Raw genomic sequence first — 72,089 nt, 5'->3', positions numbered from 1 at the left:
TAAAATAGTAGGGCGATGGTTCTCACCTGGGGACAATTCTGTCCCCAATGTCTGAAGATAATTTTGAGTTTCACAAATAGGGGATGCTATAGGCATCTGGTGGGCAGAGGCCAGGGATGCTGTTAAAAACCCTCCAATGCACAGGGCTCACCTCTGCAGCCCAATGAAGAATTATCTCACCGAAAAGATCTAAGAATGGCAAGGTTATAGAGGAAAGGAGAGAAAATAAAGGAAATCAGAGATTAACATACACCTATGCACATACATAAACGTCCTCGTTCCTGTAACTACTTACAAAGTATCATCAATATTCTTTTACTACCCATCACCTGTTGCTTCTGTATGCATGTTAATACTTCTGGACACAGAGAATTGTGCTTTTCCCAGCTCCTTCAAAGTTTTATTGCCAAAAAGAGTTTGAGTCCCTTCTCACATATTTACTTACATCTCCCCACTTCTGTCCCAGACTCCAATCCCGGGGCACAGAAAACCTACAACATTCACATTCTTTCTACCACCCATCATCTGATCTAGAGATCCCAGAGAGGAGTATTTTTTGGCTCAAGGTCACTTTCATCTGTGCAAAAGTACTTTGCATTTTCATTATATTCTGACTCCACATCTGTTAATTCAGTATTAGAATAACTCCTTTCATTTAATCAATATTTACTGAGCACTTACTATGTGTTAGATGCTATGCTAGTGGACATTACAAGGTAAAGAGACCAACTTTCTGCATGTCTTTTTAATTTATTTAAATTCAATTAACATGTAGTGTATTATGGTTTCAGAGGTAGAATTCAGTGCTTCATCAATTGCATACAACACCAAGTGCTCATTACATCAAGTGCCCTCCTTAATGCCCATCACCCAATTTCCCCTGCCCCCACCCGCCTCCCCTCCAGCAATCCTCAGATTATTTCATATAGTTAAGAGTGTCTTATGATTTGCTCCTCCCTGTTTTTGTCTTTATTTTTCCTTCCCTTCCCCTATGTTTGTCTGTTTTGTTTCTTAAATTCCACAGGTGAGTGAAATCTGCCCATCTTCATGGAGCTCATGGACTACAGTTCTCCGATTATCATTTTCACTGCAGGCTTACTGAAATGGGAGATCAGAAGAACTCACACCTCCTCTGATTCTTTCCCCTAGAATCTGTAGTTCCCTCAGGTTGTCTACTGCCCTGGGCCTAAGCTACCTAGAACCTAGTGGTTGGGAAAGTATCACGCAACATCTCCTTATTTCTCATGGTCTCCAGAAGCTTCTTCTACCTCCACCGTTCTGTCTCTGGGTTGTGAGTTGCCCTCCAATTCTCTACTTAGCCTGGGACTCAAAGGATGCACTGGGAAAAAGCCAAATGCACATAGTTAAAATGAAAACAAAAACACCAGGGTCCTTCAGGAGGCCAGAATACCCTTGCTGTAACTTGTAGAGCCCCCTAACCTAATATTCTTCTATTGCCATCCCAGAGTAGAACAACTTTCCTCTGAGGGTCCTTGGATCATTCATTGGTTCGAGCTTCCAGTTTGAGCTAAAGCCGAGCACACTTCTGACCTTCAGTGGTCTAGGAATGTCTGGTAACTCAGAGGGGCAACTTGCCACAAGCCCTTCTCCATGAGGGTCCTAGAATCCACCTGGGAAAGAATACCAGGGGAACTGGGAAGAGCTGTTCTGGGATACCCCTACACGGGTGTTTTACAGCCACAGGCTGAATGAGAAGTCCAAAGATTGAGTCAGGTTAGAGGTCAGGAGGCAAATGATATAGAAAAGGAAGTGCCCACGACATGGGAGAAAAACCAGGTGTGGGGTCTTGGAGGGAAGATTTTTTTGTTAGATAATTCAAGAGGGAGAGGGCTTCGACTGTACCAGTAATGTTTTCAGTCACAAACAGGACAGCATTCTGGCCTTTTCCCCACCTTTCACAGGGATGACATATTTTATTATATAATGTTTATAGCAAAGAAGGCAGTCATCAACTATTTCAATGCTGCTGAGGGCTCGAGTATGACAAGCAGGAGAGTTAACCCACTGTAATTGACAAATGGACTCTCCCTGGTGGTTAGGACAAGAACAGTTCCAAAAGTAAGGACTGCAGACAAGAGCCCCTCCCACCCCCAGAGTGGATGAAGAACAGAAGCCAAGGAAGTGACAACACTGGAGATGGACAATTCTCTTGAAGAATTCTGCTATACAGCAAACTGGAGCACAAGCTTGGGAGAGACTTGGGGCCAAGGAAGTTTGGGGGTTTTGTTTGCTTGCTTGTTTTAGGTTGTCGTTCAGCTGAGCAAGAATTGACAGCACATCTCTAGGTCAGTAGAGAAGACCTAACCAATCATCCAGAAGAAAAGGGATAAATGTAAGGCAGCATCCTTGGGTAGACAAGAGAGAAGAAGATCTAGGCTACAGGTAGAGGCATCAGCCTTCAATAGGGCAGGGACTGCTCATCTGTCATACAGGATGGAGGCAGAGGACAGGGCTCGCCAAAATAAGAAGGCTAACAGATTTGGTGATGGAGAAATACAGTCTTGTTCGGATTCCTTCTATTATTTTCTTGGAAAAATGAAAGGTAGGGTTGTCAGTTGACAAGATGGGACAGCGTCTTTGGAGGTTAAGGAGAGTGCAAGTAAAATGTAAAAAGAACAGGGACACCTGGGTGGTTCAGTCAGTTAAGCCTCTGCCTTCGGCTCAGGTCATGATCCCAGGGTTCTGGGATCGAGTCCCGCATAGGGCTCCTTGCTCAGCAGGGAGCCTGCTTCTCCCTCTGCCTGCCACTCCCCCTACTTGTGTGCCCTCCCCTCCCACAATAAAAATCGTAAAAAGAATCTTATAGACTTGAAAAGTAAATTAAGAACGCATAGGAGCACCAGACAGAATGGTGCTCTGTCTTAAGCCCAGCAGTATCATCTTAATGTGTGCTGGCTTCTCCAGCCACCTCACTGCTCATGGGCTGGGGTAAAGGAGCAGACTTGGGTTGAACTAGCATAGATGTGAAGGGAAGGATGTGGCATAAGAGAGTTCAAGATCTAGGTAAGTCCTTGGGGTTGAGCACAGATCAAGTCCTCCGGCCTCGTGGTGAATTTCCTTCAGGACTTTCTCTTTCTTGTCTAAGAACCTCAGTGAAGGACTACCCCAATCTGTTAGGGAAGTCCTTAATACTACTGAACTTCAAGGGGAATGGTTGGGGTCTAGGACTCTTTTCCCAGGAAGGTCCTCAGCTCTCTATGCACCCACCTCTTTCTGAGGGACCAGTTCTACCCACCAAGGAATACAGGAAAATGCTGGGTTACCCCCCAGCCTCCAAGCAAATAGAGGCTCCTGATGAGAATTTTCCCCCTGGGTATTCAAGAACTGCTCCATGTCTGCTTTATCACACTGGTTAAGACATTGAGGTGGGCTAGAGGCCTCGCATTAGCAGGTGGAGGCATGAGCTAGTAAAAAAACAAATGACCCACTTATTCCTCCACCTGGTAGAGCTCACAGAAACTTGGGTTGCACTCTTCATTTCAACAGAACTCAACAAAACCAACAAGCCACTGTGCTTTAATAAAAAGGACTTTGGCCTTGGCTTAAAAATATTGCTATTCACGTGCAGGAAAGAGAAGAGCTGGTGCAAAGACAGCTAAGGTTTGGCTTTGGCAGAGAAGAGGAAACAGATATGGAGATCAGCAGACAACCACATAAAGCGCTGGTTATGTGTGTGTAACTGATAGGCTAGCCCCTAAAAAACAACTATAGAGATTGGCTCCAGTGCCCCCTCTCTTCAAACACCATACCTCCAGCCAGCCAGGGCCCAGGACAGGCACCCCTGTGGGGGCCACACTTGCCCACCTTCCCAGCTAGCACCCTACACCCTCCTCCCCAGCCCCAATCAAAACCAATTTCCACTTCTTCTGATCATTTGTTGGAGACTAGCTAACCTGATAAATTAATTCAAGCTAATGTAAATTATGGCTTAATAAGTTACCCTTCCCAGGCAACATTTACATTTTTAAAAGTAGCTTTGGAGGCTTACTTCCAAAGGAGTACTGTAGCAGGCCAGCAGAGGAGCCTGGAAAAATGGTAACACCTTTCCAGGCCTCTCTGAGGTCAGACATGGAAGGTCCCATCTGCTTCTCCAGATCATCAAGTATCTCACAGGCCAAGAGGCACCAAAGACAATTCTTTCTCTAAAACTTGGAGATTTCTATCTTAAGAAAATATACTTATAATCCACTTGGCTAATGCCTGTATTACTCTAATATATGCAGATGAGATTCTTCCGTGCAATCAAAACAAGTCTTTGATAGTGGTTTGCTTAATTTCCTCTTCTGCACCAGAGAATGAGCTCCCCGAGGGCAGAAAGAGAAAGAAAAGGAGGCACCTGCCCAACACCAGCACAGGAGACCTCTGCCCACGACTGGCAACCCTGCCCAGGCCAGGTTTGGGTGCCAGGGCTGGTTTGGGTGCCAGGCAGGAAGTTATCAGGTAAGGCCTGCTCTTCTGTACTCTTGGGAGGAGCTCCCAGAAGACCCAGCTACAGAAGGAAGTTCTGTATGTGCCATGTAACTCCCACTTCATCAGAAAACTCTGTGGCGATGTGTGAGTCTGTGCATCAAGGAACCAAGCCTGTTGATGTCAAGGTTTGTTACAAGAAGCCCTAAGCCTGGTACAGATATGGCAGTTAAGGCCCAAACAACAGCTTCCCCAAACTTCTTTCAGCTTTCCTTGGTCTATAAATCAAACAAAATCCACCCTTCTGCTTTCCCAGATGCTCATCACCTGCCCTCCCACCCCAGAATGGAGAAAGGCTCCAGAGGAAGCAGACATGTCCAGACATGGACAGCCTGGAGACCCAGAACGAGCAGCAGGAAAGGAAGGGGCTGCTCATGCAATGACAGTGTCCACCAAGGCTCACAGTGACCTCTGTGGCCTCCACAAGCACTCCCCACTCACCCACCCATTCATTCAGTCATTCCTCATTGTTTAGCTAGAGAAACCAGCAGCCAGCTGCATTCCAGGACACAACCGATGACTTCCCAAAGGTGCTGGACACATGGGTCTTCCAGCTAGATGAAGTTCCTACTCACCAGCGAGCTGGAACAGTGTTACTGTGAGAAATGTGTTTGTCTTTGGGGGTTAAGACAGAGCCCAGCACTATGAGGACAAAGCAAAGAGCTGCCACCTGGTTCCCACTCAGAGGTGGGGAACCAGAAGCCCCCATCACTGTCTCTATCCCCAGTCTAGCTGCCTTGTTCCTTCTACAAGCACAACGCTTTCTGGAGTTAATCTTCCACTAAATGTCTCCATGCTTCTGGAACTTCAATTACAGCCCCCTCCCCTCTCAGGCAGACACCTGCAAACACAGTTTAAATCACCACACCATTTTTTTTTCCTGTGCTTCCTCATGCAGGTACTGTCTTCCCACCTCCGCTTTTGTCATGGGCCCCATTCAGTTTCCCTTGCCTTCCTTCCTCTCCAAATCAGCTTAGCACACCAAGCTTCCCTCCAGCACATAGCCCCTCTGAAGGCTTTTCTTTCTTTCTTTCTTTCTCTCTTTCTTTTTCTTTCTCTTTCTCTCTCTCTCTCTCTCGTCACAAGGATTCTCTCTGGTTTCTGCTTCTAGTGTATCATTTCCACCTGCTAGTTCTCAGCTACTGACGCTTGGTTTGAATCCCTTTCTTGCTTCTGCTGCTCCCCGGGGTTCAATGCATCAAACCTCCCCCTGATCCTGGAGCACCCATGCCCTGAGAAGTGGACATACACCTATTCCCCACAGCTGCCCCATCTTATACAAAACCCAGACAGTGGCCCCTCTTGATTCTCGCTTCCAGGGGCTTCAAGTCAGATCACAGCCCCAGGCCCCAATCTCATACTGGGAGGGGAAGTCACACACACACCTCTCAATGCCTCTTTTTTTCTGGAAATGGAAGAACATGAGCACTTCTAGTGTTTGCGTTACTTCTTTAGGATGCAGAGAACAGAAGACCCTAGAAGGTTAGTATCCTAGGTCCATGAAAGGCAATTCCACAGGTTGCCTGGCAAGGCCCCAGGGCTCCTACCTCCCTCCATCATGTTACCAGCAACTGCCCCTTGCCTTTCATCTTTGCCTCTAAGGCCATGCAATCACCAAACTTTACAAAGAAGAGGTAACTCAAGGCTGAATGTTGCCCCAACACTGCCATGCAGGTTTCTCCTACAAGTCTGCGATGGAGCCGGGACCAGGAGATGAAGCTCCAAACACCAGCTCAAGTCTCCTTCCCTAGCACTGTGTTGCCTTAATAGATTTTTTTTTTTTTTTGCACTTTAGGTGCAGAGAGCACTGAATAAATGTATTTCACTTTTTATGATAAATCATCCTCACTTACCGTTAGGTTTAAAAGAAAAGTGATGGGGTTTAGGGCAGACTGCCCCAGAATGGGCCATGTTAGCATTTGGATATTTTTAAGCTGAAGACAATCAAGGCCCAACAGACTCAGAAGAGCTTTTTACCTCCCTCTTAATGGCCTAAAGGAATTTAGATAGGCTGGTCTGTACCAAGAAGAAATTTATTACCAGAGATAACTTTTTACATCAGACAGACTTACCTACCTATCATAGCAAAGATTTGTTTACCAACATTGGCTCTTCCTATCTTCCTTTAAACTGCCTCCCCTGCCTTTGAATCCCAGGCCCCTACCCCCGTCTCCTTAGCTTAGGATGGCATATAAGCTTCAACTGCCTGTTGAAGAGGCTCATATCTTTGGGGTTCCATCTTATGTAAATTTATTAGGCCAGCCGAGAAACCTAGAAAAGGGAGAAAAGTTTTTCTACTCTCTAAGAGGGAGTAAGGAAAGGAGGAGGGTTTCTCATTTAAAATATTGTATGGCTGGCTGTCCTAACTCAAACCTTCCCTCATTTGCCCCTAAATATAAAAAAAAAAATCACAGGGAAAAATCAAAGACACCCAAAAAATCATAAAAACTATGACTTACTATTAACCTGTTGCTTGAATTCAGAACCTGGAGGAGCCTCTGCTACCTACCAGGTCAGTAAAGATGCGAGTGTGAAACAGGTGGTGAGGCCAGGCACCCACCCAGGAAAAAAAGGAGTCTCCCTCCTTCAGTGCTGTAGGTTTGGGCTCTCCAGAAAACAGGCACTAGGGTGGAAACTGGGGAGCAGGGCTGTTAGAAGAAAATGCTCCTGGGGCTCCACCAGAGAAAATGAGGGAAGCAGGATGATCAAAGACAGAAACTATGATGTAGGCTCCTCCCCCACCCAGGCACCTCTAAAGCTGCAATAGCCCTTCAGAGTCTGCCAGCTGGGCAGAGGAACAAGCCTTTTTATCCCCCACATCAACCAATCATTGAAAGCAGGCTGTCCCCAGAAAGGAGCATGACAATGGGTGAAGCAACTCCAAAGAGAGCTGACAGCTGATGGCTGTCTGCAAGCTACACTTCCAGCAGCTGCGGGAATATATCTCTCATCCTGAAGGGGCCCCTGGGCAGAACAGCACACTGTCCACTGCACTATTTCTGCCTCTTCTCATGGATCAGAGATGTAACATCTGAATTAGCCAGAAAACCACAGTGATAGCAGCAGAGGTCCAGTCCTTCCTCGCCTCCCTATATTCCAAGGGCTAGAATTCCTACTCAAATGGACCTAGCAGGGGAGCATGTGTCCTTCAGTGTGTAGGCAGGAGGCAGTACAGGTAGCAATGCATTCTGGATTATACTATGCATCTGCTCAAAACAGTGGAGACATGGGACTCAGAAGAAATCCCCACTCAGTCCCCACCCAAGCCCTACCTAAATGCTCGTTAGACAATACACAAAACCATAATAAGCACAATTAATAATAAAGATTCCCACCTATACACATGTCCCGACATTTTTTTTTAATTGAAACTATAATGGGGCATCTTAGCTAGGTCAGAACAGACTATCAGGCTGACATGTGAAGTTAGGAAGGCATGCCCTCCTCCAGACCCTCCAGAACATGTCTGCATCCCCCAGACAGATGGGCCTCCTAACTGTTGGTCATAGGATGTTCTAAGAGCCTCTCAACTGTTGCAGAATGTTCAAGAACACTTAAAAGAAGTTCTCAAGTTTCTCTTGAATTTTGTAGAACTTTGGAGCCCAGTGGGAGAGACAAGGGCATTAATGCTTAGTTCTGCTTTGGAAACGCACGCTGACAGAACTGGACAGAAGCAGAGGAATATGACTCCACGCTGGCCAGAAAGACAAGGGGCCATGGAGGCTGACAGCCCAGAGGATGTCAGTAGGAGTACCTCAGGCAGTGCCCTTGGGCAGCACTGGTATAAGCAGTTTGAGGCTGTCTGCTGCACAGAGAACAATATCAGCAGTTAATGGAACAGGGATAATTAGAGCTGCAGGAATTGGCTCTGATTAAATGGGAAACCAACATCTGGGAGCCCTAGAGTTTCTGACTTTGGACTCAGAAATTGGTTAGACCTGTGGGACACTGAGGCTGAAATGCAAGTGTCCCTGGAAATTAAGTGCCAATAGTATGCGGAAGCATGGGGCACTGAAAATTTAGGGTGCTCTTACGAATGTAAGATGTCAAAATTCACCACTGAGTAAAATCTAGTACATACTAATTACTTAAGGATAAATTTAAAAATCAGATGATCATCTAGTCAAAAAAAAAAAAAAATGTTGCCTACAAAGGATAGAAACTGAGCTCACATCAGGCTTCATTCCAACTCTTAGGGTCAGAAGAAAATGAGATTTTTAAAAAGAAAATATTCTCGCCAGTGAAAAATTAAATAAAAATTGCAAAGTAGGGTAGAGATGAGAAGTGGCTGAAATGTTAAAGTGCTAATTTCTACTCTTCTACAGAGGAGTGTCAATAGATAACTAAGTCTCAAAACTAAACAGTTTTAATGAAAACACTAATTTGAAAAGATATATACACCCCTACACTTACTGCATTATTTACAATAGCCAAGATATAGAACGAACCTAATTGTCCACCAACAGATGAACGGATAAAGCAGATGTGGTATACACATACAGTGGAATACTACATAGCCATAAAAAGGATGAGGTTTGGGGTGTGTGTGTGTGTGTGTTTTGTTTTGTTTTTTGCTGTTTGCAACAACATGGGTGGACTTAGAGGGTAACAGGTAAGTGAAATAAATCAAAGACAAATACCACATGATTTCACTCATGTAGAATCTAGAAAACAAAAAGCAGAATCAGACCTATAAATACAGAGAACAGACTGATGGTTGCCAGAGGGAAGAGGGTTGGGGAAATTATCAAAATGAGTGAAGAAGAGTGAGAGATACAGCCTTCCAGTTATGGAATAAGTCACAGGGATAAAAGGTACAGCATAGGGAATATAGTCAATGACACTGTAATAGCATTATAGGGTGACAGATGGTGACTATACTTACAGTGAGCATAGCTTAAGCATAGAGTTGTGGAATCACTTTGATGTACACCTGAAACTAATGTAACACTGTGTGATAACTATATTCAAAAAAAATTTTTAATTAGATTTTTTAAAAGAAAAAATTCTATATAATTCAATATCCAATCAAGTGTTCTTTAATGTGTAAAGGAAAGATAATATGAGATAAGCAGGAATTTTAAAAATATGCTCCATTATTTCCCTTTTGTAAAAAATAAAATATATATAAGGATATATAACATCCTACCTAATGCAATAAAAAATTAAAGATCTACAAATTGGAAAGGAAGAAATAGAACTGCCTATTCACAGATGACATGATCATCTATGTAGAAAACCCAAAAGGAAAAAAAATCACATTTTTGGACTTAATAAATGATTACAGCAAGGTTGCACAATATAGGATTAATATGCAAAAGTCAACTGCTTTCCTATAAACCAGCAATGAACAAGTAGAATTTGAAATTAAAAATAATACCATTTACATTAGTACGCTCCCAAGATGAAATACTTGGTATAAATATAACAAAGTGTGTACAAAAACTATATAAGGAAAACTATGAAGCTCTGATGAAAGACATCAAAGAACGACCAAATAAATGCAGAGATGTTTCTGGATGGAAAGACTCAATATTGTCACAATGCCAGTTCTTCAGAACTTGCTCTACAGATTCAATGCAATACCAATCAAAATCCCAGCAAGGTATTTTGACTCTAAAGTTTATATGGAGAGGAAAAAGACCTAAAATAGCTAACATAATAATGAAGAAAAAAGAACAAAGTTGGAACGGACACTACCCAACTTCAAGACTTACTATAAAGATACAGTAATCCAGACAGTGTGATACTGGCAAAAGAATAGACAAATCTAAGAGCAGAATAAAATGGTGATAGTGGAAAAAAGTAAAATGCATATCAAATTCCTTATCCTATATGTCCATAGTCGAAAATATTTTGTTATTTTTATCCTTTGGGAGATTATCATGGGCTAATAATTTGGAACAACACTCCTGCTGGAAACAACTGAAACTCCAGAAAGGTATTACTTAAATCTCTTTAAAAGCAAAGATGACCTGATAGCATACCAGTGAAGTACCAGGCCAAAGTGTGGGATTGGAAACGCAGTCAGGGAAACAGAGCAACAAAGCAGTCTTTGTCCTGAGGATGTCTCTCCCTTCCCCCCCACCTCCCTCCCTTCAAACTTGAGCTTTACTTTGGCATTAAACTTCAGGGCCGGGCGCCTGGGTGGCTCAGTTGGTTGAGCGACTGCCTTCGGCTCAGGTCATGATCCTGGAGTCCCTGGATCGAGTCCCGCATCGGGCTCCCTGCTCGGCAGGGAGCCTGCTTCTCCCTCTGACCCTCCCCCCCTCATGTGCTCTCTCTCTCTCATTCTGTCTCAAATAAATAAATAAAATCTTTAAAAAAATAAAAAAATAAACTTCAGGGCCTGAACTATACAAAATGGGCAGGTGTCACTTCAACATTTATCTGATGACCCTCCTTACATAAAGCTGGGACCCCAAAAGACTGCAAACTTCAAGGTAAGAGCGAGCAAGAAGTAAATCACCTCTCACCACAACCCCAGGCAAGTAGGAAAGTTATTTTATCACTGATCTAAAGGGGGAGGAGGGAGGTAAAAACAAAAAACCTGAGGAAAGTTGCAGGATATAAAATTAATAGTCAGAATCCATTGTGTTTCTAAACTCTAATAACAAAGTAGCAGAAAGAGAAATTAAGAAAACAATTCCATTTGCTATTGCATCACAAAGAATAAAATACCTAGGAATAAACTTAACCAGGAGGTGAAAGACCTATACCCTGAAAACTATAAAATATTGATGAAAGAAATTGAGGATGACACAAATGGAAAGATATTCCATGCTTATAGAATACTGTTAAAATGTCCAAATTACCCAAGGAAATCTACAGATTCAATGCAATACCTATCAAAATACCAACAGCTTTTTTCACAGAACTACAACAAATATTAAAATTTATATGGAACCACAAAAGACTCCAAACAGTCAAAGCAATCTAGGAACAAAGCTGAGGAAGTTACAACAACCCCAGATTTCAAGGTATACAACAAAGCTGTAGCAATCAAAATACTATGATACTGGCACAAAAACAGACACACAGATCAACAGTATGGAATAGAGAGCCCAGAAATAAACCCACTTACATGGTCAATTAACATACAACAAAGGAGGCAAGAACATACAATAAGGAAGAAACAGTCTCCTCAATAAATGGTGCTGGCAAACTGGACAACAACATCCAAAAGAATGAAACTGGACCACTTTCTAACATTATACGCAAACTCAAAATGGACTAAAACCTAAATGTAAGACCTGAAGCCATAAAATTGCTAAAAGAAAACAGACAATAATCTCTTTGACATCAACCTTAGCAACATTTTTCCAGACAAGTCCCCTTAGGCAAAAGAAACAAAAACAAACTATTGGGACTAAAAAAGCTTTTGCACAGCAAAGGAAACCATCAGAAAAACAAAAAGGCAACCTACTGAATGGGAAAAGATATGCGCAAATGATATAACCAATAAAGGATTAATATCCAAAATATATAAAAAAACTTATAAAACACCAAAAAAAATCCAATTAAAAAATTAACAGAGGACCTGAATAGACATTTTTCCAAATATATACAGACAACCATAGACACATGAAAAGATGCTCAATATCATTCATCATCAGGGAAATGCAAGTCAAAACCACAACGAGATATCACCTCAACCCTGTCAGAATGGCCAGAATCAAAAACACAAGAAGAAACAAATGTTGGCAAGGATGTGGAGGGAAAAAGAACCCTCATGCACTGTTGCTAGGAATGTAAATTGGTACAGCCACTGTGGAAAACAGTACGGAAATACCTCAAAAAAATTAAAAATAGAAATACCATATGATTCAGTAATTTTACTACTTGGAATTTACCCAAAGAAAAAACAAAAGCTCTAGTTCAAAAAGATATATGCACCCCCATGTTTACTGCAGTATTTACAATAACCAAGATATGGAAGCAACCCAAGTGTCCATCAAGAGATAAATGGATAAATAAATACCTCAATGCATATACATTGAGGTATTACTCAGGCATAAAAAAAAAGTGAGATCTTACCATTTGTAACAATATGGATAGACCTAGAGGGTATTATGTTAAGTGAAATAAATCTGACAAATACCTCATGGTTTCACTAAACAAAACAAAAAGCAGAAACAGATCATAATATAAGAACAAACTGATGGTTGGGAGTGGGATACAAAATGGGTGAGTGGGTGAAGGAAATGGGAGATACAGCTTCCAGCCTTGGAATTAGTAAATCACAGGGATGAAATGTACACCAAAGGGAATATAGTCAATGGTATTATAATTGCATTGTATGATGACAGATGGTAGCACACTTGTGGTGAGCACAGCATAACATAGAGAGTCGTGGAATCACTATGCTGTACATTTGAAACTAACGTAAATTGTGTGTCAACTACATTTTTTAAAAAAACTTATCTGAGAAGTTGCAAACAAACAGATCTTGAAAATATTTGTAAATGAAATTCACATAACCTGGTTGGGAGGAAAAAAAAACTCACAGCATGAATTTAATGTGGTTCTAGACTGGTGGTTCCCCTATGCATGTAGCAGAAATAAAAATAAATCTTCTCTAAGCAATACACCTTCATACTATGCCTCCAACAATCTCTAAAAATAATTTCTGTGAGGACAAGCACATTCATCTAGTCAAAAATAATGAAACATATTAAGTAAAAGGAGTGAGAACCAGCAGAAATAAGAAAGAACAGAAACAGATGCACAAAGACTTCAGAGAATGGAGTTATTATCAGGCTAGATTATAATATAATTAGCCTTACTGTGTTTAAAGAAATAAAATACCAGTTTTAAAATATCTGCAATAAATATCTGCAAGGAAACTATAAAAAGTAATAGCATATTTTTTTTTAAATAAATAGAATGTCTAGAAACTTCTTGGAATAAAAACAATGGATGGCTATAACCACTAACATAACTAAATAGAGAATTAGTGAACAAGACAGGGCAGAAGAAATAATTTAGAATATAAATCAAAGTTTCAATGGAAAAGGGAGAGAGAATAGGGGAATGGTAGTATTTTAAATGATAATGGCTAACAATTTTCCAGAATTAATTAAAGACATCAATACACAGATTTAAAAGCCAAACAAATCCTAAAAAGTGTGAATAAAAAGAAATCCATGTCCAATTCCAACATACATAAATTGAAGAACATCAGAGAAAAAAAAATTTTTTTATTCCTAAAAGACAGATTACTTTTCTACCTAAAGAGAAAGAGTTACCCTGATAACCAATTTCTCAACAGCAACAATGGCACCCAAAAGTCAATGTCATCTCAATGTACTGAAAGGAAGCAAGTGCCCATCTAGAATTCTATTCCTGGCCCCAAAAAAAAAAAAAAAAAAAAAAAAAAACTTTCAAAAATTAGAGTGCAATAAAGACAATTTCAGACCAACAATAACTGAGAATTCACTATGAACAGATTTTAACCAAAGAGAATTCTAAAGGATGTACTTCAGGTAGGAAGAAGGTAATCCCAGATAGAAGGACTGAGATTTAAGAAGAAATGAACTCAGAGCATAGTGAATATGTGGGTAAATCTAAATACTGACTACATAAAACAGTAATTTTAAATGCCTCAAGGAATTAAAAAAAAATAAAGAATTAAGATACATGCCAACAATAACACATAAGCCAGGAAGGTGATAAAAACACAATAGTCTAAGGTTCTTACATTATCAGAAGGAGATGAAGGATGTCAATTAACTTCAGACCTTAATAAATTAAATACATGTATAATAGTATCTCAGGTAAACACCAAAGGGAAAAAAACCCAGTCAGCACTTCCAAACTGGCTGAAAAAAAAACATGTTTTAAATTTTAATATTCCATAAAACCAAATAAAAGGGAAGAGAGGACAAGAAACATAGAACACACTGAATAAATGGAAACTACAAAATATAAGGTGGTAGATTTAAATGAAAACATAGTAGTAATTACATTAAATTTAAATGGACTGAATGCTCCAAATAAAAAAAGGGTTAAAAATGCTGGGTTAAAAATAAAAACCTAAATAAAAAATATCACTCTTGCAAGAAGCACATCAAAACCATAAGGATAGAGAAAGGCTGAAAGTAAAAGACAGTGGTTCTATGGTTATTTGCTTAAAAACTACATGTCTTCCCTGACTTATGATGAGGTTACATCCTAAAAAGCCCATCAGAAGTTGAAAATGCATTTAACACACCTAACCCACTGACCATCATAGCTTAGCCTAGCCTACCTTAAATGTGCTCACAACATTTACATTACCCTACAGTTAAGCAAAGTCACCTAACAAGAGCCTATTTTACAACAAAGTGTTGGGTATGTCATAAAACTTACTGAATACTGAAAGTGACAAATAGAATGGTACAGAATGGTTGTCATTGTATTGGTTATTTACCCTTGTGATCACATTGACTAGGAGCTTCAGCTCACTGCCACTGCCCAGCATCATGAGAGACGACCATGCCACATACTGCTAGCCTAGGTAAAAATCAAAATTCAAAATTCAAAGTAAGGTTTCTACTGAATGTATATCATTTTCACATCATCATAAAGTCAAACAAATTTTAAGTCAAATCATCATAAGCCAGGGACCATCTGTATTCAATACTAAATGTATTTAATGCATTTTCTTTAATAGCACAAACTTTTTAAGTACATATTTAAATATTTCTAATACTCAAAGGTAATCAGTAACATAATTTAAAATAGGACCTATTTTCCAAATCACTGAAGAATAGAAAAGGATATAAAACATATTCCATATAGCTTAGAAAAGAAAAAGTAAGAAGCATAAAAATAGGAAGCACAAAACAGGTATGAAATATAAAAACAAATAAATCATGAAATAAATATAAGGAGTTTACCCCATTAAAATAAAAATATTCTCCAATTGGGGCGCCTGGGTGGCTCAGTCGTTAAGCGTCTGCCTTCAGCTCAGGTCATGATCCCAGGGTCCTGGGATCAAGCCCCACATCGGGCTCTCTGCTCAGCGGGAAGCCTGCTTCTCCCTCTCCCACTCCCCCTGCTTATGTTTCCTCTCTCGCTGTGTCTCTCTCTGTCAAATAAATAAATAAAATCTTAAAAAAAAAAAAAAAAAAATTCTCCAATTGTGCTACAAATTCAAATCTTACTATATGCTTCCTACAAGAAACAGACATAAAGCAAAATATTTTAAAAATGGTGTAAAATAAAGAATAAAGATTTTTCAGGCCAGTGCAAAACAATGCAGCACAGAAATGGCAAAGTTAAATTCTGAAAAGGTTTTATTCCAAGCAAAAAGAATTCAACAAAACATAAAATGTCATTTATAAAAGTTACAGTCCACTATGAAAATAGTCCTAAATTTTCATACGTCAGATAATTTGGCATCAAACTATAAAAAGCACAAATTATTGGAAACAAAGGAAAATTGATAAACACATAATCGTGGAGACTTAAATGCCAAATCTCTGATAGATTAAGAGGAAAAATAAGTGCAGACAGAGAATTTGAATAAAATTAATAGGATGGAATAGAAATACATCAAACAACATACCCTACAATCACCAAATATACCTTTTCATCTGCCCATGAAACATTTATAAAAATTGATAGTGAGCTACAGAGAAAACTTCAATAAGTCCCTAAATGCATATATCATGTAAGCAACATTCTCTGACAACATAATAAGACTAGGAATTAAGAACAAAATGTTTAGGGAAAAGAAAAACACTTTAAAAACACTTCGCTAATTAAATACCTCAGTCCACAACAGCCAAACTGTGGAAAGAGCCAAGATGTCCATCGACAAATGAATGGATAAAGAAGATGTGGTATATATATACAATGGAATATTATGCAGCCATCAAAAGGAATGAAATCTTGCCATTTGCAATGACGTGGATGAAACTGGAGGGTGTTATGCTGAGCGAAATAAGTCAGAGAAAGACACGTATCATATGACCTCACTGATATGAGGAATTCTTTATCTCAGGAAACAAACTGAGGGTTGCTGGAGTGGGGGGGGGGGGGGAGGGATGGGGTGGCTGGGTGATAGACATTGGGGAGGGTATGTGCTATGGTGAGTGCTGTGAATTGTGCAGGACTGTTGAGTCACAGAGCTCTACCTCTGAAACAAATAATACATTATATGTTAAAAAAAAAAAAAAGAAGAAGAAGAAGATAGCAGGAGGGGAAGAATGAAGGGTGGGAAATCGGAGGGGGAGATGAACCATGAGAGATGATGGACTCTGAAAAACAAACTGAGGGTTCTAGAGGGGAGGGGGGTGGGAGGATGGGTTAGCCTGGTGATGGGTATTAAAGAGGGCACGTTCTGCATGGAGCACTGGGTGTTATACGCAAACAATGCATCATGGAACACTACATCAAAAACTAATGATGTGATGTATGGTGAGTAACATAATAATAAAAAATAATAAAATAAATACCTCAAAGAAAATATCAAAATAAGGTACATGTACAAAGTTATTTATATTAATTCAATATTTTAATTAAATCAAAGCTTAACAACAGAGGTATGGTTAAAAATATTATAGTATTTCTATTAGGCAGCTGAAAGGAAGTTGTCCTAAAAATTTTAAGGGCATGAAAAAATATTAATGGTTAAAATGGTATCGAATTTTACATATTACATACCATAATTACAAATAATGTCAAGTATATATACATATGTGTATGACATAGGATACAGACTGAATATCTGTATCCTGCAAAATTCATTATGTGTCCCAGTGTGGCTGTATTTGGAGACGGGGCCTCAAAGGAAGTAATTAAGGTTATATGAGGTCATAATAGGGGCACCCTGATCCAATAGGATCAGTGTCCAATAAGCCACCAGAAAGCTTACTCTTGTTCTCTTTTTCCCCATCCCTGCACACACATAGTTAGGCACCAAGGAGAGATTATCTAAGGACAAGAGAGAGAAGGTGGCTGTCCGCAACCCAAGGGGAGAGCTCTCCTCAGACCCCAATCCTACTAGCACCTTGATGCTGGACTTCCCAGCCTCCAAATCTGTAAAAAAATTTGTTGCTTGAGCCACCCAGGTGGTGATATTTTGTAAAAGCAATCCAAGCTAAGACAACATAGAACAGAAGCTAGAGGAAATGCAGCAAAATCCTGACCCACTTGATGATTTCTGTATACATTTCTTTATTCTGTTGTGAATATGTATAACTTTTATAATTAGAGTAGAAGGTAAATACATAATAAACAGAAGAAAAAAAAAGACTACTGTCTACCAAGAAAAGGCTGAATCGGCCCACACACTACCTTTACCAGTGTAAAACTGCATTTGGGTAGTTAACACAGCACACCTGGTCAATGAAAAATTATTCAGAAGCTAAAGACTGGAGAGCTTGGAATAAAAACTGATAATGATAGAGAATCTTCTGCTCTCCTTTGCTGGAAAAGTTTTTCTGTTAAAAATATTTTTATATATTTTAAATATAGTTTTTAAAATACATATATATACATATGTACACACACATGTGCATATATATAGCTGCAAAGTGTTTCCACTAAATTTTCTCATTTAAGCCCTATGCTACCAGAAAGACCATTACAGCCATTCTACAGATTAGAAAACTAAAGTTTAGAGAGGTTAGGGCAATGACGAAGCCAGTCCACAACTCCTGGTCCTGTCAGGTCACATTCAGTATTCTTCCTACATCAAGTTCCACAGAAGTGTTTCTGGCTCAGAAGCAACTTTGGAATCTTCTACTCAATGCTGGATGAAAGCTAAGATTTGATAGAGTTTCTATCCCCTATTAAACATCTCCCTGGGCCACTGGTCTCAGTGTTGCCTAAAATGTATATTCTAGTTGAATCCCTCAATATGACCTTCCAAATCACTAATTCCCTCAATGGATTCAGGCAGGAGTTTACCACTATGTTATTTTAATGAAAATTTTTTCAATTTAAAGGACTTCTACCTGATTGAGCCTTGTTCAAAGCTGTTTTTCATTTCTGCCTTTCATTTCAAGATATATTTTTAATGGTTATATCCTTTCTTTAAAAATCAGAAATATTTAAGAAACAGTTGTTTTATTGTGCACATGAATAAAAAGAAATAGTATGGGAAGTATGTGACTGTTAAACATATTTTAACTTTTTTACTATTTGAAGGGCAAAGGCCTACAGAGGTCCTCATAGTAATATATAACAGAGAACAGAAGAGTAACATCTTTATACAATAAATTGTTAGAAATGATAAGTTTAAGTGTAAAGTTGTGCGTGCCTGCAGCTCTTAAAGATTATCATGCACAGACTGGACCCTGCCCTACGTTAGATATTAAAAACACACCACAACCAAAAAAACTTGGGTAATTAGAATTGACTGACTTACTACCATAAAAATTCAGAGTAATAAATGGTGACAGTAGTATTAAGTCAAAAATAGTCAAGCACATAGTGTTCCAGTGAAGGAAAGGCATAGTTCATCTTCTCAAATTACTAAAAATATGTAATTCCAGTTTCTTTTTCTTGAGTTTGGAAAATTCTGTTTTCCAGATACCTAAGAAAAATGCATAACTTCTGCATTGAATCCATGTAGCAATCTGATGAAGTCATCTATGTCCATGGAACAGGTCGGGTCCGCCTGTCACTAAAACCTGTGCTGGTTAGGATTTGCCGTATTTTATCTGCTATGCTGAAATCGTCCGGTATTATATTATGGACCAAACAGTGAATTCTGTAATTTTCCAATAGCTGTTGCACTGCGCTTGACTTAAATGCAGCAGGGAGCGTCTTGTTTTTCTTAACAAAGGTGATCCTTACTAGGCCATCCCATTCCTGAAAATTGATAAGTGATGGTGGATTCTTAGGTTCTATCTTTTTTTTAAGATTTTTATTTATTTGAGAGAGAGAGAGGAATAGTGAGAGCAGGAACACAAGCAGGGGGAATGGGAGAGGGAGAAGCAGGCCTCCCGCGGAGCAGGGACCCGGATGTAGGGCTCGATCCCAGGACCCTGGGATCATGACCCAAGCCGAAGGCAGATGCTTAACAACTGAGCCACCCAGGCGCCCTCTCAGGTTCTATTCTTAAGATGCTGGATTCTACCTTGGGTGGTGGCCTAAAGTTATTCTGTCCAACTTTCATCAGACGGACCACATGTGCTAACAGCTGTGTATTGATTGAGAGTCTGCAGTATAATTTATCTCCAGGCTTTGATCAGAAATATTCTAAAATCATTTTCACATTGCTCTACTATTTTCATTTCATCTTACATGAACTCATACACCCTATGTTTTTGTTTTTGGCTAGGTCTCTGTATTAGTCTTCCTCATGTGTTTTATAAGAAAGCTTTTTCTTTTTCTCTTTCTCACTTGATTTTTCACTCTTGTTCTTGCTTTCTCCCTCCCTCCCACTCCAGAAAGGTTTCTGTTGGCCTCCAGGCAGCCTGAGACCCCTAGAATAGAAATTATCTTCCATCAGTCTGCCCTAGAGTGATATTGGGGTCACAGGTCCCATCATAGTATGTGGCTCTGCCCAGGCTGGTTGCAAGACTATATCTGCCTCCTTCAACTTCCCTTGGTCTGTAACACCCTGAGAGGACCTGGGGTTATGGTTGAGCATGTTCCAGAGAGGCATACTCCCTAGGTGTTAACTCTGAACTATTAGCTGTGTAGATTAAGGCAAGAAACACCTTTCTTTGCCTTGTCTCTAAAGTGCAGATAATAATTGGGAGGATTGTGAGAATACATTAATCCAACCAAGAAGTTCAGAACAATGCATGACACGTAGCAGGTGCTATGTAATAGCTCTAATTCCAATGAGCCAGCCTAAACATCTCCTTTTGTCTCCTTTCCCAGACAGGGAAACCCTACCCTAACTCTTGATTTCAGGTGAAACCCTAGGCCCCTTTCTTGTTTGGGAGCACTGTTCATCTCTCTACCCAAGATAATGAATTCCTTGCTGCCTGAACCTGCTTCTGGTCCTGGAGCTTAGCAGGCCTACAGCAGTGGCTTTTTTTTTATTTTTTATTAACATATAATGTATTACTTGTTTCGGGGTACAGGTCTGTGATTCATCAGTCTTAAACAACACACACAGCTCACCACAACACATATCCTCCTCAATGTCCACCACCCAGCCACCCCATCCTCCCACTGGCCTTGTGTTTTATATGTGTTTCTGTACCACTTGTAGCCAGAGGTTGGATCTTGTTTTTGCATTTGGCAGGTCTTTTACATTTTCTCTTTTCTATTTTTACCTACTGCTGGCTAGGGAAGGTGGAGAGGGATTTGGCTCTGGCTCACCTCCTAGTCACAGACTTGCAACACCATCTTTATTTTTCATTGAGGTATTATTGACATGTAACATTGTGTTAGTGCTAAGTGTACAACATGAGGATTTGATATATGTGTATATTATGAAAAGATGTTAACTAAACTTGTGATTATCACCACACATGGTTGTAATTTTTTCTTGTGAAAAGAACTTTTAAGATCTACTCTCTTAGCGAGACGATGGACTGTGAAAAACAAACTGAGGGTTCTAGAGGGGAGGGGGGTGGGAGGATGGGTTAGCCAGGTGATGGGTATTGAGGAGGGCACGTTCTGCATGGAGCACTGGGTGTTATGCACAAACAATGAATCATGGAACACTATATCTAAAACTAATGATGTAATGTATGGGGATTAACATAACAATAAAAAAATTTTTAAAAAAAGATCTACTCTCTTAGCAACTTTCAAATATATAATACAGTATTATCTATAGTCACCATACTGTACATCTCTAGGACTTATTTCTCTTATAACTGGAAGTTTGTCCCTTATGATCACCTTCACACATTTCACCCTCTCAACATACCTCTGGCAACCACTAATCTGTTCTCTGTACCACTATGAGTTCACAGTTATGGGGTTTTTTTATTCCACTAATAGATCATCCTGTATTTGTCTCACTCTTATTTTACTTAGCATAATGTCTATCCAAGTTGTTACAAATGGAAGAATTTCCTTTTTATGACTGAATAATATTCCATTGTATATGCATACACTATAGCTTCTTTAATCATCTGACAATGGACACTTGTGTTTCTAGATTTTAAGTATTATAAATAATGCTGTAATGAACATGGGGGGGCAGATAGCTTTAAGACAGTGATTTCATTTCCTTCAAATGAGTATCTACAAGTGGAATTGCTAGATTACATAGTGGTTCTATTTTTAACTTTTTTGAGGAACCTTCACACTGTTTTCCATAGTGGCTGCACCAGTTTACATTCCCACCAATAGTTGCAGCAGCATCTTGACTCTTTTTCGGACTCTGATGCTGGTCCCACTAAGCTACACTGCACCACCCAGCAGGGCGTCACTCTCTCCGATCACTCCATCACTCTCTCCAATGTGAATCATCCAGAGGAGGGAAAGCAAGGTTTTTCTCTTCTAATGACGGGCTCTTCCAAGCCGACAGGTTTGGCTCTGGTGGATGAGGACTGATCCAACATGAGCTTAACTAATTAAACATATTTCATCCTGAAGAAAAGTTGTCTCCATCCCCTGCCTTCCCGCACCACTTCTGTCGAAATCCTACCTGAGCCCCCTTCAAAGCTGCAGTCAATGTCATATAGTGTGGTGGCTCCCAAACCTGGCTATCCATTCTCTTTCTAAAAGCACAACACCCCAAGGCCCCTCCCCAGGATTTAGTAGACCTAGAATGGAACCCAGGAAACTGATTTTTTTATATTTTTTTATTTTAATATGTTATATTAGTTACCATACAGTACATCATTAGTTCTTGATGTAGTGTTCCATGATTCATTGTTTGTGTAACTGATTTAAGTTCAAAATCTAAATAGCTTACTACATACCTACTAGAATGGCTATCAAAAAGACTATTATAGCAAGTGTTGGGGGGATGTGGAACAACTTGCACTCAGTGCTGATGGGAATGTAAGAAGTTAAGCGAACACCTATCATCTGTAACCATTTCATATACCAGCCATGTCATGCCTAGATTTTACCCAAGAGAAATGAAAATGAAAGCACAGAAAGTTACACATAAATACTCACAGCAGCTTTCCTTATAATGGCCCCAAACTGCAAACAATCTAAATGTCCACCAACAAGTCAATGATTAATCATCGTACAGCATGCAATAGATTCATCAAAATGTACTACTGACACATGCAACAAGGTGGATGAATCTCAATTATACTGAGTCAAAGAAGCCAGACCCCTCCCCCCCAAAAAAAGACTACATATTATAGCATTCTGTTTATAGAAAATTCTAGAAAATGCAGACTAATCTATAGTGACAAAAAGCAGATCATTGGTTGCCTAGAGAGAACAGGGAGGAAAGGAGGATAGGTGGTAGGTATTCCAAAGGGGCTCAATGAAACTGGGAGGTGAAGATTATGTTCATTATCTTGACTGTGGTGATGTTTTCACAAATACACACATGTCAAACTTACCAAATTGTGTATTTGAAACATATACAATTTATTGTACCTCAAGTATAAAAACCTAAATGGCCTGCCAGAAAGGAATGGCCTGATTCTGAAAAGTCACTGGACTCAAGTCACTGACCCCATACATCACCTCATGTACCACCGCTACCACCCACCAGGTGGTGCCAATCCCACTTGTGTGCTTTAAGCTCCACCCTGACTACCCTCACCCTCAGATTAATTCTTTAGATAAAATTTGTAAGTAAATGTGGACTTAAATAAATTTACACTAAGTATTTTTATTAGGGCTACTTCTGTTAAGTCCTCTGCCCAGATAGCTGGTAACCAAAGACTCTGGAGGAAAGAATGCATTGCCATTGTGCCCACAGCTATTTACGGACCACCAGCAGGCACAGCACAGGACTAGGTACCTATTGGGGTAGAGAGACACGATGGAAGGGACCAGTAAAAATGAATAGAACACAATCCTTCCTGACAGGTAATGTGCCACAGTGGCTCAGAGCTTGGGCTCAGCATTCTGACAGCTAAATAAATATCTTGGTGGCAGCAAGAAAACCACTAATTTAAATAACTGAATTTTTCACTTTTCAAATAATTAGGTTGCATCAAATGGACACATAGAGGTTGGCACCAAAATTTAAATTATGCAGTGTTCTCCGAGAGCAGAGCAGGAATATTATCCTGCAGGACTGAGTTCAGTGTGGGGAATGTGAATAGGGAAACTCTAAAGGAAAGTATAGGGAGGAGTGTTTGATGTGGGCAGGGAGGAAGTGGCAGAAAATGGGCCTTAGGTTTTTAAATTGAAGAGGGACATGATCAGATATACGTTTTAGAAAAATAAATCTGGAAGACAGATTGGAGTTGAGATGAGGCTGAGGCCCAGCAGACAATTAGGAGGCTTCTGCAATCATCCCAGACATGGCTGATGAAGCACTGACCCTCAGGGAGGAAAAATTAATCATGTGAAAGTAAAAAACAACTTAATTTGCTTAGCCTCTCTGAGTTCCTTTTAAGAAACAAAAACTCAAATTCATCTAATATTTTAGTTTAGAACAAGTAACAAATTGTATTCAATAAATACGGAGAGATTTTAAGTATACTTAAAGTTGGGAAAGGCAGTCTCATGCATGCCCTCCACTTTTGACCCCAATCAGCCATGTAAGAATGGGCCCTGGGCCTGGAACGCTTCCTTACCGAGATAAAGAGCCCTCACAGTTTGTGCTGAACTTAGTGCCTTGTGTGGGATTCTCTCTCCCTGTTCCAGACCCAATATATGCTCCTTTTTCTTAAGCATGTGTGTCATATAGCACTTTGTCAATCCCACTGCCATATTTGTCCCCTGTGGGGAGGGGTCAGGGTCCTGCTGTAGCACAAGATGGGCACATGCAGGCCACCTGCCCTGTGTTGGCTGCTGAGAGGAACCTGTTGGCTACTGGTGACTGATGCCCAATACTGAAGATGACCTTGCCCTGTCTCTTCTCTTTGTAAGCAGAGCATTGTTCCATCCAGTTCCAATACCTATGCTGAGTTTTCCTTGGTGACTCCAAGGCCAGTGCAGAAGTGTTCAAAATCTGTTCCTAGTGATAAGTAACAGATGTCATTGTTCATCACTTAAAACCAATATGATAAGCAATGAGGAAAAGGGGGTGGGGAGAAGAAAGACTGGCTGTTGCCAGAGGGCAGGTGAAAGAAGATGAGGACTTGAACCAAGACACTAAGATTAAGATTGGAGAAGAGAATAGAGGTTTAAAAACACTTTACGAGATAAATTTGATAGGACTCAATATATTAAATAGGTAATATACTAACTATGTCAAATCACAGTAGCTCTATGCCAGCTTCCCTTATGAAGGTAATTGTCCAATTCATACCATTTGGGGAAAAGTGGTCATACTTCATATCCCATTAACTTGCTCCTCCTGTGCAGGTGCTTAGAGTAGGATGAGTGCCTGTCACAAGGGAAGGCTTTCAATAGGCTGACAAGTACCCCAAAATAGGACCTAGTGAGATGAGCCAAGCCAGTCTGATTCCTGATCCCATGAATCAGAAATATTGAACATAAAGAAAAGCAGGATGCAATAGGACCAGAGGCCCAAAATGAGATTAAGTTGAAGCTATATGAAGGAGAAAGTCAGGTTGAAACCACAAGAGATCATAGCAAGCCAAAGTTTTGAAGATAATCTATTATGAAAATATACAGAATGAAAGAAAAGAATACGGAAGTTAACTGTCAGAGGTGAATACAGCAGAAATGTTGGGGTTACAATAATGACCAGGAAGTTCTACAAACTGCAGGTCCTGAGGTTTCTAGAGCTGCCTTGGGTCCAGCTGCACTTCTTGTAAGGCCTGTCTCACTGCCATTAGAACCCATTCCTTGGGCAACCTAAAGACAAAACTAGAATAGCAACAAGAAGAAAGGGTTCAAGGATGACTCCCTGGTTTCTAGCTTGGGTAAACAGGTAAATGTTGGTGTCATCAACTAAAACAAAGAAAAGGAACAACGTTAGGAAGGAGGAGGACAGGTTTATCCCAAGACCTCTTGAATTTGAGAGGACTATGGTAAAGGCAGCCAGCAGAGTTGGTCTTAGACTTGAAATCTGGAGAAGTCTGAACTAGAGATAGATATTTCATCCTCATCAGCATATGGTTAATATCTGAAATGGCAAGCATGAAGGAGATCAACCAGGGCAAGAGTATACAGTAAGATGCAGAGGGCTGGGGTTGAAACCCTAAGGAGCACGAATATTCCAGCAGCAGATGGAGAAAGGGGGGCTGCAAATGAGCCATAGGGGGACTGGTCAAAGATGTATAAGGGGGGAATGGAAAACATGGCACACAAAGGCCAAAATGATAGTGTTTCAAGGAGGACACAACCTGAAGTGTCAAATGCAACATGCAAGTTACTAAGAATTAAAGAGGGTCTATTGGATTTGGAAATTAGGAAACTATAGCAAAAGTACTTTCAATTAAGACAAAGATGGAAGGAAAATTACAAGTCACTGCAACAAGTATGGAACTTCATGTCAAAAAGTCACAGGGAAGGCTTGTGATCAAGAGAGTAGAGCCAGTATCTTGAGACCTCCTTCATAAACTACATTTTGGGGGGCTGGGGTGGAATGTATACATATGCATTTCAAAGAAAATTAAAAACTAAAATTTTAAAGATTAAAATTCTCTATGAAAATGGAGTAGAAACTACAGTGGGCTAGAGACATGGCATGACTGGGTCCTCAAGGCAACAGGACCAGAAATTAGAAATGGGGCTATTTTAACACTATAGAATAGGAACCAAGTGTGCCTAAAAGATGGCAAAGGATTGGAGTCTGTCTCCCTGCAAGAAGCCAAGAACTGAAACTGTATTCCCAACTAAAAATGGAAGCTTGGATTGTGGTCAAAATGAGCTTTTTTCATGTAGCATAGGTAATGAGAACAAAAGTTTGAAAATTAAAGGACAGAAACAGATAGGCCAACTATCAAATATGGTTGATTGAACACATAATTTATCTCTTTTCCTTTCCAATATTCCAGTAAAATGATATTATAGAATTTAAAATGCTATAAACCCACAAGGACAAAGAGAATGGAAAATGAGAGATGGCATCAAATGATGGATGACAGAAAAGAGGAAAAAACATTAACAGACTCTAGAAAGCTGAATACCAAGTACGGGCACCAATGTCAAACCATGATGCAGAACACTGGAAAGTCTCCATGGTCTGCAACACCAGAAGCTATCAGGGCAGGAGTGGTGTCTGGGGCTGAAAAAGATGGACTAAATTAACAGTGAAAAAGTAGATTTCTGTGTACTCTTCCCCGCTCTGGGAGAGCCAAGTGACAATACTTCCCCAACCCAAAATGAGATAAATCGTTCATTTTGGGATGAAACTAAACCAAATGGGCTCCATATTCAGGGAGACAAGGCCAACAAAGATTGAAGGACAGATGCCTAATTAAAATCAGGAGTTGATAGAGTGAGACTCCCAGCCTCCTTTCATTGCTTTCTCTAAAAAATAATCCTAGGTGAATAGATTCCAGATAGGAAATTGGTGGATTCTTCTCTGGGGAAATTGAACACCTCAAGAGAACAAACCTACAGATACTGGTATTTTTGAGTTTCAAAATAAGGCATCAGGAATTTCACTTGACCACCCCACAGTGATGCACAACAGTCAGCAAGAAGCACCCATAATGGAGCTCTTCTAAGTGCCTTACCCTTAATTAGGATGGGTTGACCAAGAGTATCATGACCTTCGGAGAAATTCTCCAGGATAAAAAAGGAAACCAAATCACTCAGAAAAAGAAATAAAATGGAGCCAATGAAGAATGGAGAATTTTTTAAACTGTAATATTCTCAGAGAAATAGGATTATATTCACAAGACAAAAATAGGTTGCTATAAAAAGGAATAGTCAGAATAAAAGTCTTGAAATTAAAAAAATATACATAGTAACTGAAATAAAATGGAAAATTTGAAAGATAAAGTTGAGCACTTGTCCCCCAAAATAGAACAAAAAGACAAAGAAATTTAGAAAAAAAATAGGAGGACAAGATCAATCTAGGAAGTTCAACATCAAAATATCCAGAAAGAAAGAAAAGCAGAGGTGATAAGGTTTTTTAAAAAAATATTTTAAATTCCCCAAAATGTAGAAGTTTGATTAAAAAGTTACAACCTGTGCCTAGAAGGTTAAAAAAAAAAAACAAAGCTAAACTATACCAATGCAGATAAATTTTGAAATCTTAAAATACCAGGGCTAAAATTTTGTTCTCAAAAGCTTACATGAAGGGGAAAAAAAAATAGGTCACATAAAACCTATCTAGAATCAGCTCCACTGAAAGCTAGAATGCAACAGAACATTGTCTTCATAAGTCAGAGGGAAATTATTTTAGCTAGAACATATACTCAGACCACTTATGAATCATCTGTTAAGTATAGATAATTTCAGAAAGTATGGTTTCAATAAATTTGCTTTCTATGCAAGTTTCCCTTTCTTAGGAAGTAACTAGAGAGTGCATCCATCAAAAAGCAGCAAACCAGAAAAGGAATACACAAAACCTAGAAAATGGAGGATCCTACACAGGACAGAGGCAAAAGATCAGGAGGACAGCTGCTCAGCAGAGCTAGAGAGCAAATAATACAGAGCGGAAGAAAAGAGGAAGGAACTCCAGGGAAAGGGAAGAAGGAACAGGCATAGATTACCTAATGTGTTTCACTACCTGGAATGCATTTTTACTAATTTTTGGAGTGTTTAAGTCAAATCAATGATATGTAACATAGATAATTACATTAAAAAATATTATACATCTCTCAACAGGCATTACTTTCAAGAATATTTAAATCGTAAAATTATACATAGAATGTGGTAACTTTATGTAAGTTTTTAAAACAAAAAACAACTTATTTATTAATATGTACAAATTAAGGTTAAAGCATTAAAAATGAACTGGAAGGATATAAAATTTCACATTTGATTTGTCTATGAATAAAGGATAAGGGCACTAGGACGAGGAATCAAGGATAGGGAATTTCTACTTGATCTTCAGGTTTTCAATAATTTTAAGTAGTAATATAGGATAGTGGTTATGAGTTCAAATTCTATAACCCAATTCTCTGGATTCATATCTCCGCTTCACTTACTAGTTGTCTGACCTTAAGCATACTATTTAACCACTGTATTACTTATGATCTTCATTTATACAACAGTGTCATTCATTATACTGAAATCATAGAAATGTTTTAAGGATTAAATCAATCTATGTTAAACAGACACATGAAAAAAATGCTCAACATCACTTGTCATCAGGGAAATATAAATCAAAACCACAATGAGCTACCACCTTACACCAGTTAGAATGGCTAAAATTAACGAGACAGAAACAACCAATGTTGGCGAGGATGTGGAGGAAGGGGAACCCTCTTACACTGTTGGTGGGAATGCAAGCTGGTACAGCCACTCTGGAAAATAGTATGGACATTCCTCAGGAAGTTAAAAATAGAGCTACCCTATGATCCTGCAATTGCACTATGGGGTATTTACCCCAAAGATACAGATGTAATTAAATGAAGGGGTACCTGCACCCCAATGTTCACAGCAGCAACGTCCATAATAGCCAAACTGTGGAAGGAGCCAAGATGTCCTTCGACAGATGAATGGATAAAGATAATGTGGTTCATATATACAATGGAATATTACTCAGCCATCAGAAAGGATGAATACCTACCATTTACATCGATGTGGATGGAACTGGAGGGTATTAGGCTAAATGAAATAAGTCAGTCAGGGAAAGACAATTATCATATGGTTTCACTCATATGTGGAATGGTTGAAAGACCTAAATGTGAGACAGGAGTCCATCAAAATCCTAAAGGAGAACACATGCAACAACCTCTTCGACCTCAGCCGCAGCAACTTCTTCCTAGAAACATCACCAAAGGCAAGGGAAGAAAGGGCAAAAATGAACTATTGGGACTTCATCAAGATAAAAAGCTTTTGCACAGCAAAAGAAACAGTCAACAAAACCAAAAGACAACCAACAGAATGGCAGAAGATATTTGCAAATGACATATCAGATAAAGGTCTAGTATCCAAAATCTATAAAGAACTTCTCAAACTCAACACCCAAAGAACAAATGATCCAATCAAGAAATGGGCAGAAGACATGGACAGACATTTTTCCAAAGACGACATCCAAATGGCCAACAGACACATGAAAAAGTACTCAACATCGCTTGGCATCAGGGAAATCCAAATCAAAACCTCAATGAGATATCACCTCACACCAGTCAGAATGGCTAAAATTAACAAGTCAGGAAACAACAGATGTTGGCGGGGATGCAGAGAAAGGGGAACCCTCCTACACTGTTGGTGGGAATGCAAGCTGGTGCAGCCACTCTGGAAAACAGTATGGAGGTTCCTCAAAAAGTTGAAAATACGGGCGCCTGGGTGGCTCAGTTGGTTGAGCAACTGCCTTCGGCTCAGATCATGATCCTGGAGTCCCTGGATCGAGTCCCGCATCAGGCTCCCTGCTCAGCGAGGAGCCTGCTTCTCCCTCTAACCCTCCCCCTTCTCATGTACTCTCTCTCTCAAATAAATAAATAAATCTTTAAAAAAAAAAGTTGAAAACAGAGCTACCCTACAATCCAGCAATTGCACTACTGGGTATTTACGCCAAAGATACAAATGTAGGGATCCAAAGGGGTACGTGCACCCCAATGTTTATAGCAGCAATGTCCACAATAGCCAAACTATGGAAAGAGCCAAGATGTCCATCGACAGATGAATGGATAAAGAAGATGTGGTATATACATATACACACACACACACACACACACACACACACACAATGGAATATTATGCAGCCATCAAAAAAAACCCCACGAAATCTTGCCATTTGCAACGACGTGGATGGAACTGGAGGGTGTTATGCTGAGCGAAATAAGTCAATCAGAGAAAGATGTATCATATGACTTCACTGATATGATGAATTCTTTATCTCAGGAAACAACCTGAGGGTTGCTGGAGTGGTGGGGGGTGGGAGGGAGGGGGTGGCTGGGTGATAGACATTGGGGAGGGTATGTGCTATGGTGAGCGCTGTGAATTGTGCAAGACTGCTGAATCACAGATCTGTACCTCTGAAACAAATAATACAATATATGTTAAAAAAAAAAAAAAAGAAGAAGAAGAAGAAGATAGCAGGAGGGGAAGAATGAAGGGAGGGAAATCGGAGGGGGAGACGAACCATGAGAGACGATGGACTCTGAAAAACAAACTGAGGGTTCTAGAGGGGAGGAGGTGGGAGGATGGGTTAGCCTGGTGATGGGTATTAAAGAGGGCACGTTCTGCATGGAGCACTGGGTGTTATATGCAAACAATGAATCATGGAACACTACATCAAAAACTAATGATGTAATGTATGTTGATTAACATAATAAAAAAATTTAAAAAAAATAAATAGTGCAAAGGATCATAAGAGAAGGGAGGGAAAACTGAATAGAAAAAAATCAGAGAGGGAGACAAACCGTGAGAGACTCTTAACTCTGGGAAACAAACTGAGGGTTGCTGAGCAGAGGTGGGTGGGGGGAATGGGGTAACTGAATGATGGGTATTAAGGAGGGCACATGATGTGATGAGCACTGGGTTTTATACGCAACTGATGAATTACTGAACACTACCTCTGAAAATAATGTACTATATGTTAGCTAATTGAATTTAAATTTAAAAAAAAAGAAAACCTGTAATTTCTTTGATATGTAAATCTTTTTAAAGACCTTTTGCCCATTTTTTCAATCCAGGAATGTCTACATCTAGGAGCCAAGGGCCATCTTTTTGAAATGTTAACACCAAGAGGTATCTCCCAGTTTCCAGGAGAGGGTAGGAGCACAATTTCCATGGGCACTTTGCTCCAAGTAAAACGACCTTCTGTCACGAAGATAAGAGGAAGTTTCCCTCCATACCACAGCGATTCAAAGCTCTCCCAGCCTTTGTTTCAGCAGAGTTGAATTCAGATTTTAGTTCTGGTGTCTCTCCCCTATTGCAACAGCCTTGAATAAAGTTTTCCTTGCCTGCTTTAAAAAAAAATTATATACACACACACATATGTATGTGTATAAACATTTAGAATGTCTGCTACAAGGCATAAAATTATAACAAACACCAAATATGTAATATAATTTTGAGGGGAAAAGATTTGAAACAAATTAACATTTAGTTCTAGTGTTGTATATATAGGGATTTGTAATCTTCGTCTGTATTTCTGGGTTTTTATTTACTCAAAATTTTTTTAAAAAGATGTGTAGAATTCAGCTAAAGAAAGTAAAATATTTTACCCAAAAAAAGCAATAAAATATTGTTCTAAAAGTTTGGGTGAAAACTTCTACTTTCAGCAGGATGTAATAACTGGGTCTAGATTTACCCTCTACTATAACAACTAGAAAAATGGACCAAATAGATTTAACAGTGGACTTCAGACACTGGACAATAAGGAGCACAGGGCAGTGATCCTGGAGGAAAGAGAAACCAATGAAGTGAGCCCTGTGATTGTTTCAGGTCATTGCCTGGAGGCAGTTCCCAGACCACAGAACACAGAAGAGAAATCCAAAAAGGAGCTCAACATTCTGAGTTGTACAGAGGAAGACTGGAGCTCAAGGAAGTCGAAGTCACTAGAATTTATATGAAGGAACATTGGAGGGGATAACTGCCCAGAGAAAGAGGACCAGAAATCTATAGACTGAGGGGTGGGGAGGTCCTCAAATTTTTGGCTGAACAGTTCTCCACATATGCATGATCTGTAACTCTACAAGGAAGTAAGTCAAACAACTTTTGCAGCTCACATTGGCTTAGGAATAGTTCATATTATCACCAGTCACAGTAGGAAGATCTCATAATACATGGGACATCAGATAGTGTACTCAGCTGGGTATTATCTTTGTAGTGAGACCAACTAACCCTGAAGACTGCTCTGAATTCATCCCAATAATGCAAAAAGTAAGCCTTAAGAAGACTGAGCTAACTCCAAATAACTTAGCCATGTGAGGGAAGCCCAACACTTTCTAAAGGATTACAAAATCCAGGAGTCAATGGCATAAAATTCATGAGGTCTGGTATCGAATCCAAAACTATCAAGTATATAGATAGGCAGGAAAATATAACCCATAACCAAGAAAAAAAAAAAAAAGTCAGTCATTAGAAACAGACCCAGAAATTACAGAATTGATAGAATTAGCAGACAAGAATATCAGAACAGCCAGTATAATTAATATGTGCAAGAATATAGAGGAAAAAACGTGAACTTGGTGAAGTAACAAATGGAAAACACACACTCAAACTCAAATGGAAATTCTAGAAACAAAAAAAAATAAAATAGCTGAAATGAAAACTTCACTGGATCAGATTAACAGGTACTACAGGAATTATAAGCAAAATGAAGTATGGAAGGCAAAAGGGAAAAAGAGCCAGGTAGCCAATGAAAAAAAATGCTAAGCATTCTAAAATTTATGTAATTTAAGTCTGAGAGAGGGGAGGAGAGACAGAAAACTGTTTAATAATTAAGCAAAATATTTCTAGTTGATTGAAATTATAAATCCACAGATCCAAGGCAGCCCAAAAAAGCCAAGAATAAATACAAATAATCACAACAAACCACAAACTTCTGAGAGCTAGGAATAAAGAGAAAATCTTAAAAGCAAACAGGAAAAAAATTACATAAGGGAAAATAAGGCAATTCATAAACTTCTCTTTAGAAGCCATGCATCCCAGAAGAAAATGGAGTGTTATCTTTAAAGCAGAAAAAAACTGTCAACCTACATTTCTACACCCAACAAAAATATAAAAAATGAAGGCAAACTAGACTTCTTCTAAGAAGGAGAAGCTGAGAGACCCTCCCAAGAAATGTTAGAAGTAGTTCAGATAGGAGGACAACAATACCAGATGGAAATTTAATCTACACAAAGGAACAAAGGATACCAGAAACTGTAAATCTGAAAGACTAAAAAATGTTTTTAATTTTCAAATCTCCTTAAAGGATGATTGTTTACAGAGGGACAATAAGTATGTATTATGATGTTTACAAAACATGTAGAAGTAAAATAACAATTTTAAAAAGGAATGAATATGAAAAGATGCTCAATATCACTAGATTTCAGAAAAATGCAAATCAAAAGCCCAAGATACCACTTCATACACATTAAGATAACTTATTCTGAAAACAGAAAACAGTGTTGGCAAGGATGTGGAAAGTGGGACTCCTTGTGCACTGTTGGTGGGAATGCTAATGGTTTGGCCAATGTGAGAAACAGTTTGGCAGTTCCTCAGAAAGTTAGACATAGAATTACTGTATGCTCTAGCAATTCCACTCCCTGGTAGATGCCCAGAAGAATTAAAAGCAGGAACTTAGAGTTGTACAAATGTTCTTAGTAGTATTTACAATTACCAAAAAGTAGAAAAAAACCCAGATGTTCAAGAGATGAGTGGATAAACAAAAATTGGTATATACACACAATGGAATATTACAGCCTTTAAAGAGAATGAAATTCTGAAACATGCTACAACATAGACAAACCTTGAAAACTAAGTGAAATTAGCCAGAAATAAAAGGACAAACATTTTATGATTCCATGTATCTAAAGTACCTAGAATAGACAAATTTACAGAGGCAGAAAGGAGAATAGAGATTACCAAGTGCTGGAGAGAGAGAAACAGTGAGTTATGTTTAATGGGTACAGAGTTTCTATTTGGGATCATGAAAAAGTTATGGAACTGGATAGTGGTGAAGACTGTGTAACATTGTGAATACCACAGCTCCCTCTTATCCATGGGGGATACATTCCAAGACTCTCAGTGGATGTCTGAAACCATGGGTGGGGTACCAAACCATATATATACATACACTATGTTTTTTTCTTATATATACATATCCATGATAAAGTTTAATTCATAAGTTAGGTCCAGTAAAATAAATAATAAAATAACAATACACAAAGTTACATGAATGTGGTCTCTCAAAATATCTTATTGTGCTTTACTCATCCTTCTTGTGATGACATATGATAAAATGCCTACATGATGAGATAAAGTGAGGTAAGTGACATTGTGATGTGGTGTTAGGCCACTGCTGACCTTCTAACAATACGTCAGGACAAGGATTATCTCCTTCCAAAACATAGTTGACCACAGGTAACTGAAACCACAGAAAAGGAAACTGTGGATAAGGGGGTGTATTACTGTATACTTAATGCTACTGGATTGTACACTTAAAAGTAGTAAAAGGGAACCAGAAAAAGATCAATAAGGAAAAAGGCAGCTTGAACACTGGACCAAACAGACATATACAGAATACCCAAATACAGAAAACACATTTTTCTCAAGTGCACATGGAATATACTCCTGGATAGACCATGTATTAGGCCACAAAATAAGCCTTAATAAACTTTAAAATATTGAAATCATAAAAATATCTTCTCCAATCACAATGGAATGAAATTAGAAATCAGTAACAAAAGGAAAACTGGATAATTCACAAATATGAAAATCAAACAATAGTCTTAAACAACTAAAGTGTGAAAGAAGAAACTACAAGGGAAATTAGAAAATGTTTTAAGACAAATGAAGATGCAAACACAACATACCAAATCTCATGAAAGCAGTACTAAGTAATTTTGTTATAAAAGCTCATACTAAGAATAAAGATCTCAAATCAACAACCTAACTTTACACCTTCAGAAACTAGAAAAAGAACAAAATAAACCCAAAACTAGCAGAAGGAAAGAAAGATTAGAGCAGGTAAACAAAATAAAGAATAAAAAATGGGGGATGGGGAGAAAATCAATGAAACCAAGAATTCGTTCTTTGGTGGGAAAAAGAAAATCCTAAAGTTGACAAGGCTTCTGCTAGATTAACTAAGGAAAAACAAAGACAAGACTCAAACAACTAAAATCAAAAGAAGGGACATTAAAAATAATTTTACAGAAATAAAAACAATTAGAACACTATAACCAATTATATATTGACAAATTGGGATAACTGAGATCAAATGGGCAAATTTCTAGAAACATACAACCTCCAAGAGTGAATTGTGAATAGCAAATAGGAACAGACCTGTTACTAGTAAAAAGATTGAATCAGTAATCTACCTCCCTACCCCTTACCCCACCAAAGAAAAACCCAGGAACACATGGCTTTACTGGTAAATTCTACTTAACATTTAAGAATACCAATCCTTGTCAAATTCTTCTAAAAAATTGAAGAAAAACTTCCAAACCTATTCTAGGAGGACAGCATTACCCTGATACCAAAGTCAGACAAAAACACAATTACAGGCCAATATCCGTAATCAATATTGATGCAAAAAATCCTGAACAAAATACGAGCAAACAGACTTCAGTAGCACATTAAAAGGATCATCATGACCAAGTAGGATTTATTCCTAGAATGCAAGGGTGATTTAACATTCAAAAAGCAATCAATGTAGTATACTGCATTAACAGAATGAAGAAAGAAAACTACATGGTTATCTCAACTGATGCAGAAAAAGCATTTGACAAAATTCAACACACTTTCATGATAAAAACACTCAAACTAGAAATAGAAGGAAACTACCTCAACATAATGAAGGCCATATATGGAAAGCTCATATAACATACTCAGTGGTGAAAACCTAAAAGCTTTCCCTCTAAGAACAGAATACAAGGATGCCTGTTTTCACTTCTATTCAACATAGTACTAAAAGTCTTATCCAGAACAATATAGCAAGAAAAAGGAAAAAGACCTCCAAATTGGAAATGAAGATATCTCTGTTCACAGATGATATCATATATAGAAAATCCTAAAGATACCACACACATGCACTGTTAGAATAAATTCAGCAAAGTTGCAGGTTAAAAAAAAAAAAAGCAAAAATCAGTTGCATTTTTGTACACTAACAAATGAACAATCTGAAAAAGAAATAATTTCATTTACAATAGCATCAAAAAGTATAAACTGCTTAGGAATAAACTTAGCCAAGGAGGCAAAACACTTGTACACTGAAAAACTACAAGACATTCTTAAAAGAAAGATGACACCAATAAATGAAAAGATATTCCGTGTAAATGGAAAACTTATTATTAAAATGTTAATACTATCCAAAGTGATCTACACATACTATGCAATCCCTATCAAATTCTCTATGGCATATTTTACAGAAATTAAAAAATCCATCCTAAAATGTATATGTCATCTCAAGGGACCCTGAATAGCCAAAACAATCCTGGAGAAGAATGCAGTTGGATGTCTCATGCTTCCTGGTTTCAAACTTCTTGCAAATCTATAGTCATCAAAACAGTATATTATCATAAAAACAAATATATAGACCAATGGAGTAAAATATCCCAGAAATAAACCCTCACATACATGGTCATATTATTTTCCGGGAAGAGTTCAAAGACCATTCATGGGGGAAAGGGCTGCCTCTCAACATAAAGTGTCGTAAAACTGAATATCCATGAGCAAAAGAATGAAACTGGATTCTTACCTTATACTGTATATAAAAATTAACTAAAAATTGATCAAAGACCTAAATATAAGAGCTAAAACTATAAAACTCTTAGAAGAAAACATAGGGGGGATGTTTAATAGCATTAAATTTGGCAATAATTTCTCAATTAGGACCCCAAAAGCACAGGCAACAAAAGAAAAAAAAATTGGACTACATCAAAATTTAAAACTTCTGTACGAGGCACCTGGGTGGCTCATTCGGTTAAGTGACTGCCTTCAGCTCAGATCACGATCCCAGGGTCCTGGAATCAAGCCCCATGGCAGGCTCCCTGCTCAGCAGAGAGCCTGCTTCTCCCTCTCCCTCTGCTGCTCCCCCCTGCTTGTGCTCTCTGTGTCAAATAAATAAAATCTTTAAAAAAAAAAACTGTGCAAAGAACACAATCAACAGAATGAAAGGCAACTATACACTGGGAGAAAATATTTACAAATTATATATCTGACAAAGGGTTAGTATCTAGAATATATAAAGAACTCCTATAACTCAATCACAAAACACACACAAGCGCCTTAGTTAAAAAATGGCAAAAGGCTTGAATAGACATTTCTCCAAAGATGATATACAAATAGCCAATAAGCATACGAAAAGATGCTTAGTAGGACTAATTAGGGAAATGAAAATCAAAACTATAATGAAATACCACCTCACATCCATTAAGATGGCTTCTATTAAAAAAAAAAAAAGATTAAGTGTTGACAAGGATGTAGAGAAATTGGAACCCTTGTGCGTTGTTGGTGGGAATGTAAAATGATGCAGCCATGATAAAAAACAGTATGGCAGTTCCTCAGAAATTAAAAATATAGCTACCATATGATCCAGCAATTCCACTTCTAGGTATATACCCAAAAGAATTCAAAGTAGCCATCTCAGAGATATCTGTACACCCATATTCAATGCAGGATTCACAGTAGCGAAAAGGTGGAAACCAAAGTATTCATCAAAGGATGAATAGATAAGTACAATGTGGTATAGACATGCAATGGAGTATCACTTATACTTTGAAAAGAAGGAAATTCTGACACACGTTATAACATGGATGAATGAACCTTGAGGACAATGTGCTAAGTGAAAGAAGCCAGTCACAAAAAGACAAATATTGTATGATTCCATTTATATAAAGTGTCAACTCGGAGACAGAAAGTAGAAAGTTTGCTAGAGGCTGGGGGAAAAAGAAAACAGAATTGTTTAAATAGGTATAGACTTTCAGGTTTGAAAGATGAAGAGTTCTGGGTTGCATGACAATGTGAATGTACTTAGCACTACTGAACTCTACACTTAAATGGTTAAGATGGCAAATTTTATGTGTTTTACAATTAAAATTTTAAAATCATCAATTAAAAAGAACAGGAAAAATGACCCCCAAAAATATGATCTGAGATTATAAAAGTAGAAGCAATTAATATATCATCTGTGGGTTTTTTTAAGATTTTATTTATTTATTTGACAGAGAGAGAGATAGCGAGAGCAGGAACACAAGCAGGAGGAGCGGAAGATGGAGAAGCACGCTTCCCGCGGAGCAGGGAGCCTGATGCGGGGCTTGATCCGAGAACCCGGGGATCATGACCTGAGCCGAAGGTGGACGCTTAATGACTGAGCCACTCAGGCGCCCATCACCTGTGTTAAATATAAATATTGTCTCTAAGTTTATGGAGTTTTATGGACTTTATGGGGTTTTTCTTAAAGTCAGAATTAAAATTTTGATAGCTTTTTTTTAAAGCAAAAATATTCAGATGACAAGATAGATCAAGGAAAAAAAGTAAAGGGAAATGTGGAGTCTAGGGAGGATTTGTGGGTTTTGGTTTGGGACCTTTCTTTTGATTGAGGTTTTTTTCATTTCTTTTTTGTTTTGTTTGGTCTTTTGTTGTTATTTATGAAATAGAAGTTTGAACAGGTTTACAGGCTAAGGAGAAGTAATCAGTGGAAAGACAGACATTGAAAATATAGGAAAGAGATGGATGCAGAAAGAAAACTTCTGAAACTACCACTGAGGAAGACCTTATACAAGTAGTTCAGATTCTTACTAAGAAATGTTTGAGATGTAGGGACCCTCCTACCTCTCAAGTCAAACTCATTGTCAATGAAGACAGCTTTACTAGGGGAGAAAGCTAAAGCCAATTTCAAGTGTCTCTGAACAATAGCTCTGTATGCAGCTTTCCAGAATCCAAAAAGTCCATTTCTCTCCAAGAATTCCTAGCTCTGTGATTTAATACCCCTTGATCTGGGTAATTGTGATCCTCAGTATGTGCTGAACACCACAATGACCAATTTACATCCCCATAGTCCACCCTCTGACCATTGGAAGTGATCATGCTTCCACCACATGGGTTGGTACATTTATAATTTCTGTAATCTGGCACCAAACAATTGCCTCATGTCAGCACAATTCATATTATTTGCCCTATTTGAGCATCATTGTGGACTTGTGGTCTTGCATAAACTTGTATAATGTATCGTAGTCATTATTTACTTTTTTGAAGCTCACATTATTAGTTCAGTACAGCTCAAGTTCTCATGCCCCAAATACAGAATCAGCTCTTCCCCAAGGAAACTTGGCTCCTTTTTGTGGAAATGACAGAAACCCAAATGTGGCTTACTAGGCAAGCATATTGTTTCATAGAAGCACATGAGATGGTTTCATGACATCAGAAAGGAAGTTATCTTTCAAAAAATGGGGGGGTTCAAGTTGATACAATATTCCCCTCTTATCCACAAGGGATACTTTCCAAGACCTCCAGTGGATGCCTGATCACAAGTAGTACCAAACCCTATATACACACAGTTTTGTCCTATACATACGTGCCTATGATAAAGATTAAGAAATTAGGCACAGTAAGGGATTATCAATAGAGCAATTATAACAATATACTATCATAAAAGTTTGTGAACAAGGTCTTTCTCTCAAAATATCTTACTGTACTAGACTTACTCTTCCTCCTTTTACGATGATGTAAGATGATAAAATGCCTGTGTGATTAATTGAAGTGAGGGGAATGACAAAGGCACTATTACATAGCATTGGGCCACTATCAACCTTCTGACAGTATGTCAGTAAGAGGATCATCTGCTTTCAGACCACCTTTGCCTGCAAGCAACTGAAACCTCAGAAAGCAAAACCATGGAATGGCAGGAGGGCAGGGGGAGGACCACTATATTTTCAATGTGCCAACCTCCCTCCAGTGAACCACCAAAAAAAAAAAAAGAAAAAAATACCCAGGTTTAAAATACCTGGCATCACAGAATGAATCAAACTCATTGTCAGTGAGGACACAGTTCTACAGGGGGACAAAGCTGAGGCTGTGCCCAAGTGTCACTGAACAATATCTCTGCAATAAGCAACAATAGCAAGAAAAGGTAAAATACAGCCTACACCAGCTTCACAGGTTTTATTAAAAAAAAAAAATCTCTAATTCATTTTCAGGATCACTAGAGTTACTATTTAATTTTTATCAAAAGTAGCTTTAGTTTTGAACTACAACTTCCTTTGGATAAATTGATATTGATATTGTTTTTGTCCTGTGCCAGCCCAACTTTTCAAAATCCAACTCGTATCAGAGAAAACAACCAAAATAAAATTAAAAAATGACTTTTCATACTTTCCCCCAAAGTTCAAGTGGAACAATTTCTGTAAGACCCCCTTAAGATTTATGCAATATTGGCTGGGCTCCTTCAGAACAAACTCAAAGAAAGACATTTAAGGTGAACACACTTCAATCTGAGCATTAGATTCATGTCACATTCTCATACAACCCAAAGTCGACTTCACAAACAATCAAAATAGGTTTTAGCCATTTTGTTTGTACAGTAAGAAACCCGCAACCTTACACAGAGTAAAGATTTCCATGACTAGTCTACGTTTTGTGCTAACTGCTCAACTACAAAAAAGAAATGTAGTCCTATTCTTCAGAGTAACTCCATGTGTAGGACACAACTAGATATACAAGACTGTTTTGCCAAATCCAAATCCAGTTGATCAGGTATTAAACTACCTTTGAACTGGATGGGACTGAGGCCCCCCCCTTTTTTTTGAGAAAAATCTCTACTTATTTGGTCCCTAGAAACATATTTAGGATAAACTACGTCTTTAGAGGCTAATAGTAGAGTTTCCCGTTTTGCATATCCAGTAGCTCTAAATGAAAAGATTTTCTTGGTTATTGGTTTTATGCACTTAAGGGACACTATTATTCACTTCCACTGGGAGCCATCAAGCCTCTCACAGGAAAAGAAACCTGATGACTTAAGCTAACTTGCAGCCTACCTTTGGGCAGACTCAAGTCAGCCTCCCGTCTTGGAGAACAACTTTCTGAGCAGACCCTCCTCTAAGCCAACAACTGTCCATTTTCTCAGTTCTTTTTCAGAAGCTAGAGAATATGGCTTCTTCACCATGTTCCATCAGATTCCTCCACCATCTAGCTCTTTGCCTCTTTTTCAGCTAAGCCAGGTAGGTCGTGGTATGAATCTGTCATAGGCAGGACAGAAATTGTCATTCCTAAGTGCAGAAGTTGCAGAAGCCATGGCCTCAAGTCAAGATCCTAAAGTGATCCAAATAAAGTGGGAGAGAATATGACCTTCCCAAGACCACTAATCCTGGAGATGAATTGATGGTGATTATTATCCAGGCTTGTGATCACCTCCTCCTGTTTCTTAGTTCCATTCCAAAAAACAGACATCTTTTTCTAAACCAGATTATGGCCAAAGTTAGTTACCTAACACTGTAGTTGAGCTATCTTGAGATTGTTTTAATTTGGTATTTTTAATATTCTACTTAAAAGTCACCTTTGTGAAGTTTAGAATTATTTCTGAGACTCTATTCTCTGGAAGCCATTTTAAAAAGCTCATTTGGCTTGCACAGGACAGTGAAAGCCAAGGTCGTAGCTCTCAAAAGACTTTCCTATAAAAACAAAGATTAACTCACACATGTTAAAGTAGTAACAGAACACTAGCTCTTCAATTTTCTCTTTGAAGTCAGCCTCCCCATCTTAAGGGGTCCCTGTGGCTCTCATGCAATAGCCTTTATTAAAACATTCTCACGGGGCGCCTGGGTGGCTCAGTTGGTTAAGCGACTGCCTTCGGCTCAGGTCATGATCCTGGAGTCCCTGGATCGAGTCCCGCATCGGGCTCCCTGCTCGGCAGGGAGTCTGCTTCTCCCTCTGACCCTCCCCCCTCTCATGTGCTCTCTCTCATTCTCTCTCTCTCAAATAAATAAATAAAATCTTTTAAAAAAAAAAAAAAAAAAACATTCTCAGGACCACATTTTCTCCTTTACTTTCCTGACACTCCCTCCAAAATCTAAACATGAGGGGAGGGGGGTTTGGTGCCAATCATACTTCTGGCACCAACTGCAATTTCTGAGCACTCCAAATTAGCAAGAAGAAAACACACAGGTAGAAGTATCAATGTATTTAGCCACAGGCACAGAATCTTATCAGAAGAGGACCCACATGGAGCCTCCATCTGAGCAAAGGCAGCACAACTCAGCAGGATCTTCTTTGCCCTCAATGGGCAGTGACATTAAACACACAAGTTAGGGTCTTACCAGATTGGAGAAGCTTGTTTCTTGCATGCTTATAGCCACCATGCTACTGTCTTGTACAGACAGTTGCACTTGTTATTCAACTACTGTCTCAGTTTTGTACCTGCTCTTAGGCTCCACTTTGAGTTCCAGGGCTGGGAACCTGCAGACCCCATCTCCCCTTTGCCAGCGGGTGCCCTGTTAGGCTCTACCAATAGGGGGAGCTGGAGGGACACTAGGTTAGAGGGAGGAGCGCTCCCTTCCTTTCACTGCCATATCCCACCAGCATCACCCCCACAGCAATAACTCCACCAGGCAGCAGCAGTTATAGGATCACTTGCAGGACTTCCAGCTTCTTTCCACACTGCTAGAATCAGACCCCTTGCACCACTCAGAGGTACCAGCACCATCCAGGTAGAGCCCCCTCCTCAGAGATTTGATCCCCAGACCCAGAGGAGGACTAAGGTCCCTGCTCCAAGCTCCTGGGGTATTGGTACCAGCCAGGCAGAGACCCCTCCTCCAAAAGTCTGAGTCCCAATAATGTGGGATCCTCCTGGGGCTTCTGGATTCTGGCAACAACCTAGTCCCTCAGATCCCCCAGTCCTAGGATGGCACCTGCTTTATGCAGTGACTGCTCTGTGTTCCCTCCATGTTACCTTGATGCTTTTTCTATCTTCCATTGTTTACCAATTCCCTACATCCAACTCTCCCTGTAGAAATAACTAGTGTAGTTTCCACTTTACCAGCTAGACTGATGACAAAAGTATATCCTTTTGTTGATTCTAAAACGTAACACTTTAAAACACTGTGCCATTCACCACTTCACAGACCGACTTCATCTGGGAATTGGTGAAGGAGAAGCGATTTACTTCCAACCATCCCAGGCCAGGGATGCTAGGCCTCAATCAGCTAGTAGGGAAATAACTGATCGCATATCTGAGGAAATACTACGAGGTTGAAAATGTCGAACCACCAAAGAACTCCAGAGCCCTACACAACCATGAAAATATATCCAGCTTTGTACATGTCTTATGGGATCACCTTCTTTGCCATCTTGCCTCTACACATACACTTCTGTTCCCCCCACTTGCCAATCTCAGAATAAAGTAAATTTGTAAAGGCTGGAGTTATAACCACCCAGCGGGTATGTGCCTTCTGACAGAAAGGAAATGAAATGCAGCATTTCTTAAAAAGCCAATTATTTCCAACCTGCTCCATTAGAACCAAACATGCTAAATGAGCATGTAACATATTGACTTTTGTGCCCTGTGGCATCTGGGGCCATAAATGTCCTGCTTATCATAACACTCATCTCCATAGCTCTTACAAATCAGGACCCTCCCCAGGAGAGCACACATCACCCATTCGTAATTTAGAATGGCAAGAAGACAGGCTACCTGATGTAACAGAGCTGGTCTCCCCTGCCCTGCACACTTCTGCTCATTTGCCTGGACCTGCTGCACCCACCCACCTGACCATGGGTGAGTCAGGAAGCTTCCCCACCTGTGTCTGAACAGATGGCAGACCATACCATGCAGGCAGTGCCATTCCCTGTGAAAAGGCAATCAGGCTGCCAAGGGGATTACCCAGGCCAGCAGACAGTGAGGGGAGCCTTGATGAAGCCCAGTGAAAATGATCTTGGTACTAGAAGATCATTGGTACTCCCTACAAGGCTTTGAATGAGTTATTTAACCTCTCTGAGCCTCAGTTTCCTTCCCTGGAAATTGGAGTTGATAATGCCTATTATACATTTAGTGTGATGATTAATAATATAATGTGTACAGAGCTGCTTATATAGTACCCAGCAGGCTCTAAGTGCTTGAGAAACAGTAAGCATTATGATGTTTTGTGTTTTATAAATATTGACTATCTAGTGGATTTCAGATTGCTGAGAGACCACACACTTTCAGTGTATCATATCACCACTTCTGCTATAGGTATAAGCAAAAGGCAGAAACATTAATTTCCTGAGTTCTTTAAAATGATCACTTGCAGGACGCCTGGGTGGCTCAGTTAAGTGTCTGCCTTCAGCTCAGGTCATGATCCCAGGATCCTGGAACGGAGTCCCGCATTGGGCTCCTAGCTCAGTGGGGGAACCTGCTTCTCCCTCTCCTTCTGCCTGCTGCCCCCTGCTTGTGCCGGGGGGGGGGGGGGGGGGGGGGTGGAGTGCACACACATGCATGCTGACAAATAAAATCTTTTTTAAAATATAAAAATAAAATGGTCACTTGCTCTGCCCCCTCTGGAAGATGCATATCCTCATACTCTTCTCCCTACTGTTCTCCCTCATCCTCCCATTGTCTGCTGCAAAGCTCCTAGAGAGCAGGTGGGAATGGGTTTCCTAAGCACTTCCTGTAGTAGTACACTCTCCACTCCTGACAAGGTTTCTCTATTTCCTGCTGTCTATTGGTTGAATCCTAATGGCTCTGCCTCCTAATGATCGGGGAAGAGCAGAGGCTCCGCTTTTCCCAGATCCAGCAGGGAAAACCCAAGGCATCCAGCAGAGGTGAGTACAGTATTCTCAGCTCCCACCCTGAACTTTTACACAGGTGTGGCATTTGGGATTCGCCAGGGAAGCTGCGTAATTACTTAGAAAGAATGCAGTCTGATTGTTCCTTTCTCTCCAAGTGCAATCTCTCCTAATAACATCACCCAACTGAATGCCTCCTAATTCTGTCGGAATGCATTTTAATTATCACTGCTTCTTATGTTGGTGAACTGTCACTGGAGTTTTTCATTTGTGATGGAAAACAGGGAAGCCATAAAGTATTTTGGTGACAGCTCCCTGATTAGGCAGCATTGCGGCAAACAAGTTGTCACAATAAAACTGATTAATCAAGTTGTCAGAGTAAAACAAATTAATGCCACAAAAACCTTTGCTAGAAATTACCTCTGTATCTCGGGGTATTCAACTGATGGATTCCTTCAATTAGCAGAAACTTCTATCTCATGAGCACTTCTGAGTCTGCACTTAGCATCCCAGTTGGGCCAACTGCCCTGTAGCAAAAGAGTAGGTCTCTGAGAACCCAGGGACATATTTGGAAAAGACAGTCATTGACTTCATTTTCAAGATGCTTCATTCCTAACTACTTGGGAGACTGTTAGGACCAGAAGTATAATCTAAAGCTAAAATGTTCTAATACAACATAAATACAACAGTCATTTCCTACAGTCCTACCAGGGGGTCTAGATTTAATTTGTTAAGAAAGTTTGGGGTTTTTTTGTTTTGTTTTTTTAAGATTTATTTGAGAGAGAGAGGAGGAGCAGAAGGAAAGAATCTCCAGCAGACTCTGCTGAGTGCGGAGCCCAACACGGGACTCCATCCCATGACCCTGAGATCATGACCTGAGCTGAAATCAAGAGTCGGAGGCTTAACCAACTGAGCCACCCAGATGCCCCTGTCCATTAAGATGTTTAATCACAGTTCTCTAGTTGGAAGGACACTGCAGTTCTCGTACACTCCTATTCCAAGTACAGACTGCCCGTACTGGAGATGTCAATCACAGGACCTGTCCACCACAGTTTCACTGTAACACAGATGATGATGTTTGGTCATACAGAGTCCCAGCCCCTCACAATCAGAGGTGATGGAATAGAAGTGGGCATAACCAGTGATCCTGGTATAAACTGGTGTGTTGGGCCAATCACATTCCATCTCTCATGATTTCAACCACAAAATACTGATGGAATGGGCCAGTTAGCTGTGGGAGCTGAAGGTGGGAAAGTACCATAAGGTAACACAGAGCCATTAAGTATCTCAGCAAGCAATAGGTTTGAGGTAGAGAAAAGATACAGAGTAGGGGAGGAAATCAGTGGATAGCAAGAAGAGAAAGAGAGAGCAGTTGGGAATCAACACCAATTGCTAGAGCAGCCTCCATTCTAGAAGGATCAGGTTTTATTCTAACTTACAGTCTTAGAATAAAATCCCCTTCACTTGAGAAAGTGTCTTGCAAACACTGTAAGAACCACAGGGGGAACTGTGAGGGGAAAAGAGAAAATGGGCGAGAAAGGGATGTATGAGAGTGAGTGGTATTCATCAGAAGAGATACTACCTGGAATGCCATCAGAGTATATCACCTGCATAAATATTTGTCAACTGGTGCCAGTCTATGGGATCCCCACAGCAATGCTAGGCTTCACAAATTACCTCTGCATTGAACAGAGGCCTAAAATGGAAAACGCTGCTTCTTGGCCACCCCCAGAAGCTCCCACTAGACACCAGTCTTTGTAACTGGAATAGGCAGATACCTGATGCAGCAAAACCAATGTCTAGCAGGAGCCTCCAGGCCTTGAAGTCATTGAGCACACCATTCCTTTCTCTGACATTAGAATACCACCCTCAGGAGACTGGCCGTCCTGCCTTTGAGGGCAGAGATCCACATTCTAGAGGAGAGGAGTGATACAGGCTGTGGAGAAGAAAAGGTGTTGTGACCAGGTCTAGTCCCAAATAATATTCTAGGATTAAACGAACTTTGTTTTTTTCCCCTCAGCTTCCTAAGGAATAAAAGGTCAGAACCTATACAGAAATGGAACCCTCATTCCACTGTAAAAATATATACCACTATATTCTCCACCCTTTTGTAAAGCACCCCCTCCACCTCCTAGCCTTAATAGCACCAGAATCTCTCTCCCAGGAAGATGACCCCCTCCCCCCACCTCACCCCCGGCTGCTGCCACCCAGCTAAGCTGAGAGACCCACTTTTTTCACTGTGGTTTTCTGAACAGGACCTGTTGCTTTATACCACCTTATCTTAGCTCACATTGTTCCCGCTGCCTGAAATGCTCTTTCTGCCACTCTATGCCACCCTCACTCCCATCTGTCATGAGTAATTTATGTCTCTTTCTCTGGAGCCTTTTCTGACCACCTCCTTCTGTCATAAGCCCTGCAGAAGTTTCTTTCATAGACACACTGAGCATTTATAGTCGTTTGTTTATCACTCCCCCCTACACGAGGAGCTTCCAGAGGGCAGAGATCCCATATTACTCATCTCCACATCCTCTAGCAGTGCCTGACACACAGTAAATGCCTAACAAATATTCACCAAATAAAAGAAAATGAATCCAAGTGGCTAATCGAGGACTCTAACCTAAGGCTTGCAAGGCAAAACCCATGGTCTTTCTGCCACAACAATCAGGCACACCCAATGACAACAGTTGAACCAACAAATCCGATGTCAGAGAAGCAGGATGGAAGCAGAAAACCACCTGTTCTATTCTGCCCTAATCCTCACCTGCCTCTGTGGAGCTATGCCAAAGGCATCAAGCCCCAGGCAGCATCCTAGAAGGTGCTGAAGCTAGTGCCCACGGCCCTGGACCTCTTTAGCTCACTAGAACATTTCTTATGTATCAGGGATGAAGTACAAAATCACCTAATATTCAAAAAGGGAGGAAAACTAAGATCATATGGTTCCTCTTCTTCATTTTAAACATGAAGGACCAGAGGCACAGAGAAATGAAGGAAATTGTCCTAGGTCACCCAGCAACTTAGGAGTAGAGCTGACTCTACACCTCCATCTCCTCCCTCCTGGTCCATTATTCCTTTTTCTGTACCCTGCCTCTCACGAAGTTGGCAACAGGAGATCATACCCTAGACTTCGTTAAATCCACAGGACTAGAATCAGGAACACACACCCAGATGTCACAGGAAGGAACCTCTGCTTCTTTTTCCCCAACCCTAGCCTCGGACTCAGACAAACCTAGGCTTAAATCCAATTGGTACCACCTACTAGTCTAGTTAAGTGGTACAAGTGAGCTAACCCCTCTGAGCCTCAGATTCTTCACTTACATACTGAGGGTTTGATATCCTTCTCTAAGTGTTGATGTGAAAATAGATAACACGGTCTATGCCAAAGCTCTTGGCAAGAGTTTAACATGCATTAGGTGCTTAATAAATAAACATCTTAAATTGGTTCTACATCCTAAGATTCATTTTGAAAGGTGGTTTCTTTGAAAAGTTTACAGTCCTCCTTCGAAGCATTCTGCCAATAGACACCCTTGATCTGCAGCCTTTTGTTCTAGAGTCTTCGACGTTTTTGCCCAAGTCAAAGATGCTACTTCTTTAACGTGACAGACATTTCACTTTCATAAGTTCTTTTATAAACTCACTAGCATCACAAAATAATTTTCTCAGTTGAGGGAGTAAAAATCTATTTCATAGAGAATGGAAGAAAAGCATTTCATTATCTTCATAGCTTTTTTGTACTTTCATTTTCTGTTCTAAATCCGTGTTCTGATACTTATAAATTGGTCATGTGCTTTTGCTACCACCCGGTTACTTTTTTTTTTTTATTAAGTTTATCTTTTCAAAGAATTACAGGCACATAGTTTGAGGAAATAGTTCTATAAGGCTTATTATTAAAAAACAGCATGTCCCTCCACCACAATCCCCATTTCATTTCCCACTCCCTGGAGGCAATCACTTTCAACTCTTACCTGACTTTCTTTTGAATTTATTGCTATGTCACTAAATAACCTGCTTGGAATTCTACCTTATTGACTTTTAGACTCTACTGGCTCATCTGAAAGATGAAGATTTAACTCAACCTCCTCCAGATTCCACTGCATTAAGTGCACACTTTCCCACCTCCCTCACGTTCTCTTCCTGCAGCCAGAAGTACATTTGGTTGGGTCGACATTTAGTTTCTACATTCCTGTTAGGATACAAATGCTTTTCACAGCCAAGTCATTTGTATACCATTATTGCTCTTCCATTCCTGCACAACACTGCTTGCTCTGTACTTAATAATGGTCATGTTGGTTCTCAATGTACTTATCACTAGTTCACCCCCAAAGTCTCCGCCAGTTGTGTAAATCCCCTGAATACATTCAGCCACATTATGTGTTCTGTCATTTTCTTTTGTCCAAAGACGAAATCGCTCTGGAGTCTTCTGGGCTGATACAGAACTGTCATCTTGGGCCCTCCCTCTCACCAGTATGCTGAGTATTTCCTTCACCTTCGTCTTGGGTTGGAGTCCATTTCTTAGATGCTAAGTCTTTGTTTTTCTTGGATTACTTCCTCGTGTTGGTAAGCGCACCCTTTAGTGGCTTCATAGTAAAAGAAAGGATGTACACAGGAAACAAACTTTTTGAGGTCTTGAATATCTAAAAATATCTTTAATTTTAATCGAGTATAGAATTCTTGGTTGGAAACTATTTTACCCTCAAATTTTGAAAGCATTGCCCCATTTTCTTTTAGCTCTCAGTGTGGTTGTCCTTGATGTTCTGAAATTTACAATAACGGATCTTGCTCTATTTCATCCACCATGCCAATTCTGAAAATACAGATCATTCATTTTGAGGAATTGTTACTGAATTTTGTGTGATTATTTTTTCCCATCTGATTTATTCCTTCTAGAGTTCCCATTATTCAGATGTTAGACTCCCAGAAGTCTTTTGCTTTACTTTGCTTTCCTAGCTTCCTGCTCTACCACAGAGAGATTTATCCAACTTTTTCTTCACTCATTCCTTCTCTCAAATTTTTGCTGAATATCTACTACGTACAAAGCAATGTTCAAGGCACAGGAAAAAAAAAATAGAAAAGGCCATAAAAAAAAAAAAAAATCCCTGTCATCATTGATCATACAGTTTTTAGACCCTACTATTGAACCTTTGTTTCTGCTACCACATTTTCAATTTCCAAGAGCTGATTGTGATCTAACTGTTCCTTCTTCATAGCATCCTATCTTACCTCTGAGCATTTGATAGACTTGACATTTTTTCCTTCTTCCACAGTGCCCATTTCCCCAAAGTTGCTTTTGTTGGTTTTGGTTTATGTCTTTCATATTACACATTTTCCCCAAATATCCGTGTCTGCTCATATTTCAGAGTGGCACGCTAACAGATCAAAAGCTCTGTGTATGGCTGGGGCCTGTCAACCTTGGTTTTCACAACTGATAAACAGAAGAGGTCTGCACCATCCTTACAGAACCCCTGGTGTTAGTCTCTTTAGGTCTTTCCTTTGGACTGGTCAGATTTCCCAGAAATATCTTAAGACAACAACATTCAGTATATTACTTTTACTTTATCTCCCTATGTGCAGTAATCTTCCCTTCAACTGCCCTGTGTTGTTGGTATAGAGACTCTGTTTGACTTAGCATGGTTAGAGATGGACATTCTTCCAGCTGCACAGATAATAATGTTATCTATGGCTATATAACAAATTACCTCAAAATTTAGTAATTTAAATATCTCAGTCTCTGAGTCAGGAATCTGGGCACAACTCAGATCATGCCTCTGCTTCAAGGTCTCTTACAAGGCTGCAACAAGATGTCAGTTGGGGCTGCAGCCTTATCTGAAGGCTCAACTAGAAAAAGATACTGGCAGTGCCCTGGATTTGATCTTTGCTCAGAAGATATTTCTTAATTTTATAACTGTTTGCCATCCAGAGGCAGAATTTTCAAATTTATCAAAGTCATGGCTTTTTTCCATTTATTAGTACTTCCCTCAATTTATCTGTCCTCTTGCTTGCATTTTACTATAAACAACAAGAAGAAAGCAGGCAGCACCTTCAACACTTTGCTTGATCACTCAGTTCATTAGACTCATCTTCCACTTCCCTATCACTGCAGGCAAGAAGGTTAAGTTTCTGCCATGATATCAAATATCTTCCTCTAGTTCCCATAATGGTATTTCTCCACTTCCCTTTGAGACCTCACTCACCAGCAACATCGAAGTTCAGTTTTCTACTGTCTGATCAACTTAACTTAGGATTTTTCTAATACATCAAAAAATCTTCCCAGGCTTCATCTGCTGGCCAGTTAGGTAGCCACTCCATGTTTTTAGGTATTTATTATGGCAACACCTCATTGATGGTACCAAAATCTATATTAGGTATCTGTTGCTGAATAACAAATTATCCCAAACTTAGAAGCTTGAAACTTTTATTATCTCATCTTCCCTATGGATCTAGAATCCAGATATGGCTTAGCCTCTGCCTCCGGGTCTCTCAGAGGCTGCAATCAAGGAGCCAGGTGAGGCTGCAGCCTCGACTGAAAACATAACTGGGTGAGGATCCACCTCCAAGCTCTCACACATGCTCTTGGCAGGATTCAGCTCCTCATGGACTGTAGTTCTTTGCTTGCTGTTGGTTAGGGGCTTCCCTTGATTCTCTGCCACATCTCTGCCTCTCCATAGAGCAGCTCACAACATAGCAGTTGGCTTTCCCCAAAGCAAGTAAGAGAGGGAAGTCCAAGGCAGAAGCACAGTCTTTTTTATAACCTAGTCTAAGAAGGGACATGCCATCACTTTTCCCGTATTCTATTGGGAAGTTGTGAGACACTAAGGGGGGGGGGGGAATTACACAAGAGCAGCATGAAGACCAAAACATAGGAATCATTGGCAGTCATTTTGGAGCTGTCTACCACAGCACTATACCACAGTAGAATAATCACAAATAAAAGACAACATGAGCCCAAACAGTGAGAAGTCACAGAATAACAAACACAAGATTGTAAAGGCCTGCTCTTCAAGGTAGTTATTGCCAGTTTCACATTCTGGGCTTTGCAGTATTGACACATTGGGCTGTTTTGTTTGTTGGTCATGAAAGGTTTCCAAGATCTCTAAAATCTAATTATGGTTGTTGTGCAACCATTTTTCAGGATATTAAATTTGAGTAATATATAACTGGGGGAAATATTGTAGTTTGGAGGAGAAAAATACATGCCAAGAAATGTAATCATGACATCCATGAAATCCAGGACATAGAAAGAACCTCAATGTTCTAAGGTGGCACTGACAGCTCCTGCCGTGACTTGCCCAGCTTTCCTGCTGGTCCCTACTTCATCCTGACTTCTGTTCATGAGATTTATCACTGACTAGCATCTAAGCCATTCATCCGTTCACTGGTCAGCCACAAACTACTAACTGAGCACATGCTGTGTGCTAGGCCCTGCACCAAACACCCCAGAGAATTAGTCATAATCCCTGCCCTTCACAGCACAGTCTGATGGGGGAAGTAAACAAGTAAACACATACAGAACCTTCGAGGGGAGTGAATGGGGTTAGGGACAGCATTCCAGGTGGTGGGCATGGCAAGGGTATAGCAGGGCCAAAAATTGTTGAAAAGTTCCACCCAGATTAGAACAATGGAAAGAGGAAACTTCTGGCTGTTTGTCTTAATCTCATGAAGACTTTTGTCTACCTGGGAGCATACATGGAAAGTTTAATGGTCAGGGAGGACTTTCTGGTTCAGTGCTGTCAAAAATTGCCATGGAATCCGTTTTTTCATTCATTCTCTTTCTGTTTCAGCCATGTTAATCTCTCACTTTCCCCACTAAGCTTTGCTCCACTTTCATTTTTGGATCCTTGAATATGCCATTCCCTTTACCTATGACACTCCCTATTGCATCTTCCTTCATGTTGCTAGCTCCCATTCCTTCAGTTCAGCTTGGAGGTTACTTGCTCTGGGAACCCTTCCAGAACCACTACCACCCACAAACCAGAGTGGTCCTCATCAGCCTCAGAGCTTTCCCTGTTCTAAAACTCTTCATCCTTTTTCCATGTTTGTCTTTCTAGATTGCCAATTTTAAGTTCCTTGAACACAAGGGTGCTGTTGTCATCTTCATCATCAAATTCCCAGAACCTAGCAGAGTATATGGCATATGGGAGGACACAGGTGAATGGATGAATGAATAAACAGCATTCTCTGTCCCTGGAAATGGCTACATGGCCATTTGATGGGAGTGCTCTAGAGAAAATTGTGGATGAGGCAACAGGGGTTGGTGCTTCAAGGTGGACTACATGAAGTTTTAGCTCTGTTCCAACTCTATAGCTTTAGAATATAGCAAAGAATAAAGCAATAGTAGCTCCATCCTTCTCATAGAAGGAAAATATTCTGCTCTTTCAATCACCTAACGAAGTTCAATAATTTAGTATTTCGGTATTAAATCAACCCACAAACAAGACTAAATACAAAGGAAATTATTTTTTTTTAAGATAAAATGAAAGGTCAAATGTGGCTATTGGTTTATTTCTTCACTGATGCCCTGAAAAGGTAAATAAAGCTCCTGATTGAGAGAACCACTAAGAACCCTTGTTCAGAGGTGAACAAATTCTGACTCTCCTTTAAGTCCCTGGGCTCCCCACCTGGGGCCTCACTAGTTGGAGTAGGGGGGTGGGTTGTTCTTGACAGTATCTGGCTCATGATTGACCTTGAGAATACAATGAAAGTTGTGAAACTGACCCCCAAAGATGCACATGCACACGTATTTAAAAACCTGCTTACTATTTCAGAGTCTCCCTCATCCCCCTGAAGCTCATGCACAGACTTCAAGCTGAGAAGCCCTGACCTAGCATGAAGTAGTTACCAAGATTCACAGACAGCTATGTGAGCTGTGTGCTCTTGAGGACTTAGGTCACTTTAAAAAAGCATGATTTCTCTTTCCTTCTCAGATCCTTAGGATGACAGCAACAAAAGCAGACGTGACAGCAACCAGCTGCACCAAGCCACTAACAGATACTGAACAATATGGAAAGAGCATATTGCAAACTTCTTGAGGTCTGGGTCTGTGTCTGCTCTATTTATTGCAGCATCCCAAGTGAAAACAGAACAAAAGGGAAAGACTGGTGGAGATTTAAGAGAATGGAGAAGAGACATTGATGACGAGAAAGACAGTATTACAAAGAGAACCAGGAAAAAGTAACAATATGTAGAGAGACAAAGACACAGGAAAGTCATGGGGAACTGGGACCCGGGGCATTAAGTTTCATCACCTCAGGCATGGCATTCCCCACAATTAGCTGCAGAACTGCCACGAAAAGACACTAAGCTGGCAACTGTAAAACTGTTTAACTTGTTAGGACTTAAATCAATAAGAACCAGTGTAACATTTGTGCTTCGTGTTCCTCTTATTTACACAAAAGACAAACTTAAGAAAAACTCTATTTCTCCAGCTTTAAACATTTCCTCCAGGGAGTTGAGATCCTTCAAAGTCAACAATGAAATGGTGAGGGGGAAAAAATTAAGCACATTGGCAAGGCTATATTTAGATCCAGCTCAAAGACCCTCTCTGCTTTCTCCTTATCTCCAGCTGGCTCCAATCTCAGCAAAACTCAATTCAACTGCCACCGATTCACAGCTTCTTGTTGGGGCTTCTGGCCTGTCTTCCTGCAGGAGCCAGGAAGGGTGGCTGGAAAGAGGAGGACAGCAGCTCTGGGGGCAAAGGTCTCCTCCAACCCCACCCCTCCAGAGCAGACATCCCTCAGGCAAACCCATGTTGACTAACACTGGGGTGTCCTACCCTGCCTTTAAGGCTCACCTTGGGTGTCCCGAAGCCTTCTCTAAACCTTTGCAGGCCAAGGAGGTGGGAAACGCACGCCCAAAGGCTGGTTTTGGGTCGCTTTCTGGTGTTCAAGATGTTGAAGCACGGATGTGGTGGGTCTTCCAGTGGGAAATTCCAGATTTCTCTGGGTCTTCTGGTAGGAGTCATGATTAACTGTGCTGACAACACAGGAGCCAAAAATCTGTGTATCATATCTGTGAAGGGGTTCAAGGGACAACTGAACAGACTTCTGCCGCTGGTGTGGGTGACATCGTGAAGGCCACAGTAAAGAAAGGCAAACCAGAGCTCAAAAAGAAGGTACATCCAGCAGTGGTAATTCAACAACGGAAATCATACTGGAAAAAGATGGTGTGTTTATTTTGAAGATAACGGGGGTCATAGTAAACAATAAAGGTGAAATGAAAGACTCTGCTATCACAGGACCAGTAGCAAAGGAGTGTGCAGACTTGTAGCCCAGGACTATATCCCACGCTTGACAGCACTGCCGGATTCTTTGGTGCATTTGTTTAAAAAAAAAAAAAAATTAGAAATTATTTGCTGAAAAAAAAAAAGAGCACAGGGCTGACTTTTGAATCCCAGCTCTGCCTCTTACTACCTATGTGACTTAGCCAGTTACTTAGCCTAAGTTCCAGCTTTGTTATCTGTAAAATGGGCAGAATAAAATCTGCCAGAGGGTTGTTGCAGCACATGTGACTGTTGGAGGAATGCACTGAGCATAATACCTGTTGCACAGCAGAAATTCAGCAAAGGCGAGCTGATATGATTAAACCCCCCACTCCCAAAAATGTTGAGCTAGGCCTACATCTGAGCACATAGCCGCACTGGATTGAAATGATCAAGGCAGGTCTGTTTCACAACTACCAAGGGGAGAAAAAAGAAAAGAAAAGGCTACTCTCCATCTCCAGCACCTGTCACACTACGGGTGCTCAGAAATGCTTGGCAAATGAAAGAAGTTAGAAGCTACCACGGAAAAACTTTTTCTCCTTGACTTTCACATGCTCGAAATCCTTCTGGCCACCAAATGCCATGGGGTTCCCCAGGCAATTCTCCAACACCAGCTGGCTATCCTACAGTTTAACTCAGTTCTGCTGCTACCTACCTGGAGGGCCCGTGGCATTCCACGGGTTAAGGGCTCCGACCCACGAGACTGCCCCCATCCCACTTGAGAGGCCAACTGTTGTCCGCTGTGCTTCTGACCCGATGGCTACAGGTCAGAGGTTCCCAGCACCGCCCCCGCCTCAGATTCAATGAATCTGCTGAAGTGGCTCACAGAACTCAGGCAAACAGTTGACTTACTAGATGACGGATGTATTTCCAGTTTACTATAATTAGTGGAGGATATACAGTGGCCCCCCCTTATCCGCAGGGACACGTTCCAGGACCCCAAGGGGATGCCTGCAGATAGAACTGAACCAATACAGGCTTTTTTCCCCCACACGTATGTACCTGCGATAAAGTTTAATTTATAAATTAGGCACAGGAAATTAACAATGACTAGTAATAAAATACAATCAAACTATGCTATAATAAAGGTTATGTGCATGTTTCTCTCTCTGTCTCTCAGAATAGCTGTGGTCCGGTACTCACCGCTCCTCTCCTGAGGGGAGGTAAAGCGCCTACGTGACAGGATGACGCCAAGTGAATGACGCAGGCACGCTGAGGTACGGCTAGGCCACTATTGACCTTCTGATTATTCGTCAGGAGGATGACCGGCTGCGGGACCTCCGTAAACCCCAAGTAACTAAAGCTGTGGAAAGCGAAACTGCCGGTAAGGGTGGCCACAGGGGACAACCCTGAAACTCAGAAACAGCCAAATGGAAGAGACCTCAGGCCACATGGGAAGAACCGCTTCCTCACGGTCTCCTAGCGCCTCCGCATTTGCCAACCAGACGCGCTCCTCGGCTTTTATAAAGGCGCCATTTTATGACAAGATTGATTACATCATTGGCCAATGGCGACTGAGCGCACCTCTAGCCCCTCCCACTTCCCCGCCCCTTCCCCTGAGGTTGGGGAAGGGTGTGGCAGAAAGTTCCAACCCACTAATCACCTGGTTGGTTCCCCTGGTAACCCATTTCCACCTGTAGTTACCTACAGTTTCCAAAAATCACCTCATTAACATAAAGTCGGTGTGGTTGAAAGGGGCTTGTTGTGAATAACAATATTCCTTTCGCCTCCATTCCTCTTATCACTTAGGAAATTCTAAGGGCTTTAGGAGCTCTGGGCCAGAAACAGGATGAAGACCAAATATAATAAATCACAGTATTACAGGAGCATACTACACATTGAGCCGGCTCACATTTTCCCTATCAATTTAGACTCAGGACAGACCCGAAGAACCTACTCTGGCTTCTGGAAATTTCTCTGTAACATGATATTCTTTGTGGTTGATCCTCTCCCTTCTTTGCCTATTCAATCCGCTTGCTGTTTGAAACTAAATCCGTCACTTAGGGGAAGTGAGTGAACCCCTGCCCCAGCTTAGGGTCCATGAACTTGGTAAAACCTTCAGCAGCCAGGTGAGGCAGAATTAACATTCGCAAGGGCAACCACTCAGCCAGCCAGCGGTCTGGGGTCCTCAGCTGCATGGACGATAACACGCCCTGTGTTGTCTTCAAGGCAGAAATGGCCCAAAGAACTACTCAACCGCTCCCGGAAATGGCCAAATGGCAGGTCAAATTACCCATAACTTTGACGAGGAGGATGGCTGGATGATTCCAGCGCCTCTCTCGGGAGAAATGAAATTCAGAATTCAAGCGTCAAGAAAAGGAATCATAAAAAAATCCCCTATGCAGAATTAACATCCTGCCGTAAAATGGGGAAGGACTGAGGATGCAAAAGTATCCTCGTATTAGCAGAGTGCATTTGTCAGGAAACAACCTCCTCCAGCTGGACCAGACTGTTTGCCTTTCAGATGATTCCTGTCAGGGCCAAACAATCCAGACATTTGCAATTATAGCATATCAATTTGTTTTTAAATTATAAGGCTGCCGGGAAAGGTTGACTCCTTGCCGGAAATATGCTGCGCGGTGCTCTGGGGCAGCTGCTATGGAATGTGGTGAGACCACCAATCTGTCCAGACACAGAGAATTTATGCACCTGTGTGTGCAGCCCACGTGGAGCCACAGGGCTGGGCAAGCTCTGAGCTGGCCTTTCTCACTCCAAAATAGCATTGGGTCCATGTAAAAATGAGTAAACCTCATTTAAAATGGAGTCAGTCAGGAAGCCCTGAAGGGGGAGCCCTCACACACACCACTCATTGCAGCCTGCAGAACCAGCAGGAAGAAGGACGTTCACTCCCTACCCCAGCAATGATGCACAAACCACCACGCCCTCAAACTCCTGTTCTTGTCCAATGAACTTTTGTTCAACCCTCCTCAATTTTCTCCTAAAACCTAAAAAAGCTGACCTTCCTTTTGTCTCTTCAGACTTGGCTATGGTTCTTCCATAGTTTGTCCCGAATTGCAATTCCATCGCCATTCCTAAACTTATTTTGCTAATAAAATAGCAGGCTGTTTTGCTTTTTAGGTTGACATCTGCAGATGTCTAACATGGCCTCATTCAAGCACAGGTATAAGTCCCTAGAGGTGTCCTCCTCAAAGAACCTGACATTTCCCTAAGTGTCCTTTCAGTGGCTGGGAGAGGTGCTTTTCTTCACCTGTTGTGTATGTTTGCATCCTCTGAAGAGATCCACGTGGGGAGGGTATCCAAGGAGTCGGCCTCCCAGCCTCTCCTGTGTGGAACCCACCTTCCTCTTCATCCACACAGGAAGGGTCTTGTCTTGTCATCTGATAGAGATGAGTGTCGCCTCTCACCTGGAAGACCCCTATGGCCATCTTCACAGAACCAAAGCATAGCCTCTGTTCCAACAGAGTCAAGCTCCCCTTTAATGAAGGGCCCTAGAAAGTATTCTGGTAGTGTCAGAGGAAAAGGTGAGGGGACTTTACCTGGCTAATTTGCCCCTACCACCTGGTATAAGGGTGGTATAAGGTATAAATCAGGGGGAGGTTTACTTAACTACCCTCACTCCCCCAGCCATCTCTTCTGGAAGCCCTCACCATCCAGGGTCTCTCCTCTCCTCTCTGAGGACATTCCACCCCTTTCACATGGAAGGGCTGCCCCAGTCCTGAATCTTTTCTGTGGAAACCTCTGATATCAGCTGGACGTCCGTAAAGTCATTCCCCAGCTGGGCTTCTGCTCACTGTTGGGGGTTGAGGGGTGGTAAGAGCAACGATTATCTCCTGAGCCACAACTGTGTGGTATTCCCAAGGCTGGGTCTGTTCCCAGTATAGAAGGTGGATCCAGCCCTGAGCCCTGAAGGAACATGGGCAGCCACACTCCATACCTGCTGGGTCAGCTAACTATTGCTGGAAATGCAGAGCCAGAATTAACAAATCTGATGCAGCCAGTGCCCCCAAAGGAATTTTTTTTCTTCTTATTTTATTCTCACTTATTAAATTTTAAACAGCCCTCGAAGACTCCAGCCTAACACGGAAATCAAAGACAACAAAACAATGTGTTTGTTTCCTATTAATATGGTAAGGCAGTCAGTCCTACTGCAACAAAGCTGTGAGTTACCGGAAAAAAATCAACCATCTTCTCTGAGGAGACCCAGAGATCTACTCAAAGGTAGCCCCAGCTGGGCCTGGTATTCCACAAAGATCACCACCACTCCAGCTCCTCAGAGTCCCAGCTGCCTGCATCTGCAGGCTGCCAGGACAGGCCCAGGAGCCCTCAGATAGTTTCTGGCTCCCTGGGGAAGCTCAAGGGTTCAGGAGACTCCCCAAAACAGCCCACTGCCAACCTACACTCTCTAGCACCAGCTGAGACACTGCAGACTTGACAGTTGGGGGAGGGAGGGGCATTCTTTAGGAATTTCCTGTAAAAATGGACAGGAAGCTCCTAGAAAGCCAGGTGTGGTCTCCAGGGCAGGCTTGAGGTCATTTGTACTACTGTCTCCATCCTCCCTACCTGAGCTGGGCTCTGCTGATGGCCGTGAGACATTCTGAAGCAACCTTTTAGATTACAGGGACCTCTTGAGATAATATGGAAACAAGTTATGCAGATCAGTGGCAAGTAAAGTGGGCTTTAAACTGGGTGATCGTGTAACTCATCCAAATTACGATACTTCTGAGAGCAAGAGTGTTGTAAATCATTAAGCCAACAATATATACAAATGTCAGATCATTATGTTGTACACCTGAAACTAATGTTATATGTCAATTACACATATAATGTTATATGTCAATAAAAAAATCATTAAGCCTAGACAACATCCAGGGTCTCTCCTCTCCTCTCTGCCATTTCCTGAGTCAGACCACATCCTGACACATGAGTAAATTGTGACTAGTTTTAGACACTTCCATCCCACTCCTGAGCTTTCAACCCACCCTAACTCTCTCTTCCAGCCTCCCTGTGCCTGGAGCCTCACCCCAAAGGCAAGGGGTCAGGATGGAGGGGGCATCTGGATGAAATGCAGGCCAAGGAAGGGATGAGGGTCAAACAGAGGTGATACATATTTGCTGGGAATTTTAAAGGGTATTTTCCCTTTAAACCTGGATTGACAAAATGATTAAAGCATCAGTTTCTATTCTGAATGTTCCCCCTTTGTGAATTTCCATGCCCCCCGCCATGACCAGGACAAAACAGAATTTTGTGGGGAGGAAGGTTCTGAAAGGGGAGGGGGGGACCCAATCAAGCCCCCTCCCACCCCAAGCTTATCTGGATCTCACTCCATGCTCTGTATTCAGGGCTTGGGGCAGCAGCTCTTCCCTCCAAGCTTCTGTTTGCTGATAACCCTGGGCCAAAAGAGGTTTGGATCCTCATGGGAGAAAAGAAACCAGAGGCCACTGGTCTATCACCCACTGGCAGCTTAAGCAGCTCAGAGTCATCCTAGGGGAGAGTGGGTGCTGAGCCCTGGACGCTGAAGCACTGAGCTTGTGTGTGTGTGTATGTGTGTGTGTGTGTGTGTGCTTGTGTATGTGTACTTCCTTGTATTTGTGCTGAAATGACACTTTTGGACAGCCTAGTTGGAGCAGAATTTTCTCTTTCAGTGCTTAGAGAGACAGGGAGAAAGAAAAACAGCAACAGGACAACCCCCTTCTCTCTTTAGCATAGCCTCAGAGGGGATCTTCCAGAAACCCTCCCTTCTACTATGCCCTAAACAAATCATTGTGCAAAGGGCTCAGAGCCTGAGAAGATGGCCCAAATAGCTCCATGAGCAACAATCTGGGCACAACTGGCTGATCAGGGAATTGTTCCAATGGTGTGGGACAGAGTCAGAGTAGACATCTGAAAGGGGGGTTGCTAGATGACAGAATTCCGGAAGTCGGCACGATGCCTCTGCCTCCTGCAGACATCTATTTGGGTGGGGGTAACTCCCTTACTTTCCAGGCAAAGCTGCTGAGGTTGACCGCCTTAATCACCCACGCAGATGCCCAAGATCCAGGACTGGCAGCCCCATTGGCCACTGATCTCGTAGGAAGTTTTGGGTGATGCCGGCAGAGGCAATGGTCACCTAGCCGTCCCTTCAAGGAAACTAAACTGATTGTTCATTGACATGCTGTTGACACGAAAGACCAATGTGCTGGCCAGGTCAGGGTGGTCACAGAACTGAAACCTACACAGCAGATGTCAGCCCCCCAAGCCCCTGCCGGCTCATTGCCCCCAAGATCAAGCCCCAAAGGCAGCCCGTCGTGTCAGGCAGTGCAACACTCCAAACAGAAGAGCCACAAGTAACAAAAGGAAGCCCTCCCGGGGCAGAAGCCACCTCAAGCCACAAATCCAAGTGCACAGGTGCCCTAGTGACACTAGTTGAGAAAATTGCTGCCAAATTCCACTTGTTGCTAAGGACCCAAAGGATTCTTTGCCACCAAGCCACAGCAGCGGCAAAGGCTGGGGGGGAGGCCAAGCGGTGTGCATACATTCAGACTGAATGAGGGCAGGCAAGTGAGAGGCTTTCCAGAGGGCTGGAGGGTGGCTGATGACCTGCACACTGCAGGGCACGGAGATGCTTCATGAGGTGTAGCACCCATGCTTCCACAGCTCATAAACCAGCCAGGCCTGAAGGCTGTTCCCATGGAGAAGCTCTCAGTACCATTCTGAGCAAGGCTGCCCTTCTGGAATCAGTGCACGGCCTCAGGCTGAGGGAAGGGATTGGGCATGTGTCCACTGGGATGTGTGTGCTGAAATAATTTTTCAAAATACAGCTTTACACCCTTGTCTCCTCACGTAGCTCTGCTTACCTGTAAAATTCTCCTACTTCCTCTTTGGGAACCTCTTTGGTACCTACTCTTTGAGCCCACGGAGTGCTAAGGGGAGGAACAAAGGGTACCCCAGATCTACGCCTCCCACTCATGTCGCATAGCTTTTCCCATTATCTCTCACCTCCCTTCCTGCCTGGGCAGCCAAACCAAGAGACCTGGACCTCCTGCCATTTCCTGAGTCAGACCACATCCTGACACCAGGGCTCACCAGCTCTCATGAAACGGCTAGTGACCTTCTCAGGTGCTTCAAAGGCAAAGCCCCAAGGCCCCTGCATGCAGGAAACCAGTTAATCTCACAAAGTGCCTGACTGAATTTCACCCTGCTCTCCCAAGCACGTCTGAACATGGAACCCAGCATCTACACAGATCAGCAAAACATAGGGATTGAAGGAATAACCACTATCCTTTTTACAATATAGGATAACTGTCCAAAACACCTGTGCCTTTCCATCTGTGGTTTTCCCCAAATTGGCTCAATACTATTACTATTATGGGGAGCATCATGCTGGGTACAAAGACAGCAGGGACCACAAGGCTCACCAGCTTGGCCTCAAGTTGCTTCTAGGCGCTGACCAGGGATGAATCCAAATGATAATGGAGAAGGGTCCAAAGTACAGAAAACAGAGAGTCATAGGAGTTATAGGAGGGGCACGTGGGCTGGTTGGTTTGTCAGGAAAGCTTTAGGAAGAGTCCAAAAGTGTGCCCACCCTTTAGAGCGAGACACTGTGATGGAGGGAATAGAACCTGCCATTGGACATCAGCAAAACCTGAGATCAAACCCTATGCATACCACTCACTAGCTGAGCAATTTTAGCCAAGTTGTTTAACCTCTGTGCCTTTTCTTCATCTGTAAAGTGAGAATGATAACTCTAGCCTCACAAGGGGGCTACAAGGATCAAATCAGCCAACATTTGTAAAGAGCCCTGACTGGCACACAAAAGCGCTCCATGAATATTAATTTATTAATTCTGAGCATTGCACTAAAGTCGTCTCAGCACTAACCCCACACAGTCTTCCTTCTGAGATGCTTCCAGGCTGAGAAGACAGGGCAGGGAGAGGGGAGCAGAGTTCACAGCTAATATTCCTGGCCAGGCATTGTTCCCCAGTGGAAAATGATAAACAGCTTTCACTTGATGTTACCCCAGAATCCTTCCCCCAGGAGCAGATACCACAGAGTTTAGAAGCAAACCGAAATGAACATCTAGAACAGAATATGCATGTACACACACACACACGCACACACGCACGCACGCATGCTCCCATGCTCGCACCCACTCCCTCTTTGTAAGAAAGGTTGCCATGGAGATTAAACAGAGAAACAGCAAAGACACAGAGGAGCCACTCAAATGGCTATAATTAATTTAAAGCATTAGAAACAATTAAAATTGTATTAAAGCAAGTTCATTTGAACAAGGTGTAAATCGGGTGAGCTGATCACATCAAGCATGAACAAAACAAAGCATTGCTTTGGGGTGTTGGAACAGGCACCTTCAAAGGAGGGAAATAAATAATTGCACAGTATTCAGGAACAATAAATATGTAACCTAATTTATCTAATGTTTCTGAAAACAAGACGGTTCTCCAATAATTCCATTTCCTGTAGTACCTTTATGCCAGGTTCAAAAACAAGGACAGAAAGCTACCCCTTATCAAGCAAATGGATCCATCTCTCTTTTTCAGTCACTGTGGCCACAGATCGCTCACCAGTAGAGAAGGGGAGGCAGGGGACCAGCATCGTGGAACACCTACTGGACACCAGCCACTCTCCTGCCACTTAACACCATCTGCCTCCTTTACTACTCCCTCAAACATCACAAGGAAGACATGAGTGGCCTGTCCTACCAACAGAGGACTCAGAAAGATTGGTGACATATTCAAGGTGTCACAGCAATTTGGCAGCCGAATAAGTACTTGAACTCAGATCTGTCCGGATTCCAAAGTACATGCACTTGCCACCATGTCGTACCACTTCTCATGGAAGAAACAGAAATGGGACATGGGACAATGGGCAACCAGTACCATTTTGAGTACTTACTGTATGCCAGACCCTGTGCTACACATTTTACAAACATCATCTGATTTGATTCCCACATGGACCCTTTGTTTCTCAGAGAAGGAAACTATAGCACTCACAAAGAACTTGCCCAAGATGACACAATCAAGGATGAACAAACCAAGATTCCTGCCCTTCCCCCCGCCAGGCCTGCTTAACTCTTCAACATCTTGGCCCTCTGCATTTGCTCCATGCTCCTCAGCTCCCATAGCATGTATCACTACTGCCATGTGTCACAACCCGCTTCAGATTGAGTAGCGTTTGGGGGTGGCCGGATATTTCATTTTTTCCACTTAGACAACTGGGAATAGCAGAGAAAACTTTTCACAGGAGGCCAATTTCAAGGAGGATCTTGACTTAGACATGTGAGATTTGAATGGGCAGAGCCCCTTCTTGTTCCTGAGACCAGATGAGCCTGAAATTTAGAGCTGAGATTGGAGAAACCCAAGACAAGGAAAAACACAAGGGGTATTTGCAAAAGGCAACCCGAGGCCCCAAGGGCTAGCAGCAGACCCACTTGTCCAGGGAAGACAGGCCTGTGGCCAGGAGAGTGGTGCCGAGTGTCAAATCCAATGATGAAGGGAGAACAGAAGTAGGAGAGGAAGCGAGATCGGCAGGAGGCACATCAAATGTAGGACAGAACTGTGAACAAGGAAGAGAAGTGGAGAGCTAATGCAATGGGAGAGTATATTCTGTGGCCCCTCTCTTCTTTAGTGTCTGACTTGTGTGTTCCAGGGACAGGTGGATGGCTCCAAGGAGCTCATCAGAAGGTGCCAGCCAAACATTAGCCGGGACTCTGCAGTAGAGTCATATGTGTTGTTACAGTATTGAAATATGGCATACTGGCTATACCCAGCCAGTTCCCTGCACCTCACAAGAGTTCCCATCACTCTGTGCACCCCAACCCTCCTCCAAGCTTCCTCAGGTCTCCCCACCTACCAGCAGCTACAAAGCTGACATCTGCTCCAACACCCCAGCATTGTTGTGATTTACAAGCCTGGGCCACTTCAGTAGGTCGATATTTGTGCATATCACCCCTTGCACTTTGATAAGGACTTACAAAAGTGACACAATGAATCCTGACCACAACCATGATGGATAGTATGATCTCAATTTTACTGACGCTGGTTTGAGAGGTTAAGCAATTGGCCAAGAGAAGTGGCCACGGGAGACTAGGCTAAGAAGCTGGCATGAGCGGAGGGGAGAACCAGGAAAATGAATGGCTGGCATCTGCTCTCTCATGGCTCAAGGAACTGAGCTTGGAATTATTTCCTATGGGGAGAAATTCCATGGGTCACAGGCAGAATGCTAGGCCATAAGCTGCCTACAAAGAGGCCATCTAACTACGTGTTTAATTAACCCACTCCCTGGATACATTAAATACAGATGGCCATGTAAAAGAGAGATTTATTGATCAAATGAAAAATCAGATGAATGATAGAAGTTGCAGGAGCACCTACAGCAACCTCCTGCCTGTGATTCCAGAAGGGAAGTGAGGGGGTAATAAATGGCCTCCACCCTACCTGACAAGGAAGATAAAAGGCCTGTCTGGGCAACTCGGGTCTCCAGAAATATTTATTCCTCCATGTAATTCATTAGTACACACCAATGTGGTACAAAAGCAATGTGTATTTCAGGTTATGATTTCCCAGAGAATAATTTCCTTTGCCTTCATAAACTACGGCGAAATATCCAGACCACCCACCGCAGAACAGTCTGAGCTGGGAGAAGTTGAAGCAGAAAAGAAGCAAGCTAGAGCTCACGATGTGGAAAACAGGGTCAAGCAGGAAGAAGAGGGTGTGGGTTCATTTACTGATTCATTCATTCTTTCAGCAAATATTTAATGAGCACCTACTATGTGCCAGACACTGTTATAGGCACTGGGGGTATGGAAGTGAATAAGACAGAGACATAGAGAGAAAGAGAGAGATAGTCCCTGCCCTCATGGAGCTTCTAACCTAGTGTGGGAGGCAGACAATTTTAAAAATACATAATATGATGTCAGACCATAAATAGGTAGAACCAGTGGAAAGATTCTGAGGCCAGACGGGTGACAGAGGCAGGTTCTGAACCCAAATCCCCTGCCTCCAACCTGCTGTGCTACGCTGCCTCTCTGCAGGAGTCCAGGTGAGACACCATGGCGGCGTGGACAGTGATGGAGGCCCACAGAGGTGGTGAGAAATGGCTGGATCCCGGTTACATTTTTAAATTAGTGCTGACAAGATTAGCATCCTAATTAAATAGGTTGGGAGATGAGAAGAAAATACAGTTTGAGACAGTTGCTTCGAAAGTACTGATTTCCAAGTTCTAGGAAGAGCCAACCACAACCTCTCACTCAGTGGTTCATAGGCCTAGGGACTCAGCAGAGGTTTTCACAAACACAGATTCTAGGACCTCACTCTGCAGGCCTTGAAGGAGACATTCCAGACATGGGCCCAGGAACCTGCATCTTCAAGCCACTGGTCAGGTGATGTTGAGGCAGCTGGTCACTGGGCTAAGGGTCCCTGCTCTTGGCCGTATGTCCTGACTCCTACAATGTGAGTGTTGGGGAACACCTGAGAGGTGACAGCAACACCTCAGCTGCAGATGAGGACTTCAAGGCCTGAGAAGGAAGTGGTCACACCCAGTCCATGAGGGGTGGCACTGGGGACAGAATCTCCATCTTCCGACTCCTGGGCAGAGCTGTGTACCCTACCCCAGGATGACTCCTTCGGACACATCACATTGCTTACCTGCATCACTCCTTACAGAGGCAAAGGACCATGAATGACCTTTGTGGGGTCAGAAGATGTGGGTTCAGGCCCTGATTCTGCAACCCACCAGCTGAGAGATCCAGGGGAAGTCACTTTACCTCTCTGCCCTTCAATTTTCTGGTTTGTAGAAACGGGACTTCAGGTCCTCACAGTACTGTCATTAGAGTAAATGAAACAATACACGTGAAATGCTTAGCAAGACCTTAATGTTAGTTACTCTTTGCGGTTTTATTGCAATTCACTCAAATTTCCTGGCTCCTGATACAACGTCTTTCTCCTATAGCATGTTCATTAGGATTTTGATGCCTTTGTGTCTCCAAGATCAAATGCAGGTACTCCGGGAGGAAGGAGCAGCTCTAGATGTTACAAACCAACGCCTTGAGGGGCCTGGGGGTGGATCAGCAGGAGGCAAGCCCACAGAGCAGGTGGGAAGTGGGGAGGGAGCACTGAAGGGCACACACTCCAGCCCTGCCACCAGTCCCCTGAGGATAGGTAACAATGGTGGAGGGCGCTACATAGCCTGTGTCCTCAGGTGGCTGAACTACAATAACCGGTAATATCTGTGTAACAACTTGCACGTGACAAATGCTTTCAATGGATTGCTTCACTTGAGCCTCAAGACAACTCTATCCAGGAGCTGTTCTTACTGCACCTCCAATTTTAGAAAGGAAAAATTGAGGCTTAGTCACACCATTTGCCCAGATAACACACTAATAAGCAATAGATCTGATTTTCGACTCACGATCTAACTCCTGTCTAGACCAGCGCTATCCAACAGAAAAAGAATGTGAGCTACTTTCATGGTTTTTAGCTTTCTAATACCCACATTTTTAAGAAGTAAGAAGGAACACATGTCATTCATTTTAATCATATTTTATTTAGCCCAATACATCCAAAATACTATCATTTTAACATTTAACATATAATCCATATAAAACGTTTAAATGGGATGTTTTTCATTATTTTTTATATTTTTTTATTTCATTATTTTTTATATGGTCTTTGAAATCCAGTGTCTATTTCACACTTACAGCACATCTCAATTTACTAGCCACATTTCAAGTGCTTAAGGGCCACATGTGGCTAATCGTGACTGGCTGTCACCAGGGACCAGACCAGGGATCAACAAAAATCCTTCTGCAAAGGATCAGGTACATGTCTTGGGTCTCACAGGCCACATTCACACTCTGCTGCATATTCTATTTCTTTTCCTTTCTTTTCGTTTTACAACCCTTTAAAAATGTAAAACCCATTCTTAGCTGATAGGCTGTAGGAAAACAGGCCACAGATGAGACTTGGCCTGTGGCTCAGGGTCTGCCTACTCCTGCTCCAGGAGTATAAGCTCACTGAGGGCAGGAACGTGTGCACTACTGTAGCCTCTCACAGTGCCGGGAATAGAGCAGGCACTCAATAAATTAGTATGGAATTGAATTTAACGGAGGCAAGTCAGACAGGATTTATTATTGCCACTTGATAGATGACAAAAGTGAAATCAGAGTCAAGCAACTTATCCGAAGTCACATGGTTACCTCCAAACCCAAAGCTGTGTGACTTCCAGCCCGCTGCTCTTTTTTCCGGTCACGCTTCCAATAGGTGATGACACCTATTATTTCATAGCTGCACTGACAGTCACTCTGATTCCCAGTTCTTCCATCTCTTTGCCTCTGGCTTTGATCTCAGGTTTCCAGACGGCATGCCCCCCAGGAGAGGGGGCATGGAGCTGGCGGAGCTCCCGGCAGGTAACGCTGTTCATGATGAAGAGCCTGTGTCATGCTCCTCCCACTCTGTTCCAGGATCTCTCTGGAAATGAGTGCTCTTATAAGGTTAGAGGAAATGCATTTCTATTCTCCTTTCTGCCGAAAAGCATCTGCCTCCTTCACAAAGAAGGTAGTGAACCAGTTATAATTACGCACCATGCACTGGAGAGCATGAAAGTGACATTTAGCAACACAAGCCTCGGATATGTGGTGGCTGCAGTAAACATTATATAATTGCTGCAGCATCGATCCCAACAATGAACACCAAAAAGCAGAGACAGAATGGAAGTTCTCCAAGAAGCTGCTACAACCTAAGAGGAAAAAGGAACCCAAAATCTCCCTCCCTCCACATGTTAAGACATTTTTGGGGGGAGGGGGTAATGTTTTCTATCCAAACAATTTTCCACAGTTTTTCCAGAGCCCAGGGGACCAGAGAGCAGATGGGCAGGTGGAGATGGAGACAACAGAAAGTCCTCTGAGGGGGCAGTCTGCTTCCAGTCCCCTTAGGTCTACCCCACGACATTGGTGAGTTGGGGGAACGGTAAGGTCAGTGTGGCTGGATCACAGAAGGCAAGGAGCAGGCCTCAGGAGTAGCCCAGTGAGGTTAAGGATCAGTCTTGCATAGAGGCAATGCAGAGTCACTAGAGGGCTTTATGATGAGAGGGAGCAGGCCATTTTGCTTTTTGGCAAGAAGCAGAGAGACGGAGCAAGGAAGACAATGGTCCGACTATGGCAGTGGGATGGGGAAAAGTGGACAGGTCCAAGAGGTATTTAAGACACAAAACTGATAGGACCTGATGCTGATAGGATGTTGGTGAGTCAAGGATGACCACAGGCTTCTGGTTTTGCTGACTTGGAGGTTGGGGGTACTGAACCCTGGGAAGACAGGTTTGGAGGAGAAAGACAACGTGTCAGAGTGTTGAATGCATTAATCATAAGGAGGATTCGAATAAAAGGGAAAAGTGGAAATGCTCAGAAGAAAGGCTGGGGTGAAGATACAGAAATGTGAGTCACCTGCTCCAGAAAGTGCTGGACTACAGAGGTGGATGAGCTGCCTGGGGAGGAGAAATAGGAAAGACCAGGGACACACAAGGTAAGGGGCAGAGCCTCCAACAACAGAGACAGAGGAACAATCAGAGAAGGCAAAGGAGAAAAAAAGAAGGGGGTCTTAGAAACCAAGGAAGAGGAGTTTCGGAATAAAAGAGGTACACAGCCGTGTCTGATGCTGAAGCAAGAAGAAATGAGATTCTCTTATTCTCTCAACAAAGATTTATTGAACACCTGTGATGTGCCTGACACTGTTCTAGGTACAGAAGATAGAACAGTGACATGAATATAATAAACAAAACTCCCTAACCTTGTAGGAATTTCATGTTACTTGGAGAGAGACAGAATTTAACCAGAAATAAATGAATTTATTTGGTATAGGTAGTGGGTTGAAGAGTAGTCCCCAAAAATATGTCCAAGTCCTAACCCCTGGTACCATGAATGTGATCTTATTTGGAAATAGGTTATTTACAGATGTAATTAAGTATCTCAAGATAAAACCATCTTGGATTTTAGTCACAGGACACAAAGTCAATATAAAAAAAATTGCATTTGCACTTACTATCAAAGAATAATTAGAAATTGAAATTTACAAAAATACCACTTATAATAGCACCCCAAAACTATGAAATACTTAAGTATAAGACTAACAAAACATGTGTAGGATCAGTATACTGAAAACTGGAAAATATGAATGAAAGAAATTTTATTTCATTTTATTTTTTTGGAAAGAAAAATTTTAAAGATGTAAACAAATGGAAAGGTATATTAATCATGGGCTTGAAGACTTGGTGTCATTAAGATACGGTTTTCCCGAGAATGAGCAGATTCACCACAGTTTCACTCAAAAATTTCTGCAGGAATTTCTGTGGAAGTCAATATACTGATTCTAAAAGATTTTATGGAAAGACAAAGAAACTAAAATAGACAAAACAATTCTGAAGGAGTACAAAGTTTTAGGAATCACACTACCTGATTTTAAGACGAAATATAACGCTTCTATGATTCAGGCAGTGTGGTGTTGGAAAACAGGGTAGACATAGCACTGTGCTGGAGCCAGCTCATACCAGCTCATGAGAAACAAATGTTAAATTTTTAGGAGTTTTACAGGTCAACTGATGTCAAATTGGTTGCTTGAAATTGTCTACTGTGACCGTATCTTAAAAAAAGAAACCAGCAAACACTACAAATTGGGACCCCCCCCCCAAACACCTCCCCCCAAGAGCCAGTTCTCAAACATTACCAGCCTGCCTCTATATCTAGATCAAGGGAACAGAACAGAGAACTCAGATGCTGACCCATATATAGTTGGGCAATTTATTTTCAACAAAGATACAGGGCAATGTAAAGGAGAAAAGATCGTCTTTTCCCACCAATAGTGCTGGAACAGTTGGGACCTCCATATGCAAAAATAAACAAATCTTGGGGCACCTGGGTGGCTCAGTCAGTGAAGCAGCTGCCTTCAGCTCAGGTCATGATCCCAGGGTCCTAGGATCAAGTCCCACATTGGGCTCCCTTCTCAGCAAGGAGCCTGCTTCTCCCTCTACCTGCCACTCCCTCTGCTTGTGCTCTCTCTCTCTCCCTCTAACAAATAAATCTTTAGTGGAGGGAAAACATGGCAGAGGAGTAGGGGACCCTATTCCAACCGGCCCCCGGAATTGAGCTGGATATCTACCAGACCACTCTGAACACCCACAAAATCAGCCTGAGATGTAAGAAGATAGATCTGGATATCTACAAACAGAATATTGCAGGCGGTTGTTTTCGAGGTCGAAGCCGGGAGCCGTGATTCTGCGGGCAGATATCGGAGGATAAACGGAAGGGGAAGGGAGCCCAGCCAACAGGATCCTACACTGCAGGTGAGCAATAGCCTCCTGCGCTGGGGACGGGGCACAGACTCGCAGACCGGTTGCAGCGGGGAAAGGACTTTAGGGCAGCCTCTAGGTCGGAAACCAGAGCAGCGGGGCCATGCGTGTGAACTGGGGGTGGCTGGTGGTTTTAGAAGCACAAAGGGCAGAGACGTGCCCCGACCTGGAGGCGAGTACTGGGAGCGCTGCTGAGGGGCACACAACCCAGGACACCACAGTTTATAGCAGCACAAACAGAAACGGAGATGGTGTGGCCTGGAGAGCTCCCTGAAGAACAGACTGCAATCTCTCTGCTCTGAGGCAGAGAGTTGTAAATGATCTCTTCTGCTCTGACTCTCTGAAGAGATGCAGAAAGCCACCAGGGAAAGCCACCAGGGAACAAAAGCCCCAAAAAAACAGTTTCCACTGAGCCCATCCCCCACCACAGGCCCCTCCCCCAGAACACAGGCTGGGGAAACAAGAGGCCAGCAACCCTAAGGTCCCTAGAAAACAGGTGCATCTTTCTTAGGTTCTGGTCAATAATTTGGACTCTATACATTCCCACAACCACCACTCAACAGAATGACTAGGAGGAGTAACCCCCAAAATAGGAAAGACTCAGAGACTATGACTTATGCCACAG

The 72,089-nt window shown here is 41.6% G+C and overlaps 2 pseudogenes; one reads left to right on the top strand and one right to left on the bottom strand.

Moving 5' to 3' along the window:
• Nucleotides 1-18,974: 18,974 nt before the first annotated feature.
• Nucleotides 18,975-52,807, bottom strand: LOC116646817 (annotated as a pseudogene).
• Nucleotides 52,808-54,803: 1,996 nt separating this feature from the next.
• On the top strand, nt 54,804-55,206 carry LOC116647030 (annotated as a pseudogene).
• Nucleotides 55,207-72,089: the final 16,883 nt, after the last annotated feature.

The sequence above is a fragment of the Phoca vitulina genome, unplaced genomic scaffold (assembly GCF_004348235.1).
Source record: "Phoca vitulina isolate PV1807 unplaced genomic scaffold, GSC_HSeal_1.0 scaffold38, whole genome shotgun sequence".
Classification (NCBI taxonomy): Eukaryota; Metazoa; Chordata; class Mammalia; order Carnivora; family Phocidae; genus Phoca; species Phoca vitulina.
This window is presented reverse-complemented; position numbering and strand designations above follow the sequence as displayed.